The sequence below is a fragment of the Melanotaenia boesemani genome, unplaced genomic scaffold, assembly GCF_017639745.1.
Source record: "Melanotaenia boesemani isolate fMelBoe1 unplaced genomic scaffold, fMelBoe1.pri scaffold_150_ctg1, whole genome shotgun sequence".
In the NCBI taxonomy this organism is placed as follows: Eukaryota; Metazoa; Chordata; class Actinopteri; order Atheriniformes; family Melanotaeniidae; genus Melanotaenia; species Melanotaenia boesemani.
The window spans coordinates 1-65462 of record NW_024580604.1 but is presented as its reverse complement, the minus strand read 5'-3'; the positions used below and the strand labels follow the sequence as shown (position 1 = coordinate 65462).

The window sequence follows — 65462 nt, the reverse complement described above, 5'->3', positions numbered from 1 at the left end:
GGACCTGAACCCTGCACAGGGAGGTCATAGCTTCCTGAAGACAAAGACCCCCGGTCTGGGTGGCCGTTAAACAGGGCCAGGATACTACCAATTCATTGGAGTGACGACCAGAGAGGAAACACAGATCCTCAGAGTGCTGTTATTGTCACTGCTTGTCATATCTGGGATCATTTCATGACAGCTGTCAAAAGGCTGCAAGAGGGTTCGGGGAACTCTGGTGGGTCTGGGAGGCAGAGTTTATGTAGTCAGGGACTACTGGAGGGTTCGGGGAACTCTGGTGGGTCTGGGAGGCAGAGTTTAGGTAGTCAGGGACTACTGGAGGGTTCGGGGAACTCTGGTGGGTCTGGGAGGCAGAGTTTATGTAATCAGGGACTACTGGAGGGTTCGGGGAACTCTGGTGGGTCTGGGAGGCAGAGTTTATGTAGTCAGGGACTACTGGATGGTTCGGGGAACTCTGGTGGGTCTGGGAGGCAGAGTTTATGTAATCAGGGACTACTGGAGGGTTCGGGGAACTCTGGTGGGTCTGGGAGGCAGAGTTTAGGTAATCCGGGACTACTGGAGGTTTCGGGGAACTCTGGTGGGTCTGGGAGGCAGAGTTTATGTAGTCAGGGACTACTGGAGGGTTCGGGGAACTCTGGTGGGTCTGGGAGGCAGAGTTTATGTAGTCAGGGACTACTGGAGGGTTCGGGGAACTCTGGTGGGTCTGGGAGGCAGAGTTTATGTAGTCAGGGACTACTGGAGGGTTCGGGGAACTCTGGTGGGTCAGGGAGGCAGAGTTTATGTAGTCAGGGACTACTGGAGGGTTCGGGGAACTCTGGTGGGTCAGGGAGGAAGAGTTTATGTAGTCAGGGACTACTGGAGGGTTCGGGGAACTCTGGTGGGTCAGGGAGGCAGAGTTTAGGTAGTCAGGGACTACTGGAGGGTTCGGGGAACTCTGGTGGGTCAGGGAGGCAGAGTTTAGGTAGTCAGGGACTACTGGAGGGTTCGGGGAACTCTGGTGGGTCAGGGAGGCAGAGTTTAGGTAGTCAGGGACTACTGGAGGGTTCGGGGAACTCTGGTGGGTCAGGGAGGAAGAGTTTATGTAGTCAGGGACTACTGGAGGGTTCGGGGAACTCTGGTGGGTCTGAGAGGCAGAGTTTATGTAGTCAGGGACTACTGGAGGGTTCGGGGAACTCTGGTGGGTCTGAGAGGCAGAGTTTAGGTAGTCAGGGACTACTGGAGGGTTCGGGGAACTCTGGTGGGTCTGGGAGGCAGAGTTTATGTTGCAGAAGGTCTGACAATGTGACATACATTCAGAAATGGTTGAAAGAGTTGAAGTTTGATGGGAAGCTTAATGTTACCAGTTGTAAGAAACTAGTGGAGGATATAGACCAGAAATGTGGGTACAACGATTAAAGAGAAGGAAGTGGGGCCTAGAGGAGACCAGAGACTGGTTGACTGTTAAAGCTAGAGAAGAAGGTAAAAAGATAAAAGCAGAAGTTGAACAGAACCAACCACCATCTACCTCAGCCATGGCTCTGGAAGATCCAGAGGACATTAACACTGTGGGAGACGTCCTAACCTGGACCCACCTGGACAGACGGATTCAGATCTATTTACAGCAGCAGCAGCATTGAGCAGCAGGTGGAACAAATTTATATCCCAATTTGGATGATCTTCCACCCTCTCCTCTGCTTCCTCAGACATCTCACCCCCCTCCAGCACCACCACCAACACCAGACAGGTCCATGTGGGACACTGAGGCCTCCAGCCCTGAGAGGTTTGGAAGAATGATGCTGTATGCCATGCGTGTTAAACCAGATCAAGGACGGTATGGTTGGGCTGTTAAAACCCTGCACTAACGTCACACTCACAGCCAGAAACAAATGAAACAGGTGATGATTTCATGCCTTTCACAGCAGTACCAAACCCAAACCCATGCATGAACGAACGCTGACGTAATGAAGACAACTGAAGGAATTCCCGAGCCTTGGGATGATGAAGCATGTGTGAGAGATGTGACTGGTTTGCAGCTGAGTTTCAGATTGCATGGTTTGGAGGTGGAAAGAGTGCTGGGAGGTTGTTTGGGTGCACAGGTCTGTTGCTGGAGACTGGAAGGCGAATGGTGCTGATGGTAATCCTCTCTCATTTAACAATGCTGATTTAATTCAGGGAAGAGATGCTCTGTATGAAAGGATGAGATCCAGATAGAAACAAGCAGACTGGACTAACATTAACGGATGTACTCAGAAAGAAAGCAGTTTGATACAAACAATGGACTGACCAGACCAAACCCACCAAACCCAAGATCATCTTATGATCGGCAGGTAAAGAATGCTTTCATAACAGCTGCACTGAGCCCAGCTCAGACCTACATTACAAAGTGTTTGGTAACACCGTTCAGAAGACTTTCTGAAGCCAAGAAAAAGAACAAAGGAAAGAGAGCAGACACTTATTTTTAAGGATATAAAGGTTCTCTGCTCCGCCCTGCAATCACTGGCACATGAACCACACCTTGGGGTTGCAATGTGGGGGTGGGGAAGTCCTACTCCACCACAGGCCTGCAAAAGGTCATCTTTCAACCAGCTGTTTGAGAACCACTCTCAGTAACTGATACAGTAACTGGAGCGACTGGAAATCATCCATTTATAACGACACCAAATGTCCAATAAGCCTTTTTGACAGAGACTTGATGTGCGCTTTTCAGATGGGCGTAGTCCCCGACAGCAGCGTCTATTCACCAACATAACTCACAGAGTTATGGTTGGCTTTTGATAAAGTTTTCAGGTAATGTCAGAAAAGGAACAAAGGAACAAGTCTGGATCACCACCTGGATTTTTTATAGGATTCTTTATTACGTTGAGTTTGGGATAATTTTGCTATTAGAGCTTCTAATTAAAAAAATAATACATGATAATTAACAAATAAATATAATGGCTTGGCGGAGGTCTGGGTTGTGAGTGCTTCTAGTTCCAGAGGAGAGGGTGGAAGAGCTTTAAACAGATGACTGGAGGATTAGCTCTGGTCATCTCAGAACACACTCTCATTACCACTAAATTACTGGTTTGAATACGGGAGGTTAGAGCCACTTACAAGCCTTCAACTCAAACGTCTTATCATCCTAGGAATCAACAAACCCCTGAAATATGGGGGAGGTTGCATATCAGTAGATTTAACACGGGATCCCGTTCACTGACAGTGATGTTTGCATGAACACCCGTTTGCATAAGAAAAACTGCTCTCTAACTAGCATTTCAGATGTGCTGTAAAAACATGTCTCCTTTCTAATGGCTATGATAGCTGTAGACCAGGGGTGTCTGTAGACCTGCAGGATACGGCACTCGAGGACCAGAGTTTGACACCCCTGTTGTAGACCATTCACAGCTTTCGTCCCTGATCACGTGACCTGCATGTTGGCAAAGTTTGTGCGTGGCAAAAAGATAAACAACGAAGATAAAGATAAATGTAAACCAGGCGTACTGCTACAACTAGCTTTTCACATCCAAAGAAAAGTGATGCTGTCTTTGGAAGTTCCAATCGACATGATGAGAAACAGGATTCTTTTTGTTTCTGGATAAGAGTCCAGTGGGAAACTGGTGTGAATGCTGAGCATTAATACTATTATAGTACTTTTCTTTATGTTATTTATTCACCTGCTTTATTGTAACTGTAAATAAATTTGCCTTTTAGATCCAGTTATGGACAGGTTTACTCTGTGGGCTCATACACGTGGTATAAACTTTTTAAATCAGGTTTCTAAAGTGAACAGAAATCTGTCTGACTTAACATCTGGACTAACAGCCACCCATCTACCAGTTAACCCTGACACTACACTGGATGAGTGTGTTAGGAGAGGAAGATGTGGTGGTCAACCAGCTGGATGCAGCTGGAACTGGTCTTGGCTCAGATTAGGTCACAGCGTACCCATCAGGTAAACCTTCGCTCTGCACTGACCCCCAACGAAGATCTGTGTGTGGTTTGTTGTTATTAAAGGGGACATTCTTTAGGAATATGGGTTGCTGCAATTCAACCAGTTAAGTTGCAGATCAGTGTCTGTTTGGTGTTTCATGTTTCTGCTCCATGTGCCCCTCTTTAACTTTTTAACCCGTCCCTCCGGAGCTCTCTGCACGGCCCTGGGCTTGGCATATTTTAGTTTCGGCTTGTAGGCTGGAATGAGGGGAACCAGCGTTGCAGTTGGCTGACTACAAATACAAGACTCTGCTATTTGTACTTTTCTTCTTCCAAGCTTGCCCCGAAGCTGAATTACTTTGTTAAGAAAGTATAAAAAGAAAACCTTGTACAGCTCCTGGAGGCCCCTTTGTGTGTGAAATGATTTAGAGAGGGAGTTTATACTTGACACCATCTTCACAAAGACAGTCTGAATCCTGGCAACCTCTGCAGGAAGAAGAAAGACACAAACCCAAAATCTGACTCAAACTTTTCAATGAATGAACTATTTCTTGTCGACTGTTCTCTGTCTGAGAATTTAAAAATAATGTGAACGATTAGAGAATATTTCTATCTTCACTAGGGATGTATATCGTTGTGATTTTATCGATACTGATACCGATACTCCTTATTGATACCGATTTTTATTAATACTCTTATCGATACAATGTAATTTAGAGTAAATAACAATAAGATGTTAAAGGATTATTATTTTTTTTATTTCCACAAGGAGGATTAGAACAAACAACAGAAGCTATTCTTACTGTTAAACGGTTCTCAGAACAGAAGATCACAGAAGAAACATACACAAACATGACGGTGCAGTAAAGGCTCTTCTCTTGTAGTATTTGTTACTAACAGTTTTTGTTAAGGAAAAGCAGCATGTTTACTTTCTCAGGCTTTCTCAGAGACCTCTCTGGACAGAGTGTGTCTCCTGTGGTCGAGAACACTCGTTCAGATGGCGTAGAAGAGGCCTGGAAGCACAGGTAGATGGATGACAGCTGTGAGAATAAAGGGAGTCTTACTACACCACCATTGGACAGGGTCTTGTTCAGTGGGGATAGGGGGAAGTCCTCTGTAAACTGCAAGTTCTTTTTCAGTCTTTCTTGAAGAGTTGGTGCACTTTGCTGCTGAATGAGTTGTTTTTGCATCTTCCTCTATGAAGAGTTCTCCCAGTGCAGATGCTGGTTTTGAATGCTGAAATATAAAATGACATATTTTTTTAAGTTAAGTTCATTGCTTTTTGTAGCAACACAGCATAGGATCACACAAACATGTCAAACTTCCATCCTCTTTCTCTTCGTCAGCATCCCCTTCATTTCCTTCAGCTTCATTCATCGGCACCTCCTCATCCTCTGACAGCTGAGAGAGGGAGATTAGATTGTCTTAATAAAAGTCATGTACTTTTTCGTGCATATATTCACAAAGTTAAATTGTGATGACTTTTAACTTCTGTCACTGCTCCATCAGCTGGTCAAAGACTTCTTCTTTGTTGATTTTCTCCTAGGGTCCATGGTGGTGGCCTCTTCCAAGAACTGTCATGTTTGCTGCTCTGCTGCTCTGCTGCAATCAAGCTCATCTGCTCCACCTGCTCCACCTGCCCTGATTGCCCATTCTCCACACCTGCTCCCCACCCTACTTAAACACACTCCAGTCCCTGCGTCCCTGCCAGATGGTCATCTAACCTTGTCTTCTTGTTCTTGAGCTTCTTTGTATTTGCAGACCTCCCCTTTTTTGACCCGGTCACGTCCCTGGATTTTCCTCCTGCCCTGCCCATGTCGGATTGTTCTCCCTGCTGGTTGCCTGCCTGGATATTCACCCCTGCTTGGAATGACCACGGAGTTTTTGCCTGCCCCCTTTGATAAGTAGCCTGATATAATATACCTTTTTGTGTATGACCATTGCCTGCCCTCTTGACCATGTTTTTGGATATTGGATTCATGCAGTAACGCCTGGAGTTCTTTCAGAATATGATGACACACAGTCAGCCCAGATCCTCCTGCCATATTCCATCAGACAGCTCCAGTTTCTCTCTATGACTCCTCCTGCTTTAATAAACCATACTCTGTTCAAACCTTAAGATCTGTGTGAGGCTGAATTTCTGGGTCTTCAGGAGAAACCATTACAAGAACAGCATCAGGTCATCCTATTCACAAATAAAACAAACAATAGTTTCACATAGTTCTCACAGTTTGTCCTTGCAAAAGTAAAAAATAATAGAGAAACAAAATGCTGTTGCAAAGAAGTGCAATGCAAAGTATGTACATTTTGTATACGAGAACTGGAAGTCTATGGGGGTATTTGTCTATCTTTAATCAAGAGCTCAATTGTTTGCATTGAGAGCAAGATTTCTGGTTTTCACACTCAAATATCATCCTGCTCGCTCTCACACTCAAAGTCCCTCTTGCTTTCAAATATATTCTTCCTTTCAAAACTCTGCTCTCAGACTTGGTCTCTTTCCCTCACACTCAGACACTTTCTCTGCACTCAAAACTTCTGCTCTTGGATATTTTTTCCTCTCTCTTGGGTTGCAGAAAGAGCTGTCTGTCAAACCTCCTCCAGCCAATAGAAAACGAGCTAATTCGAGCAAATCGTCCTCACCTTCTTCAGGGTGTGCTTGTTTTACTTGACACAGTGACTCCACACTCTTAGTCCACCTAACCAGTCTGAAGAATGGGGTTACGTCTGCTTATAATATAATAAATATAATATAATATAATTAATATAATAAATATAATAAATATAATATAATATAATTAATATGATTTAATATATAATATAATATAATAAATATAATATATAATATAATATAATATAATATAATTAATATAATAAATATAATATAATAAATTATAATATAATAAATATAATATAATAAATATAAAATAATATAATATAATAAAAATATAATATAATAAAAATATAATATATTTAATATAATATAATAAATATAATATAATATAATATAATTAATATGATTTAATATATAATATAATAAATATAATATATAATATAAAATAATATAATTAATATGATTTAATATATAATATAATATAATAAATATAAAATAATATAATATAATATAATTAATATAATAAATATAATATAATATAATTAATATGATTTAATATATAATATAATATAATAAATATAATATATAATATAATATAATTAATATAATAAATATAATATAATAAATTATAATATAATAAATATAATATAATTAATATAATAAATATAATATAATATAATATAATTAATATAATAAATATAATATAATAAATATAAAATAATATAATATAATATAATATAATTAATATGATTTAATATATAATATTATATAATAAATATAAAATAATATAATATAATAAAAATATAATATAAATATAATATAATATATTTATAATATAATATAATAAATATAATATTATTAATATAATAAATAATATATAATATAATATAATTAATATAATAAATATAATATAATTAATATAATAAATATAATATAATATAATATAATTAATATAATAAATATAATATAATTAATGTAATATAATAAATATAATATAATATAATATAATTAATATGATTTAATATATAATATTATATAATAAATATAAAATAATATAATATAATAAAAATATAATTTAAATATAATATAATATATTTATAATATAATATAATAAATATAATATAATATAATTAATATAATAAATATAATATAATATAATATAATATAATAAATATAATATAATTAATATAATTAATATAATATAATAAATATAATATAATATAATATAATATAATTAATATGATTTAATATATAATATAATAAATATAAAATAATATAATAAAAATATAATATAATAAATATAATATAATATATTTATAATATAATATAATAAATATAATATAATATAATATAATAAATATAATATAATATAATATAATATAATAAAAATATAATATAATATAATAAATATAATATATTTATAACATAATATAATAAATATAATATAAAATAATATAATATAATAAAAATATAATATAATATATTTAATATAATATAATAAATATAATATAATATAATTAATATGATTTAATATATAATATAATAAATATAATATATAATATAAAATAATATAATTAATATGATTTAATATATAATATAATATAATAAATATAAAATAATATAATATAATATAATATAATTAATATAATAAATATAATATAATATAATTAATATGATTTAATATATAATATAATATAATAAATATAATATATAATATAATATAATTAATATAATAAATATAATATAATAAATTATAATATAATAAATATAATATAATTAATATAATAAATATAATATAATATAATATAATTAATATAATAAATATAATATAATAAATATAATATAATATAATATAATATAATTAATATGATTTAATATATAATATTATATAATAAATATAAAATAATATAATATAATAAAAATATAATATAAATATAATATAATATATTTATAATATAATATAATAAATATAATATTATTAATATAATAAATAAAATATAATATAATATAATTAATATAATAAATATAATATAATTAATATAATAAATATAATATAATATAATATAATTAATATAATATAATAAATATAATATAATATAATATAATTAATATGATTTAATATATAATATTATATAATAAATATAAAATAATATAATATAATAAAAATATAATATAAATATAATATAATATATTTATAATATAATATAATAAATATAATATAATATAATATAATTAATATAATAAATATAATATAATATAATATAATATAATAAATATAATATAATTAATATAATATAATAAATATAATATAATATAATATAATATAATATAATATAATTAATATGATTTAATATATAATATAATAAATATAAAATAATATAATAAAAATATAATATAATAAATATAATATAATATATTTATAATATAATATAATAAATATAATATAATATAATATAATATAATAAAAATATAATATAATATAATAAATATAATATATTTATAATATAATATAATAAATATAATATAATATAATATAATAAAAATTTAATATAATATAATATAATATTTTTATAATATAATATAATAAATATAATATAATATAATATAATATAATATAATATAATAAAAATATAATATAATATAATAAATATAATATAATATAATATAATATAATAAATGTGGCGTTCCACAAACTGGGTACAGACCAAAAATGGCATTTCTATGATGGCCTACAAGAATGCCAGCACCCCGGGAGTGGAGACACAATTACTGAGAAAAATATCCTCAAAAAGTTGCGTCCAACGTCCCATGTTGGGCACATAGTTATGGTCAGGGTAAGCATCAACACTTAATCTCCGGTCTAAAATTCTGAAATTTAGGTTGTTGCAGATGGAGAATATATCAGCAAGTGTGTTTGCATAATAATAATATCAATATTCTCATATATTGCTCTATACAAATAATTTTACTGATGTTTTGTTGTAGGACAAGGCAGCAGAGGCTGCTGCTGAACGTTCAGAAAAAAATGAAGCGCTTGTCAAGTTCATGGTGGAACAAAAGGGTGCAGAAGATACACTGCAGGTACACCTTTTTCTTTTTGTTCATCACATAACGTTTAATCATTATGTGATCACTATGACCACGCCACCTCCAGCAAGCAAACAGTACGGTTAAGTTTGAGTACATTTATTTTTCAGGCAGTCGTGTCTGGTGAGAAGCAGCAACTTTGAATTTACACAGAAGTGGGTTCCAGTATTGTTTGATGACCAACAGCTGGACAGGATAGTTAAGTACCTGACAGGCTTCCTTCATAACTGTGAAAAAATCTCAGATGAAGTCTCCACCATGCTGTCCTATGACAAGATTAAATACATCCTTGTTGTGATGTTGCCAGAGGTTAGTCAATAGGTGTCTTTTTAAATGTAGAGGTATGAGCATAATAACACTGACAATAATATGGATGCAGAATCGGGATATGATACCTGTAACAAAGGTGACAGTAAAGGCCTTGGAAGAAATAAGGAACATGACAACAAAAGACGCAGTGGCAGAGGTTGATCATGGACCACTGGATGACAGGTTAGTGAAACATTTAAATGTCCTTTAAAAAATAGCCCAAAATCTCTGTGAAAAAATATGATTTCTTTTTCTAGTGAAAAGGAGGCCATGGAGATGGAAATAAGGAATCACATGGAGAGGCGTGGGCTTGTGTAAAAGCAATCCAATAAAGGTTTCTTAAATCAGATTCACCTGTGTTTTTCAGATTCAGTAGACTCTGTAGAATAATCTAGGACAGGTTTGACCTGAATCAGTGTGACAATATAACATCTGGACCAGGTCTTATGGGGAAAAACGGCAGAAAAATGAGTGAAATCTTCCTTTATTGCATTTTCCCAAATCAGAGAAAGGTTTCACAAATTAGAAACTATGTTTTTCAGATTCAGTAGGCTCTGTAGAATAATCTAGGACAGGTTTGACCTGACTCAGTGTAATATTATAACATCTGGACCAGGTCTTATGGGGAAAAACGGCAGAAAAATGAGTGAAATCTTCCTTTATTGCATTTTCCCAAATCAGAGAAAGGTTTCACAAATTAGAAACTATGTTTTTCAGATTCAGTAGGCTCTGTAGAATAATCTAGGACAGGTTTGACCTGACTCAGTGTAATATTATAACATCTGGACCAGCTATTATGGGGAAAAACGGCAGAAAAATGAGTGAAATCTTCCTTTATTGCATTTTCCCAAATCAGAGAAAGGTTTCACAAATTAGAAACTATGTTTTTCAGATTCTGTAGGCTCTGTAGAATAATGTAAGACAGGTTTGGCCTGACTCAGTGTAATATTATAACATTTGGACCAGGTATTATGGGTAAAAACAGCAAAAAAATGATTGAAATCTGCCTTTATTGCATTTTCACAAATCAGAAAAAGGTTTCACAAATTAGAAACTATGTTTTTCAGATTCAGTAGACTCTGTAGAATAATGTAAGACAGGTTTGACCTGACTCAGTGTAATATTATAACATCTGGACCAGCTATTATGGGTAAAAACGGCAAAAAAAATGAGTGAAATCTGCCTTTATTGCATTTTCACAAATCAGAGAAAGTTTTCACAAATCACAAACTATGTTTTTCAGATTCAGTAGACCCTGTAGAATAATGTAAGACAGGTTTGACCTGACTCAGTGTAATATTATAACATCTGGACCAGCTATTATGGGTAAAAACGGCAAAAAAAATGAGTGAAATCTGCCTTTATTGCATTTTCACAAATCAGAGAAAGTTTTCACAAATCAGAAACTATGTTTTTCAGATTCAGTAGGCTCTGTAGAATAATCTAGGACAGGTTTGACCTGACTCAGTGTAATATTATAACATCTGGACCAGCTATTATGGGTAAAAACGGCAAAAAAAATGAGTGAAATCTGCCTTTATTGCATTTTCACAAATCAGAGAAAGTTTTCACAAATCAGAAACTATGTTTTTCAGATTCAGTAGGCTCTGTAGAATAATATAGGACAGGTTTGACGGCATTGAGTATCAATAAAACGGAGGGTTAACAGAGAAATACAGTCACTCGCGTTCTGACTTAAGGGTCCCTTAAAATTTCCCTTAACTAGCGAATCGGAAGCTGCGAATCGGAGGCTAAGTTCAGCCTCGTGGTGGCGGGGCAGCTGCAGCCTAACCCAGCATTTAGCAGGTGAGAGCAGCAGGTACAGCTGGATGGGTCACTGGTTCAGCCACCATGTGGAATTGTTTTGGCTTTCGTTTTGGTAGAATCTTTTTTCTTTTTCTCTCTTTTACAGTGGCTTGAGAAAGTACTGACACTCCTTGAGCGTTTCCACATTTTGTCAAGTTATGACCACAAACATAAATATATTTTATTGTCATTTTATGTGAAAGACCAACACAAAGTGGCACAATTATGAAGTGCAAAGAATATTACACACAATTATACCTTGTTTTTTAATAAATAAAAAAAGTGAGAAGTGTGGTGTTCCAGTAAAATTCCAGTAAAATATATTTATGTTTGTGGTCGTAAACGTGACTTTTAAAAGCCACTGTGGTTTATCTGCTTTATTTTCTATTTATCTATTTCTATTATCATTACCAAGTTTTCTCTTTCTAGAAGTGGTTCTGTTTTTAAAAACCCGTATAAAAGTTCACGTCACCCTCTGGCTTATAAAGTGGATTTTTCATCACACAGATAAAAGTGATTTAATTTTATTCTGAGGTGTTCATCAGAATTATTAATGCACAGAATCCGCTTGTACGACGTGAACATGCTGTTATCGTTTTGTCTCTTGTAAATAAAGTTATACCAAAAGACAAGAATAAGGAAGGAAACTTCTTTAATTTGCTTTCTTTCCCTCCGGTTGTGTGAAGCTGCTTCTGAAGGTAAGAGCAGCAGTTTTCTAAATGAATGAAGAAAATCCCACAGAAATGTTCCTGTTTGTGGATTCCCAGACTTCTTCTTCACCGCCTGATTCAGGCAGGAAAATCTCTTTCAGTCATCAGAGCTTTAGGCTGCAGTAAAAACGACTTTTCTTCCAGTTCCAGCTGTAAACCACTTCCCTAAAGTTAGAAACATATTCACAGATTCGGCTTTTCCGGATTAATAACTCATCAACGGAACATTGCTTCTACAAAACCGACACAACACCACAATCCCAGCTACACAGACTGCGAGCTACAATCGTATTTTCATCAAAAGGAGCTGAGAGACTTGCATTAGACTCTATGTGGAACCTGCCAGTGTCAGACTGGGCAGGGACCGTCTGCAAATTCTAACACCGAAAAATGGGAAAATATGTAATAACTACAATATGACACGTTGTAGTGCCACCAAACTCACAGTACTAATAAACCATCTCTTATAGATCATACTACAGCTCTTACTTTGGTAAAATACGCTTACATGTATTTTTAGGATTTTTTTCATCATTTAAATAAGTAATAAATATTCAATAACTACAAGACCTGTTGTAGTGCCACATATCATTTTAATCATACTACAGCTCTTACTTTGGTATAATATAAACGGAAATTCCTGATAATTATATATTTTATATTGATTCCATACTTCTATACACCTTATTTTTTTTGCATCCTGACGATCCTTGTGGCCTTGTTGTAGGGGGGCTTTATACCCCTGATAGGGTCACTCATGGTAAACAGGTGTGTAAGGGAGGGACCAGACGTGGGCATGCTCATTGCCCCCCCGAGGGACCTCATCTCTCAGCTGGCCTGGAAACACCTCGGGATCCCCCCGGATGAGCTGGTGAATGTGGGAAGTCTGGTTTTTCCTGCTAAGACGGCTGCCACCACGACCAAGATAATGGATGGCTGGACGGATGGATAGATGGATGGATGAATGGATGGATGGATGGATAGATGGATGGATGAATGGATGGATGGATGGATGGATGGATGGATGGATGGATGGATGGATGGATGGATGGACGGATGGACGGATGAACAGATGGATGGACGGATGGATGGATGGATGGATGGATGGATGGATGGATTGATTCTATATTGATCTTCATATCGAAAATTACAATCTTACAGGCGAATACAGTCAATCCCAAAATTATTCATATCTCTGGCAAATTAAAGTTAAAGTTACTTTTATTCAACCAGCAGCGTTTTTCTTGATTGGAAATGACACAGGCGTCTCCCAGAAGATTATAAGATGACGTACGAGAGGCATCATCGTGGAAAAAATATATTTCTTAGCTTTTATTTACATTTGAACAAAAAGTGTCCTGTCCAAAATCATTCATACCCTTTGCCATGCAGTCTTTAGGAAAATCCAAAGTTCTAGACCTTTCCAAACAGTCCAAATAGTTTAGCTGTTTTAAAGCGTCCTAATTACCGTGATTCGTTTGGAACAGCTGCTTTAATTAACAGGTGAAAAACAGCAGCTCCCTGCAGCTGGTTTGTGGACAGTCATGGCGAAGACAGGAGCTCGCTGAGGACCTGGCTGTGCATTGTGGCTGCTCACAAGTCAGGAAAGGGCTATAAGGCCTTCCTAAATGTTTTCACCTTCCAGTGGCTACACTGCAAAGTATTATTAAAAAATAAAAGACATTTCACACTGTGGGAAATCTCAGAGGATGTGGTCGGAAGCCAAAAGTGACACCTGTGCTGGCCAGGAGGTGAAAAAGAGTCCAAGGGTCACCGCCAAGGCTATCCTGGTGAATCTGGGCTCTGCTGGTGGCAACGTCTCAAGGCAGACAGTCCAACAGACACTGCTGGAATCCATGGATGCAGACCTAGGAGAACGCCACTTCTCCAGATAAGGAACACAAAAGCCCGCTTGGCCTTTGCAGATTCTTATCTGAAACAGAAGACTTCTGGTCTTCTGTTTTATGGTCAGATGAAACAGAAATGGAATTGTTCGGCCACAGTGACGTGTCCTTCATTTGGCATAAAAAAGCAGAAGCCTTAAACCCTAAGAACCCCGTCCCCACTGTCAAACATGGGGGTGGGAACCTGAAGCTTTGGGGGTGTTTTTCAGCCAATGGACCAGGGAACCTCATCGCAGTAAACGGCACCATGAAAACAAGCAACAGATTCTCAACAACAGCATCAGGCAGTCTGCAGAGAAACTTGGCCTTTTGTACCAGTGGACATTTCGGCATGACAACAACCCAAAACACAGCGAAAGTGGTGAAGAACTGGTTAGAGGACTAGAACATTAACAGCTGGCAGTGGACCAGCCAGAGTCCTGACTTGAATCTGAGTGAGAATCTGTGGAGGGAGCTAAAGATCAGGATGATGAGGAGACCCTCCAACCTGAAAGAATTCAAGCTCATCGCTAATATGAATGAGCAAAAATACCAGAGGAGACATGCGGAAAGCTGGTCATCAATTAAAAGAAGCGTTTCATTGCTGTAATAGCCAAAAACAGCTTTTCTGTTGATTACTGAGAAAGGTATGAATAATTTTGGGCTTGGCTGTTTATTCCTGTAATATTGTAACATGATGTGATCAATACAGAGTCAACATAGAATATAATATAATTAGGAATGGAAAAAGCCGAATCTGTGAATATGTTTCTAACTTTAGGGAAGTGGTTCACAGCTGGAACTGGAAGAAAAGTCGTTTTTACTGCAGCTAAAACTCTGATGACTGAAAGAGATTTTCCTGCCTGAATCAGGCGGTGAAGAGGAGCCACAGGGAGTAAATACCAAACAAACAACCTCTTAAATGAACTTTTATATGTTAATAGTGTAAAAAACTCCTAAGTGCAGAATGTTTTAGGTCATTCCAGAGACGTTTTAAAGCACAAAGTCAGGCGAGATCATCCTACAGAATTTACTTCAGCTGGATTCACATCAGAATTTGTTAAATTATAATATGTGTTCATTTTATAATTTTACCAACTGTAGAAACAGTTATTGGTCCTTACCTGGACAAAGCTGAGTGGGTTGAAGATGATATCCTTCCCCAAGTGGAGGAGTTGAAGTATCTTGAGGGACGGATGGAGGGGATCGGCTCAGGCATTAACTGTGAGCTGTAGTGAAAAGAAGGAGACTAGAAATTAGTTTCCTTTGCAGGTTTCTGGACTCTTCCTTAGAGACAGCTTAGAATCTGCAGCGCTGTAGAAACGGCTGCTCCGTCAGTCTGCCTGTTCTTGTCTTGGATGGGTTGTACTGAAAACATGAATTTCCCTGCAAGGGATTAATAAAGTATTTCTGATTCTGATTCTGATTCTGATCTACTTCCAGCGTCTTATATTCGTGCTTCATTTAAAGGTGCTTTTATTCTGTAGATTTCCTTTTTTATTTTCTTATTATTTTCCAGATTTTTGCAGCTCTTCTCTCCTTCCGTTGTGTTGTCTCAGTTGTAGGAAATGAGCTGCAGTTTTTAGCTGTTATTTCTCTCTTTTAGACACAAATGGAGATATTTACTAATGTCATGCATGTCAGATGCACCCTGTCTCAGAACATGCCAGTTTACGTAGTCCTGAGCAGACGGTGAAAACCTGTCCTGCCTCCATCACAGGTGGGGCTGTGAGGGAAGGAAGCAGCTCACCTGTGCGTCAGTCTGTGGACTAGAGAGTCTTCTTTTTTAACTCGGAACAAACTGTAAATCTGAACTTTTCCGTCTGTTTCTGCTCTGGAATGTTTGGGGAACATATTTAATTTAGATTTAAGCTCCATCAGTCTCTAGTCCATCTAGAGATGGGTCAGATCCCAGCTGGGATTCATAAAATAAAAATGATTTCTATTATGAATTTGATGCAGACGTTTAAGCTTCATTTTACCAGCACAGATGCTAGAAAGGAGGGTCGAGTTGATGTTCAGATGAATGTGTGTTTCCTCCCCAGATGGTAGGAAGTGTGTGTGAGCTGGTGTAACTTCAGCATCATGGATCAGTGTGAGGACAGAGAGGAGGGAGTCCGTCCCACTAAAACCAGTCTGTGTGAGGAACACAAGAACCAGAGCAAAGCTCAGAGGTGAGATCATCTCTACCTGTCCATGACTCTTCTCCACGTCAGAGCTCAGCACTCACATCACAAAACATCTGGATTTACAGGAACCAACCTGCACTTGGACCTGGACCTGGACCTGGACCTGGACTTGGACCTGGACCTGGACCTGGACCTGGACGTGAACCTGAACCCAGCTGTTTGTCCATGAAGAGCGATAACTCAAAGGCCTTGAGATCACTTTTAAAGAAGACAGATCTGCTGTAAAGAGGTGAGCTGTTGTCATGCTGCTGTAAATGTTAGTAGAGCTCATATAAAAAAACATTTAGCACATGTCCAAAGACAGTGTCCATCAGGTCCTCACCTGGGCCTCGTTTCTAAAGCTGGCGTAGGAACAAAAACCAGGATACTCCAAATATAGTCAACTTTAAGGATTCATGAAAACCAAACTTAATAGAAAAATGTTCCTCCACAGCAACTCAGACCAGGCGTTCGCACAAAGTCTAGACAAACGAGAAACGGCGACACCAACGGTCCAGAATAAAACCAGGAAATGATGTGAAATGTGAGACATTTCTACACAATCCACTATCACCTTCCACACCACGTGTTAGATATTAAAGCTGTTTGCAGACATGAATAAAGACACATTCCATATTAATCCTCCTAACAGCCACGCTCGGGAAAACCAGGATTTCAGGAAGAAGGGAGATGATGTTAATAAGAAGCTCAAACAGGCGTCCACCTGACCTTTTATGGCCACCATGTGGGCGGGGCAAGGCGTCCCTCACCTGCGTCCGCTTCAGAGTTGATTCTGGTTTATGAACAGAAACAGGTGGAGGACGTGTGTGTGGACGCTTTGATAAATCTGGAAGTAGAAGTGCAGCATTTGCTTTTTTAGACGCCGCCTGTAGTTTACTTTTCTACGTACAGTTTGATAAATGAGGCCTCAGGTCTTGTAGTTCAGTGTAAAAGATGAAACTCTCAGACAGATAACATGCCGCACCACACTGTGACGTTTTAACCGAACAAAAGCTTAAAGTCCGAGTCAGTGTGTGAAACAAACTCCTTACTGCTTCCTCAGGGATTGAAAGGGTCAGAACAAAGCAGGTGCTGCTGATACTCTTATTCCCTGATCGTCACCAGTGTAAGTTCCTCATGTGTGTTATCAGAGGGATCAGGAGGAAATGCATCAGCAAGGTCTCAGACAAGCACCGGCTGCTGCCCCTCAGTCTGGGAAAGGTTAGCAGGACATAGACTGAGAGACTGTTGAAGGTCAGGCCAAGGTCAGACCACGCAGCGCTCACAGGAAGTACGAGAAACCCAGGAGCTACATGTCAGACCCGCTAGGCCTCAGACACGGGCTATGCACTGTAAAATCTACCGAGTTAGCTTTACTTAAAAATATATACAAACTCCTTAAAAAATGTTTCTGTTGAGTGATTAAGTATAATTAACTAAAACGGTTTTAGTTTTAAAAACCGAAAGTCATCAATTTGATTTTGCTGTAAGTTCACGAATTTACATAAAACATGTTTCATAAATGTCATAAATAAGAGGAGATGCTTCAACACATGATGATTTCATCTCCGTCCCACTTAAAACAACCGAAGGACTGAACATGGTTCTGGCTTTGCAGCAGGACTTGGTGCTGACCGGTTTCAGACCTCTTTGTGCAGCAGCTGGTCGGATAACTGCAGACCAGGACATGTTTTCCTGTCTGTTTAACTGAGAACGGGTTTCCTCACGCCAGGAGCTTTGGAGCTAGAGACCATCGAGGGTGACAGAGGAAGACGTTTCCTTCTTTTTACTTTTTATTGTTCATAAATACTGCAAAACCAGAAGATAAAAGAAAACTAAACTAGAGACAGGTTGAGATATTTTACTTGGATGACTGGACATGGCAGTTTATTTTAGACATTTGAGACCAATAAAAACCTTTTTGTGTTATTTGAATTATTGATCAGCCTGATAAATGAAGTAAAAAGAAAGAAGTATAAAAAGAAATAAGTATTGTTTAATTTCAGCCATTACTAATCTGCCAAAGTGTCTCTAATGTGTTGTTAATAGAAGTGAACTGCATTGTGGGAAATCCTGCTCCCCGTCGTCACCATTCCTCATGTACTCATCTTAATTACACTGATTCAACTTGAGTAGGTTAAGTTTTTTAACATTTTGTTCAAATAACTTTATTATAATATTATTATTAACAACTGGATTAAAGTGACGTTATCACCACCAGATATGTTCTATGTTCTGTTTTACACTGAGGTATTATTGTTGATCAGGGGGCACTGTGGGCAGACGGGGGGTAACATGTTTATTTCCTACAGTACTGTAAATTATAACCCACCTAAATTCCTAAAATGTACTCCTAGTGGTGCTGAAGGCAGCTGACTGGACCGTTAGTCAGTTAAAGGTGTGAAGACAAAAATCCACAATTACAAGTTCGTTAACATTTTTCTGTGAACAGACGTTTACTAAATCACTTATATCTTTTTTTTTTCTACACATGCACAAACTTGAATTTTTAAGACCGATTTCTTTTGAAAGCTGGATTTACAACTAATAACTGAAATGATTTGTGAACATTTACAGTCAGAAAGTCTTTATGACTGAAAAGACCTGATTCTCCCTGATTCCTCCACAGAGTGGACCAGCAGAACTCGGAGCTTCCCAGTGGTCAGTCTGCCCAGCAGCATCAAACACAGCTGGACTCCATATTTATGGTCTGTACATGTACAACAACTATTTTCCATCTCTTCTGTCCACATCATCTCCATGCTGACCTTTGTAGACCAGTGGATGGTCAGTGTGTCCAACATGGATTTGATGTTTGACTCCATCTGATTGTGTCCTTCATATCGTTTCTCTTCCAGCTGCTGGAGGACAACATCATTACTTTTGTGAAGAATGAGTTGAAGAAGATCCAGAAGCTTCTGAGTCCAGTTTACCCAGAATGCTCTTTGTTGGAAGATGAGGATGAGGAGCAGCAGAGAGGCGTTAGTGAAGATGACAGTGGACTTCCTGAGGAGGATGAAGCAGGAGGAGCTGGCTGAGCGTCTGCAGAGCAGTAAGAGGATTTCTCTAAAGATTGAAGCAAAGTGGGATATTTCGTTTTTTGGCTCAGTGTTAAGAGTGACTGATAAAAACATATTAGTATATGAATATGCTAATATGTTGAAAATGAAAGAGTCATCATAAACTAATTGAGAAATGGTTTAAATTTAAAGGAAGAATAGTAGCTGAACAAACAATGAACAGAAGGGTCTCAGGGTCTGGAGAACACAATAAATAAGAGGGTAAAATAATAGTTAAAAAATATACATGAAAATAGATTAAAAAGAAACATAAGAACAACTGCTGCACATAGCAGCACAGGAGTCTGTGTGAGGTGTGTGCTTTTCACAAGCCTGACTTTCTGGCCCTGATGCTTCACAACTTTCTTCCAAGACAGTTCAAAAACAGGGTCGGAGGAATCCTTCATTATCCAAAGCCCTGCAGTGACTGATGCAGATGCATCAACCTGCAATCTCACCTGCTGCTTTGATCACCTGCTGCTTTGATCACCTGCTGCGGTGCCTTCCTGTCCTGTGCAGAGCAGCTACCAAAACACTGTGATGTGATCTCCACCTGATGTGCCTTTAAAAAATAGCAGGGGATTGGGGTGATTATTATTCCTAAGATCCACAATTAACTCCTTAGTCTTCACCACATTTCTGCTGATGTTACCTTAACACCAGCACTCCAGATACTGGCTTCCTGTCTGTACTCATCGTTGTGGAAGATTAGACCCAATAAGGCCGTATCACCGGTGTATTAGACAATATGACAGCTGTGTAAAACAGGGGGCTGAGGACACACATCTCGGGGGAGCCAGTGTTCACTGTGAGTGGTGAAGACGAGCGACTGCTGTCCTTAGAGTCTGTGTTTTGTTGGTAAGGAAGTCCAGCACCGAGTTACACAGTTCCTGCTTTTTCACCGGGTTTCCTGGAATTATCATAAACGCAGAGCTGAAATTGTGGAAGAGAAGCCCAATCTCTTCTCTAGGCACGTGAGATGTCTGATGGATGGCAATTGCTGTGTCAGACCTGCTCTGATTGTTCTGTAGGCATACTGGTCCACAGTGCTGTTAATGATGTTTATTATGTGTGCTATTGCTAGCCTCTCAAAACATTTCATGATCACAGATGTTAGGCCCACAGGGTGGTAAAGACAGTGGAGACTTTAATACTGGAATAATGGTGCACTCAAAAAAAATAAGTTGTCCAGTCTACTTAATTTAGTTATGTCAACAATTTCCACATAACTGTGTTGTGTTCAAACTAATTTAATACTATAATTACAGAGGAAAGAACTAACCTGTGTGAAACCAACAAGACTGTATTAAGTCATTTCAATATACTCTGGTCAAGTTATATTTAATTGATCAGGCTGTGTTCAGCTAACTAAACAGACATTCATTACTCTAACACAACTCACGTGTGTAATTCTAACTCAGCTGCATTTAGTAACACCAATTAAACAGCTCCTTGTAGCTCCAACTTAACTTACTTGAATGAGCAGCATTTAAATAGTTTTCATTGTATAAAGCTAGTGAATTTATGTTGGACTTATTAAACCTAGTTATGTCAACAATTTCCACACAATGCTGTTAAGTACATTTAAATCAGAACACCTTAGTTCTGTGAAAAACATTATTTATTGCCAATAGAACAATACAACCATCAGAAATAAAACACTAATGGCAATATGTTTGCGGTACAAACATGAATAATACCCCCAAATTACTCCTGCATATTAAAGAAAATATGTAGTTTTCCAATTTCTAAATAAAATTTCTAAATAAAAATGTTTCCTGCTAAAATCAGTTACAGGACTTATCTACCCTTTTCCTCTAACAATCATGGTAACACCATGAAACCTTATATACTCACTTTTCTTTTCAACATAAACCATCGTGAATGGAGTAAACAAGTTATACAACAAATATTTCAAAATACTTGCTTCTGCCCTGTCACATCAGCATGTAGGGCTTTAAAAAAACAACTCTATGCAATTATAAAATTAACTCTCAAAGGCTTAAAAAAAGAAAAAGAAACGAAATCCACCACATTCAGTGAGGAACGGGCAAATACATTATGAACCGTATGACTTGAGAAGGAACCCTTCCTTCAACACAAAACATCTCTAAAATGTCCCTTCAAACAGTTTGTTCTTTAGCACTTGGGCCTTTGTTGAGAGTTTGTTGCCATCTAGTCCCATCACAACTTTCTGCAGAACCTCAAATGTGTGCATCAGTGTTTTTGGATAGCTCAAGTCCAGTGTGTATGTGAGTCCAAACAAAATGGCGACGGCATTTGCAACATTATCAAGCTCATGGAGCACTTCCACACCTTCAACGATGATTCCCACATCCTTCATCTTTAGGCTCGGCACCCTCCTTCTTCATGGCAAAAATTCCAAGGACTGTCCGGTCCATGGAGTCCTGGTTGTCTTCAACGTCCTAAAACAAAACAATAAACCATGAGTTATAACACATCATGTTTTGAGTTTCTGGAAAGAAAGTACAATAGCATCAGATACAAAGATACTTACCAAATACCCTTTTATGAGATTTTCAGGGTCCTCATGTAGATAAACCATTAGTGCTTTGAGAACACAGGCTCTTCTCATTTCAATGGTATCATTCTACAGGGGACTAAGGGAACAACGTCAGGAGGTTTAAAGAGGTGATGTAGTCATTGGATTGGTGAAGCACTCGCCCCTAAAGATTATCAGTCTTACACCAAAGTGTGGCTACTAGCTTTTGCTATGCATTTTTAAATTTATGTACAGGCAAGTTTAGGTATTTTTGGCCTGGTGGGGTGTGCATCTGTTTGAGTTGGATGAATAAAATAAACAAATCATGTTTTTTCTGTTTTTCTTTACATGACCACAAATGTGTGTTGTGCACATTTATGGTTTGCAGTGAATGGAGCCACTTTACAATGTCTATTTTCCTATCTAACATCACACTGTGAAACATACAAACCCGTAGGTAAGCTTATAACTGTGTGAAGTAAGAATGACCAGCTATTCAGTTCAGAATCATCATCAAAAATATTTTTAAAATTGAAAAAATACCTTATCCAAGTCAGCCATGATGCTCCTTATTTTGCGTCCTGCTGCTCCTCCCTTCCTTTTGAAGATCGTCATGAGCTTTGTGGAGTGATGATCCAACTGGTGCATAAATGTCGGTCTCAGTGGGACAGTGGTGATGCGAATAAACTCAGCTTCTACCTACACACATTTAACAATAAAGTATAAGGGAGATCCCTCAGTTATAATTTTGGAGGTTAAAGAATTTAGTGTGTTACATCACACGATGCTTTTTCTGGACAATTAACATAATTTTTATGTTTGAAAAACAACATTAATATAAAAATAACTTAAGTTATGACTCACCTCATGCTCAGAGAAAAGAGCTGGCCACCTTCTTTTCAACTCGGCAATAATAGGCCTATCTTCAATCACCTCATGACGCCTGCAAGGAAATGTCTTTTCCATTTTTTCCTTAACCACCTGTTGGTTGTTACTCTTTCTCACTTCAGACAATAGTGCCAGCCTCTCTTCTTCATGGCTCTCTTGGGATTGTCCTGCTGGATAATCTGGACAATAGTTTACCTCTGCTCTCCTAGCTTTCTTCACTTGATTTGGAGACGTGCGTGGAACACCTTGTTTACGCTTGAAGGAATTCAGATTCAGCTCAGAGCATCCAATATTGCGCAGCTTCGTCCTGTAGTTCGCCATCTTATATTTTAAGCTTATTTTCCACCGATGAAAGCCTGAAACAGAACCCTGCTCCTTTAAACATGGGTGTTTCTTCACGAGGGCTTCACTCACGGCATCAAAATCAGCACTGGATGGATAAGCTTTGTATTTGATTATCTGGGATGCCAGACTTTCAAGAATGCATGATTTCATGCTTGGACTTGGACTGAGAAGGATACCATTAGTTTGAAAGTCAGTATTTGCACGCTGGAGCTGCAGCTCAACATCATGAGCAAACTCAGGTATAGGGAAGACGTCTGGCCATGGCTCAGATCTGAGGGATGACGATGATGAGCAAGATGATGAGCCAGGAGATGAAAGAATGTCAGTGTCCACAGACGAAGCAGAAGCAGTCTCATCCAGGCTAGGTTCCACTGAAGACATGCAAAGGTTACTTGAAGACAAAGTACTTGAGAGGTAAATCACTTTGAGAGTTGCTTTGTTTTCAATATCTGACATAGACTGCAGATTTAAGAACTCATCAAAGTCCTTGTCCTTGTATTGCAGTCTGAAGTCACCTGACACCTCACATTGTCCCTTTATCTCATTTTTTAGTTCCTCAATAGAATCAGGTATTCCTGAAGGCAAACTTATTTTAGAAGAGTCGTTTTCTCCAAAGATGATACGAAGAACTGCTGATCCCATGTTTCTTGACAGGTTACTCTGAAGAAAAGCAGAAAAAAATTATTAAACTATATCTAATAAAAGTCTACTGATTAACCGCATCGTTACGCACAAAATGTCTCTTTCCTTTAAAAAAAGGCCTACAGCTATAAAAACAAAATGCAGTAAGTCTTGGTTTACAAACACGACATCAGGGGTCTCCAACCTGCAACTCTGAACCTTCCACAATGCCTCTAAATACGTGGCTAAAATATTTTTTTAAATCTATCTTTCTTGTCATTAGGTTGGAAACCAGGGACTTTTTTTTTTTTCTTTTACATCATTTTACACAAATATCTACATTCCTTAGCAGAAAGTCTGTCTATCCTCTTTTTTTTATAAAGGTTTTATGTTTTTCTTTATTTTAAAACCTTAAACATTGAAATTAAAAATGTGGTTCTTCAAAAATAAATATTCTATTTTGGCTCTTCATTAAAAATATATATTAAGTTTCCTTTTTTAAAAGTCTGGTAATATTTGCGTCTCTAAAGGAGTTTTATTTAGCTGGCTGAGGGAAAAATGGCTCTTTGGATTGGAAAGGCTGCAGACCCCTGCACTAAACACAAAAACAGGTTTAGCAGCAGTTTTCAGATAAAATATTTCTTCATATAAAATCACATATTTATGAGAAAGAAGGATGAAATGTTCAGGATTTACTAACTAAAAGGTAAAAAGTCAGCAGGATGAATTTAAAGCTGTGAAGCTGCTTCCTTCTAAACACAGAAGGAACAATATGTGATGAATATCAGCATCAGGTGAACAGACAGAAAGCAGGATGAGAATCTCACAGCTTCTAGATGGTGAGGAGAGAGAAATATTCACAATATGCACAATAACTTCCATCCATGCACCTTCACTGCTTCATTATCCACATTTCTGGATATAAATTCTCTAAACTTTCATTCTTAGTTTGACTGTTTAGCTTCACCTCTGCACCTGCAGCCTCCGCTACCGGGAGTTAAGGCATCTTGTTTCCGGGTTTAGCGTCAGATGTGCAGCTATAAACATGTGTGGTATCCACAGAAGGCAAGGCAAGGCAGTTTATTTGTATAGCACATTTCATGTACAGGACAATTCAAAGTGCTTTACATAAAACAAAGACATTACAGATATTTAGAATAGTAAAAGGCATCAACACATAATCAACACATAATCACAATAAAATAATAAATTACATTAAAATGATTAAAAGCAAGATAAGTTAAAAAAAAGTTACCGTGCAGATTTCATGCATAGGCGCATGAGAAAAGAAAAGTTTTTAACCTGGATTTAAAAATGTCTACATTTGGGGAAAGTTTAATCTCCACTGGCAGTTTGTTCCATTTGTTTGCAGCATAACAGCTAAATGCTGCTTCTCCATGTTTAGTCTGGACTCTGGTCTGGACTAGTTGACCAGAGTCTTTGGATCTAAGAGCTCTGCTAGGTTTATATTCTCTGAACATATCACAGATGTATTCTGGGCCTAAACCATTCTGGGATTTGTAAACAATCAGAAGGTTTTAAAATCTATTCTGTGACTGACTGGAAACCAGTGTAAAGATTTCAAAACTGGTGTGATGTGTTCAGATCTCTTAGTCCTGGTTAAAACTCTAGCAGCAGCGTTCTGGATGAGCTGCAGATGTTTAATGCTCTTTTTAGGAAGTCCTGTTAAAAGACCATTACAGTAATCCAGTCTACTGGAGATGAATGCATGGATGAGTTTCTCTTGGTCTTTCTGGTCCAGAAGGTCCAGAATCTCAGCTAACGGCTCAGCGAAACCATTTCTATCACCAACAAACACAGTTAAGAGAACAAACAATTAAAAGAACTGGTACACAAAGTCCTAAAAACATGTAAACACAGATGATGTTTCCCCATGAACATGAACAAACGGCTCCTCTACTGAAAGCTCACATCTCACAGATTCCACAGCTGGAAGTTTCATCTCGCTACGACCAAGATTCACCGAACCAGAGACAGAAGAAGACCCGATTTATGCTTTATCTTTGTAAAAGTCAGAAAACATGTCTTACATTTGCTGTCTTGCATAAATTAAAACTGCATTTATTAAAAAATGTAAATAATAATAAACAGTTTCTCATCCAGAAATCACGATGTTCTGTCCATCTGTATGAGTTTTGACAGACAAAGAGAAACGTCGGTTCTTCTTCTTTCCTAAGTTCCAGAAAGAAAATGTCTCTTCATTTTAATAAACCTGCTCTCTCCTGATTACATCATCACCGCTGCAGCAGGGAAGAGAGACATGGACGCCATGTTTCTGTCATCAAAGCCAGCGGCCAGAAAAAAAAATAACGCAATTAACGCGTTAACGTGCCCAGCACTAATTTTATTACAAAATGTACCTCATGATATATACTTACAAAGCCTTACTAATTTTAAAATGCTGAGCCATTTCTTAATGAGTAATCGGCGCTGTCTGTTCTGACAGAGACAACGCTCCCTCACTCTTGATCACCCACTCACTCAAAAGTCGGTGGCTTACCGTTAGCAGTTGCCCTCGTGGCTTGGAGTTAAATTACAAGCAAATAACACTGCTTTTCGACCCAGGTGTTTTAAAAAATTTTTATCCTCAACTTGAAAACCATGAACACCACTATTCTAAAGCCCACCTCACCGTTCAACAGACGTCTAATGCCCAAACAATGACCTGTAACCAATAAAATACCATTAAACTAAACCAATTTAATGTTGCACACGGAGAAGGAGATTACTAAACTACAATTACAGAGTCGAATCGATTATTTAACGTATGTCTATCATCTGGCAGTTTTGTTAATTGGCTAACTAGCTAATTAACATTAGTTAACATGGGATGTATGATATATTTTCAGACAAACAGAGATGGACCGGCAATATTAATCGCTCGCCATGCAATAATCTTTGAACATCACAGAGCGCATTAATAAATATACTTACTCAGAGATGGATGCAAATCCATGCAGTTCCCACAGTCGCCCGCCAAAATGCATACCGCATTGCTTCCAAAGTTCAGCTCAGGCAGCTTCTGAGCATGCGCAATGTCAGGCCTCCGGAAACCCTTCTAGGACATTCTTAGTGCGTACAGAGTTGATTGTGCGATTTACTCAACAGTGTTATGTTGGATTCACGTAGCTTGTTTCTTTTGCTTTAACAAGTATAAATTTTAAGGTATACTTACTAGAGTGGGCTATGTTTTAAAGCCAAACACAGCAATGTTTATTAAATTGCACACAAGTAAAGTTATTTTACTCAACAACACACTGAGTTCACTTTTTTGAGTGTGGCTGGCTTGAACCATGATGGCACTACAGCCTGTGACAACCCATCAGCTCATGTACTTCATCTTTCAGAACCTGCTGTTTTTCATGGATTAATCATGAACAGGGATTTCTTTACTTCCTCAGGAACCACCCTGAGCCCAGGGAGGCAACTCTAGCTGCTGTACTGTCCTCCATGTGATCTTCCTCACTTTTCTTGCTGTATGTCAAACATATTTACTCAGTTTGTTTTTTTCTATTTAAGCTAATTTCCTGCTTTGTTGCTTTTTGCCTTGTACTTTCAGCCATTGGTGCCTCACAACACTAAAAGTTGCCTGCTTTTCATGCTACTATTGCTGGTGCTGAAACACTGTGCTGCCTGCTTTTGCCTCCCTCTTGTTTCACAGTTCTCATTCATGTGCTTGTTGCCTTGCGATCCCAATGTGTCTCTGGCTGTCTCTGACTCAGGGAATGGATCTGTTCCTCGGGGAAGGAGCTGACGCATCTGTTGAGGTCTGGGTGCAGTTTTCTGATGTGTGCCCTGATGTGTTAAAGACTCTTAATGACCATGATGTCACGGTTCTTAAAACCTTGTTTGATCCTCTAATGAAGGGGGAGAAAATTAAAGAGAGCTTCTGGGATGGGTTACCTATGAATATGTCCATTTTAGATGCAGATATTTAAATTAATTAAATCCAATAACTTTATCCATCCATCCATCCATTTTCTGCCACTTATCCGGAGTCGGGTCGCGGGGGCAACTGCCTAAGCAGGGAAACCCAGACTTCCCTCTCTCTGGCCACATTCACCAGCTCATCCGGAGGGATCCCGAGGCGTTCCCAGGCCAGCCGAGATATGTAGTCCGTCCAGATTGTCCTGGGTCTTCCCCGGGGCCTCTTTCCGGTGGGACGTGCTCGGAAACCCTCACCAGGGAGGCGTCCAGGAGGCATCCAGACCAGATGCCCGAGCCACCTCATCTGGCTCCTCTCGATGTGGAGGAGCAGCGACTCTACTCTGAGCCCCTCCCGGATCACCGAGCTTCTCACCCTATCTCTAAGGGAGAGCCCGGCCACCCTGCGGAGAAAACTCATTTCGGCCACTTGTATTCGCAATCTTGTTCTTTCGGTCACTACCCACAGCTTGTGGCCATAGGTGAGGGTAGGAACGTGGATCGACCGGTAAATCGAGAGCGTCGCCTTTTGGCTCAGCTCCTTCTTCACCACGACAGACCGATGCAGAGTCCGCATCACTGCGGACACCGCACCGATCCGCCTGTCAATCTCCCCCTCCATCCTTCCCTCACTCGTGAACAAGACCCCGAGATACGTGAACTCCTCCACTTGGGGCAGGACCTCATTGCCGACCCAGAGAAGGCACTCCACCCTTTTCCAGCTGAGGACCATGGTCTCGGACTTGGAGGTGCTGATTCTCATCCCAGCCGCTTCACACTCTGCTGCAAATCGCCCCAGTGAGAGCTGAAGATCATGGCCCGATGAAGCCAACAGAACCATGTCATCCGCAAAGAGCAGAGACCCAATCCTGAGGCCAACAAACCAGATCCCATCAACACCTCGGCTACGCCTAGAAATTCTGTCCATAAAAGTTAGTCCAACCTTTACCGGAAACGACTCTGATTTACGGATGGCAATGCGGACCAAGCTCTGGCACCGGTCGTACAGGGACCGGACAGCTCGTACAAGCAGGTCCGGCACTCCATACTCCCGGAGTACCCCCACAGTAGTCCCCGGGGGACACGGTCGAATGCCTTCTCCAAGTCCACAAAGCACAACGTCCCGAGTCGAGGTCAGCTGCCCCCCATCCCGACTGTACACAGTGTTGATGGAGCACTGCTTTCCCCTCCTGAGCCACCGGATGGTGGACCAGAATCTTCTCGAAGCCACCCGGAAGTCATTTTCCATGGCCTCTCCAAACTCCTCCCAAGCCCGAGTTTTTGCCTTAGCGACCTCTGAAGCTGCGCTCCACTTAGCCCCCCAATACCCATCAGCTGCCTCTGGAGTCCCACAGGCCAAAAAAGTCCAATAGGACTCCTTCCTCAGCTTGACGGCATCCCTTGATGCCGGCGTCCACCAACGAGTTCAGGGGTTACTGCCACGACAGGCACCGACAACCTTACGGTCACAGCTGCGGCTGGCCGCCTTGACAATAGAGGCACGGAACACAGCCCATTAGAACTCAATGTCCCCCGCCTCACCCGGGACATGGTTGAAGCTCTGCCGGAGATGGGAGTTGAAACTCTTTCTGACATGGGACTCTGCCAGACGTTCCCAACAGACCCTCAAAACACGTTTGGGTTTGCCAGGCCTGACCGGCATCCTCCCCCACCATCCGAGCCAGCTCACCACCAGGTGGTGATCAGACACTCTTATGTCTGAACAAGGTGTTCGTTATGGATAGTCCATGACGAGCACAGAAGTCCAACAACAAAACACCACTCGGATTTAGATCAGGGGGGCCGTTCCTCCCAATCACGCCCCTCCAGGTCTCGCTGTCATTGCCCACATAAGCATTGAAGTCCCCCAGCAGAACGAGGGAGTCCCCGGAAGGAGTGCTCTCCAACACCCCCTCCAAGGACTCCAAAAAATGTGGGTACTCTGAACTGCTTTTTGGTGCATAAGCACAAACAACAGTCAGGACCCATCCCCCCACCCAAAGGCGGAAGGAGGCTACCCTTTTGTCCACCGGGGTAAACCCCAACGTACAGGCTCCAAGTCAGGCGGAAACGAGCATGCCCACACCTGTTCGGCGCCTCTCACCGGGAGCAACTCTAGAATGGAATAGGGTCCAGCCCCTCTCAAGAACAGTGGCTCCAGAGCCCAAGCCGTGCGTTGAGGTGAGTCCAACTATATCTAGCCGGAACCACTCAACCTCGCTTACCAGCTCAGGCTGCTTCCCCGCCAGAGAGGTGACATTCCACATCCCTAGAGCTAGCTTCTGCAGCCGAGGATCAGACCGCCAGGGTCCCCGTCTCTAGCAGCCGCCCAGCTCACACTGCACCCGACTACTATGGCCCCTGCAGGTGGTGAGCCCACGGGAGCCAATAACTTTAATTACTGAGTTAACTTTTTTTGTCTTAACTTAGGGACCCATGCAGGAAATTGCCAACATAAACTGAGATCTACCTTGAAGAAGGAGTTCCAGTGTGTGTTTGAGGGGATCACTGAAGCAGGAAACCCAGCCTTTCTGAACCAGATCTACACAGAGCTCTACATCACAGAGGGAGAAACTGCAGAGGTCAATGATGAACATGAGGTCAGACAGATTGAAACAGCATCCAGGAAACCAAACAGACCAGAAACAACCATCAGACAAGAAGACATCTTTAAACTCCCACCTGGAAGAGATGAACCAATCAGAACAGTGATGACAAAGGGAGTGGCTGGCATTGGGAAAACTGTCTTAACACAGAAGTTCACTCTGGACTGGGCTGAAGACAAAGCCAACCAGGACATCCAGTTCTTGTTTCCACTGACTTTCAGAGAGCTGAATGTGCTGAAAGAGAGAAAGTTCAGTTTGATGGAACTTGTTCATCACTTCTTTACTGAAACCAAAGAAGCAGGAATCTGCAGCTTTGAAGAGTTCCAGGTTGTCTTCATCTTGGACGGTCTGGATGAGAGTCGATTTCCTCTGGACTTCCATAAAACTAAAGTTCTAACCGACCCTAAGAAGCCCACCTCAGTGGATGTGCTGCTGACTAACCTCATCAGGGGGAACCTGCTTCCCTCTGCTTGCCTCTGGATAACCACACGACCTGCAGCAGCCAATCAGATCCCTCCTGACTGTGTTGGCATGGTGACAGAGGTCAGAGGGTTCACTGACCCTCAGAAGGAGGAGTACTTCAGGAAGAGGTTCTTAGATGAGGATCCAGCCAGAAGGATCATCTCCCACATCAAGACATCACAAAGCCTCCACATCATGTGCCACATCCCAGTCTTCTGCTGGATCACTGCTACAGTTCTGGAGGATATTCTGAAAACCAGAGAGGGAGGAGAGCTGCCCAAGACCCTGACTGAGATGTACATCCACTTCCTGGTGGTCCAGACCAAAGTCAAGAAGGTCAAGTATGATGGAGGAGCTGAGACAGATCCACACTGGAGTCCAGAGAGCAGGAAGATGATTGTATCTCTGGGAAAACTGGCTTTTGATCAGCTGCAGAAAGGAAACCTGATCTTCTATGAATCAGACCTGACAGAGTGTGGCATCAATGTCACAGCAGCCTCAGTTTACTCAGGAGTGTTCACACAGATCTTTAAAGAGGAGAGAGGACTGTACCAGGAGAAGGTGTTCAGCTTCGTCCATCTGAGTGTTCAGGAGTTTCTGGCTGCTCTTCATGTCCGTCTGACCTTCATCAATACTGGAGTCAATCTGATGGAAGAACAAATAACATCCTGGTGGTCTAAAACAGATGATAAATCAACAGAGACCGACATTTACAGGAGTGCTGTGGACAAAGCATTGCAGACTCGAGATGGAAAGCTGGACTTGTTCCTCCGCTTCCTCCTGGGTCTTTCACTGCAGACAAATCAAAATCTGCTTCGAGGCCTATTAAGACAGATAGCATGTAGTTCCCAAACCAATCAGGAAACAGTCCAGTACATCAAGAAGAAAATCAGTGAGAATCATTCTGCAGAGAGAATCATCAATCTGTTCCACTGTCTGAATGAACGGAATGATGGTTCTCTAGAGGAGGAGATCCAACAGTCCCTGAGATCAGGAAGTCTCTCCACAGATAACTTGTCTCCTGCTCAGTGGTCGGCTCTGGCCTTCATCTTACTGTCATCAGAACAAGATCTGGATGTGTTTGACCTGAAGAAATACTCTGCTTCAGAGGAGGCTCTTCTGAGGCTGCTGCCAGTGGTCAAAGAATCAAAAAGAGCTCTGTAAGTGCCAAGTTGGATTTCTTCATTAATATATAACTGCACTTTTTTTTTAAACGAAAACAAAAGCAAAAAACATCTGTGTAAATCCATCAAAGCTTAGCAGTGTTTTATGTTTTTTCCAGTCTGAGTCTCTGCAACCTCTCAGAGAGAAGTTGTGAAGCTCTGTCTTCAGTTATCAGTTCCTAGTCCTCAAGTCTGAGGGAGCTGGACCTGAGTAACAACAACCTGAAGGATTCAGGAGTGAGGCTGCTGTGTGCTGGACTGGAGGGTCCTTACTGTACACTGGAAACTGTCAGGTAAGAAAAATTCACTTTTTCCAATATGATTAAGAATACCAAGGTTTTAGTTTCCCACGTCTTTTTAACTTCTTATTGTGGCCTTATTATGGCTAAAACATTGTGCATTTTTTGTATTCTCACAGCAATATTTGAGGCAGGATCTTTGAAATTAAGGGGTCATGGGGTAAAGATTTAGGAAAACACAATCTATCGATCTATCTACTCTATCCTGTGACAATGTTTATAAGCTTATCATCTTTACGAAATTTCCTAAAACAGGTAAACAGTAACTTATTGGTTGGTTCCTAATAAACTTCTTGGTTGTCTACACAGGAATATCCTAGAGTCATTTAGTCAGCAAGGCACAACCCTTGAAGTTGGAATTTAGCACATTTTTATCACAGTGACAAATGGAGGTGGCAATGCCAATGGCACATATTTTGGATAAGAAAACTGGTTCTTGTTCTAAAAGTGAGTTTAGTACAAGTTTTTTGTGTCCCTGACACAAAGAAACACACATTAAATTAGTTATAGGGAAACACAGAGAAAATGGAAACTAATAACTAAACATTGGTATCAGTCTCAAGAGAATTAAAACTATGGTTCTTTTAAACCTTTGTGTGATACAATACAAAAATATACACTACCGTTCAAAAGTTTGGGGTCACTTCCCTATTGAATCCCATGGCAAAGTGACCCCAAACCTTTGAACGGTAGTGTAAGCCAATAAACAATAATAAATAGACAAGGCAAATTACAGTCAGTGCAGTATATGGTTACAGTGGGGAAAAAAGCAGACTGAGTTAGCTTATGGTCTGGTTAAAGTTAATAAAGTGGCTGTGTGCTTGTTCCTGAGGGTGTCAACTTGAGAGTGTAAAAAGTTCAAGTGCTGACGAGGGGTGTCAGAGATCTTGCAATGCAGAGGGCTTTACAGGTGAGGCAAGAGGTGTAGATGTTTTGAAGGGAGGGGAGAGAGGCACCGATGGTCTTCTCATGGTGCCTCTGTGGTGCAGTACTGTTAAATGTGGTACTGTCTAGCATGTAAATAAAATCGGGGGGAGAGAGGTCACAAAGGGAGGGGATGGGGGAAGGGCCACCCGCAACGGGGACCCCCCTTGCCAAACCCACCTACTCCACCCACCCCACAGAGCCCTATGTGTGGTGTGTAGGATGTAGAGTGGCGGGGGAAGAGAGGGGCTCGGGGAGGGGCACAACCAGAAGAGAAATCTCTCTCCCAGGCAGCCAACACCTCAGCTGGCCGCTGTAGGTGCCCCCGCCTCCCCAATACCACCCAAGGGCAGAAGGACAAAGGCCTGGCCCGGCCCAGAGTCCAACGCATCAGCACTCCGGATGCCCATCCACCCCCAGCAGCTCACGCCACCACACCAAGGGACCAGAGAGCCCCAGGGCACACACATATCCTATCCACATATTGTGAGTTCTGGAGGAATAGTAAAACATCATCAGCATAAAGGCTTATTTTATGACTTATATTTTTGGACTGAATGCCGTTAATAGCTTGATTTTGTCTAATTGCAGCGGCTAGCGGTTCAATAAATATAGCAAAAAGTGAGGGAGATAGTGGACAACCTTGTCTGGTACCCCTTTGTAAATTAAAACTTGGAGAGGTTTGATCATTTGTTCTGACACTCACATTAGGAGAACTGTATAAGGGAGCGCTGGTGGCAGGTAAGTGACGCTAATGCTGTAGGTGACGTAGTTCCGGGGGAGACGGCAGATTCAAACTAGGCGCCCAAACATTTATACTTTCAATCGATTGTATTTTGTGCCAACTTAATCAAAATATTCTTTAAAGTAGGACTATAGTGTCTTTAAAAGGTACACTCTGGAGCACAGCGGGGAGGATTTGGCCAGCCTGACAGATTTTATAGATCGTTGTTACGACAGAATCGTCATGGGGAAACCAAACAACACCTCCACCCCCTCCACCTCATCCAAGTCCAAGAGACAGCGAAATGAGGATTCACCTGGAGCTATTTCACCACCGGGGAACGACTCAACAGATGTTCTGATCTCCATAGATAAGAAACTCAGCAGTTTTGATGCGCGTTTGAGTCTGGTAGAAATTCTCCACAAAGAGTTCCAGTCGCTACGTGAATCATTAGAATTCAGCCAGAAGCAGGTGGAAAGTCTGGCTGCAGAAAATGCCGGTCTCAGAGAGACGGTAAAATCCCTCACCGAGGGCTTGACCCGTCTCTCAGATGAAAATAAGAAGATCAAGGAAACGGTGATCGATCTGCAGGCGCGGAGCATGAGAGAGAACCTGGTATTTGCAGGGATTCCAGAGCAGACGGAGGAGGACCCCGAGACCACGGTGAAAAACTTCATCAAAACCCACCTGAAGCTCCCAGAGGAAACGGTGAAAAACATCTCCTTTCACAGAGTCCATCGGCTCGGCGGGAGGAAACCCGGGTCCAGCAGACCAAGACCCATCGTAGCGAAGTTCGTCAGCTTCAAACAGAAGGAGCAGGTGAAGAACCAGGGCCGCGAACTGAAGGGGACCAACTTCGGAGTAAACGACCAATATCCGAGAGAGATTCTGGACCGACGGAGAGTCCTGTTTCCCATCAGAAGGAAATCTATGGCTAATGGCGCTCGCGCTGTCATCGCGGTGGATAAACTGTTTATTAATGGACAACTGTACCGCGACCCGGACGTCACTCCGTGGCTCTTCTGATCCCAGGTGCTGTATGTCAATCTCTCCAAATGATCACTCTTAACTCGCCATTACAGATCACTGACAGTAGAACACACTGCTCGTCTCACCACAGCCTCTACATCTAGATCGATGTATTTTTTTTCTGTTTTGTTTTTATATTTCACACAAATACTTTTCTCACTTTTCACTATCTTTCACGCTTTCACTGTTAATTGTAATCCAGCTCGTAATATCAGCAGCGCACGCGGCCGGTCAAAAACCGTCAGGACGCACAGCCGCACCATACATGATACATATAAACACTCGCGTTTTATGTATGAGAGAACACGCATTAAGGTACATATACGGACATTTAACATACGGACAAACACGCGCAATCAGGCTGCATGCAAACACGCGCGAACACGCAAGAGGGGCGCACAAAGACACACGCGTCAGTAACACGCATGAAGCATTAAACCGTTCACAATAACCATGTTAAAAATCGTCTGTTGGAATGTACATGGAGCCGGTTCCAGGGAGAAGAGGTTGAAGATCTTTAATAAATTACAGGAGCTGCAGGCTGACATTGTCTTACTACAAGAGACTCATTTAACAAACTCAACCATAGATCTTCTTAAAACAGCTCAGTTTCCTCATGTTTACTCAGCTTGTTACAATTCTAGGCAAAGAGGAGTAGCTACTCTTATTAATAAGAGACTAAATTTTGACATAGATAGTACAGTAGTGGATCCGGAAGGCAGATTTCTGATAACTTTATTATCTATTTGTAATATCAAATTATGTATTACCAATGTATATGGCCCCAATGCAGATGATCCCTCCTTTTTCCACTCCCTGTTTGCTACACTCCAGAATTATTCAGATAACAGAATAGTGCTAGCTGGTGATTTTAATGTAGTCTTGACTGAACAAGATCGCTGCAGCACATCAGCCAGTCATCGAGTCTGGCAGTCGTCAGAAACTATCAAACAGTACATGAAGGATTTTGGTCTTTGCGATGCTTGGCGCTCTCACCATCCTAAACTAAGAGAATACACCTTCTTCTCTTCAGTTCACCACTCCTTCTCTAGAATAGATTATATATTAAATAGTAACTCACTAATGGGCGACATTTCAGAGACTCAGATACATCCAATCAGCATTAGCGATCACGCACCAGTTTCATTCAGTCTGAGAATCAAAAATAATAAACCGATTGGTAAAAGCTGGAGATTTAACACCTCTTTATTGAAAGATCCTGAGTTTATTGATTATTTTAAAAAAGAATGGTCAATTTATATAGAAAAAAATGACATGCCTGAAACTTCAGCGTGTCTCCTTTGGGAAGCAGGAAAAGCAGTAATGCGAGGGAAAATAATTTCCTTCTCCTCACATAAGAAGAAGAAGGAAACAGCAAGAGTTTTAGAATTAGAACTCAGGATTAAATCATTGGAGGAGGCTTACCGCATTTCCCCCGAAGAGCACACAATGAATAATATAAGGAAAACTAAATGGCAGCTTAAAGAAATTATAGATAAAAAAACACAGTTTTTAGTGCAAAGACTTCGCTTGGAGAACTTTGAACACAGTAACAAATCTGGAAAGTTTTTAGCAAATCAACTAAAAACAAACAAGGAGAAAACAACAATCTCCTCTGTTAAAGATCAAGACGGAAACATCAGCCATGACCCAGACAAGATAAATGACACGTTTAGAAGCTTCTATAAAACATTATATGAATCACAGATTAATCCAACAGATGAACATATTGAACAATTTTTAAACAACATTAATCTACCAAAACTAAAAAATGAAAATAAAATAAATTTAGATGCACCTATTACTGTAGATGAACTCCACGAAGCTCTCCAACATATGCCCAACAATAAAGCCCCGGGTCCAGATGGTTACTCAGCAGAATTTTACAAGGAATTCTGGACAACGCTAGCTCCTACATTTTATAATATGTTGTTAGAAATACAGGAAAAACAAAAAACACCGCAAAATATGAACTTAGCTAATATAACACTATTGCTAAAACCAGGCAAAGACCCCACACTTCCATCCAGTTACCGTCCCATATCTTTAATAAATGTAGACCTGAAAATAATTAGTAAAGCTCTTGCCAGAAGGATAGAAAAAATAACCCCTCTTATAATACATCCGGACCAGACAGGTTTTATAAAAGGTCGACATTCATCTACTAACACACGTAGACTAATTAACCTCATTGATTACTCTACTTTACATAATCTAGAATCCACAATCATTTCTCTAGATGCAGAAAAAGCCTTCGACAGGGTAAACTGGAAGTTTCTATTTGCAACACTAGACAAATTTGGGTTTGGACCTTCTTTCATAGAGTGGATTAAAATATTATATAATAACCCAAATGCATGTGTGAAAACCAACGATCAAACTTCTCCAAGCTTCCGCTTACAGAGAGGCACCAGACAGGGCTGCCCACTCTCCCCCTCACTTTTTGCCATTTTCATAGAGCCGTTAGCAGCTGCTATTAGACAAAATACAGAAATTAAAGGAATCCAGGGCAAAAATATAGAACATAAAATAAGTCTTTATGCAGATGATGTATTACTCTTCCTTCAGAACTCACAAACATCACTCTCTGAGACAATCACAGTTATTAATAAGTTCTCATCAATATCTGATTATTCTATTAACTGGTCTAAGACTACAGCCATGTCCATCAACTGTGACCTACAAAACATCCCTAATATCAAAATACAGACAGGAAACATTAGATATTTAGGTATAAATATTTCCCCCAGATTATCAGATTTAACAAAATTAAACTATGTTCAGCTACTAAAAACAATAGAAGATGATCTCTTACGGTGGAGGCGCTTACCCATCTCACTAATGGGGAGAGTTGCCACCCTTAAGATGATGATTCTACCTAAAGTTAATTATTTATTTTCAATGATACCCACTAAACCCTCCACCAGTTGGTTTAAATCTCTGGACTCTTTCATATCCAAGTTTCTTTGGAAAAACAAGCCGTCACGTATCAGTCTTAAAACCTTACAGCAGACTAAAGATAGAGGAGGACTGGACCTACCAAACTTTAATAACTACTTTATAGCTAACAGGCTGCAGTACATCTCCAAGTGGCTCAAACCCAGTTATCTGGATGAGCCGTGGCTAGATGTGGAGCAGGCTTTGTGTGAGGACTTAGTCATCTCTGACCTGCCGTTCATCAGCTCAACCATTAAACCATATAAGTGCTTTAAAAGCCTTAACATCCGTTTTTCCTTAATGGCTTGGTGGGAATTCTGTAAGATAACCAGATCTTCCCTCTTTCCATGTAGACTTACACCCATCTGGAACAACCCTGACATCCTGCAGAACAAAAAGATGATAAACTTCACTCAATGGAAGACTAAAGGAATACAACAGTTAGGACAGATAATAGAAAATGGAAACTTTGTATCTTTCAACACAATTGTCTCACAGTATGGAATCAACAGCAATAAATTCTTAGAGTACCACCAACTAAAATCAATTATATGTAAGAAGTATACCCCTGTACAGTTAGACTTGCAGCTTCCTGTCAGAATAGCAGAATTCCTGAATCATAATACTCCAAAATTATTATCAAAAATATATAGATTACTTGCAAAGCTAGAAGACAGGATATCTCTCCCAACTTCAAAATGGGAAGATGATTTATCTAATAACTTTGATCAGAAAAGATGGTCACAAATATGTTTAAACACGTTTAAAATGACTCAGAATTCAAATATACAACTAATACAATTCAAAATTCTCCATAGAACTCATTATACAGGACACAGGATGTTCAGGATGGGCCTTTCACCATCAGATATCTGCCCACACTGCTCTGAGAACACCTCTGATAGCTACATCCATGCGCTGTGGTCCTGCACACCTGTCCAAAGGTTCTGGATTAAGGTGTGTGAAGATCTCTCAAAATGGTTTAAAACTAGTTTTCCTACAAACCCCACACTTTGCCTACTGGGCGACCTGGGTGACACTAACATAGGAATACACTCCATAAACTTGGTCCTCGCAGTCTTATGCATCGCAAAGAAAACTATTCTTGTGAACTGGAAAGATAAGAATAATTTGTCTATCCAGCAGTTTAGAAATCTCCTGTTAGATCACATCAGCATTGAGACAATGTCTGTCTCCTCCAGGAACCAGTCAGATGACTTTCATTCCCTCTGGTCCCCTGTGACTGGCTACATCACTTAATGTAGGTGGAGGATTGCGGCTTCGCTGGGATGGGGGCGGATGTGGGTGGGGGGTCCCTGGTGGCTTCAGGTCTCCGGTTGTCTCCTGGGTGGGGATCTAGGCTGCTCCGCTGCTGGGTCGGCTGGGGGTTCCGGTCTGGGCGGGCGGCATTGGGTGGGCCCTGGGGTGGGGCTGCCTCGTGGCGGTGGGGGGTGGCTGCCGGGGTGCCTGGGTCGGTGTCCGTCGGCCCCTGGCCGGGTGGCCGGTCGGGCCCGGGGTGGGCCGGGTGGGGGCCCCGGGCTCTGGGGCGTCGGGTCTCCCCCCGCTCCTGGGGGTGGGGGGTCTGCCGCTGCTGGGGGGGGCTGGGCCCGTCCGGATGTGCCATGCCGGGGGTTGGTCCGTGCCCTGGTGCTTGGTCGCAGCCCCGGAACCTGGGTGGGGGTGTGGGTGTGTGTGTGTGTGTGTCTGTGGGTATGCTGGTGTGTGGGTGTATGTGTGTGTGTGAGTAGTGTGCGGGTGTGTGTGTGGAGATCTATGTGGGATGTGGGTGTGTGTGAAGGTATGTATATATGAGTGTGTGTACGTGGAGGTCGAGGTGTGTGTGGAGGAGTGAAGGAGTGGGTGGAGGCGTGAGTATGTATGGAGGTGCTTGTGTGTATATGCAGGTATGTATGTGAGTGTGTGTGTAGTGGTGTATGTGTATGGAGGGGTATGAGAGTGTGTGTGTATGTGGGCACCGGTGTGTGTGTTTATAGGTATGTGCGTGACGTGTGTGTGTGGAGGTATGTGCACGTATTGAGGTGTTGGTGTATAGAGGTGTGTGAGAGTGTGTGTGCGTTTGCAGGGGGTTAGGACGTGTCCTCTGGGGGGCGCCCTGGCTGGGTGTTGGGGGCGGGGGCCTGGGGTTCCCTTCCTTCGCCTCGCCCCCCTCCCACTCAGAAAGAGGAAAGTGGCCCCTTGGGCTGGGGGCTGGCCCCTGGGGGGGTTCGTGGCGTGCCTGGGTTGGGGTGCCTGCTCTGGGCCTGTGGCGCCCTTCGGGGCCGGCGGGGGACGGGGGCGCCCTAAGCCACTGGCGGGTCGTCTTCCAGGGGGGAGACTTACCCCCCTCTGGACCTACATCTCCTGACCCCTCCCCTCCCCACTCTTCACTACATACACAGGTAGGGCCGTGGGGGGTGTGCTTGTTGCGCTGGGCGGGGCAGGGGGGTCATCATAGTGGCCCCGTTGCTTCGCCGAGCGGCAGCATGCCTCCCAGCTTTTAATTCCACTTAGTCACTGAGCACAAATAACATTTGCAACATACAAACACGTTTTGGGGGGTGGAACATGCAAGGTCAGGTGGGTGGGACTGCTCAGGTGGCCCCACCCCCTCCTCAATGCAGTTACTGCCCCCCAATTTTAACCCTCTTTTGTTAATTGCAAACAGCACATAATATATTCCCTCACTAGTGGGGGAGGGAGGGGGGATGGGGTCTTCAAGCGCCCCTGTCTCCATGGATGGCCCGGGGGCGGGGCGGGCCGGGTGGCCTGTCGCGTTGGCCCGGGGCGTGGGCGGGCTGCCCCGGGGGGTTTGGCTGCTGGCCCTGGGGGGAAGGTGCTGTTTTGGGGGTGGGGAGTGGGGGACTGGGGCGGGGTGGGGGGGGTGGGGGCCTGGTTCGTGTCTCCTCGCCTCCTGGCTGGGGCTGTCCCCCCGCGGCGTGGGGTGGCGGGAGGATGGTGGTGGGGGGATGGTGTTTGTGTGTGTGTGTGTGTGTGGGGGGGAGAGTGGTGTGTGTGTGGGGGGATGGGTGGTGGAGGGATGGTGTGTGTGTGTGGGAGGGTGGGGTGTGTGGAGGTGGATGTGTGGTGTGTGGGAGGGGGGGTGGTGTGGGTGTGGGAGGATGAATGGTGGAGGGATGATGTATGTGGGGGAGGATGGGGTATGTGTGGGAGAATGTATGGTGCAGGGATGGGGAGTGTGTGGGAGGATGGATGGTGGAAGAATGGTGTGTGTGCAGGAGGATGGATGGTGTATGGGAGGGAGGATGGTGTGTGTTTGGGGGAGTGGTGTATGTTTGGGAGAGTGGGTGATGGAGGGGTGGTGTGTGTGTGTGTGGGAGGATGGGGTACGTGAAGGTGGATGTTTGGTGTAGGAGAGGGAGGACGGTGTATGTGTAGGAGAATGATGTATGTGTGGGAGGATGGGTAGTGGAAGGATGGTGTGTGTGTGTGTGTGTGGGAGGTGTGAAGGTGGAGGATGGTGTATGTGTGGGAGGATGAGTGGTGGAGGGATGATGTGTGTGTGGGAGGATGGGGTAGGTGTGGGAGAGTGTATGGTGGAAGGATGGTGAGTGTGTGGGAGGATGGATGGTGGAAGGATGGTGTGTGTGTGGAAGGATGGATGGTGGAAGGATGGTGTGTGTGTGTGGGAGGACAGAGTATGTGAGGGTTGGATGGTGTATGTGTGGGAGGATGAATGGAGGAGTGGAAGGAGAGTGTGTGTGTTTGTGTGTGTTGGTCTGGGGGGGGGGGCAGGACTGGTTCTCGGGGTGTGCGGCTGGGCGCTGGGGTGTGGGGCTGGCCTCTGGCGGTGGCCGTCTGGGCGGGCCGGGTCCCCCCGGGTGGCGTGCTGGCCCTTGGCCTGTGGGGGTGGGGGGTGTCCCTGCGCTCCTGGGCCCGGGCCCTCTGCCCCGTCTGTCCCGGGCGGCCGGTGCCCGGGGGGGTCGGGGACTGCTGGCCTCGGCCTGCCGGGGCCGGTGCCCTGGGTCCGCGGGGCGGCTCCTGCTGGGGTCTCCTGCTGCTGCCTTCCTGGGCGGGCGAGTGGTCGTCTCTGTGGACCGGTCGGGATCTGTAGCCTACGGGGGGGCTGGTGGCCTGGGTCTCGGGACCGCTGGCCTGACTCTGGCCTCTGTTCAAGTGAGGTGGCATCTGCATGATCACTCTGCATGGTCACTCCTTCCTGAACGTCTCCACACAGTCTTTGCGTCGCCGTGTGGCCGAGTTCTCCAGCATATCCACACAGGTTTCTCTGCGCGTGTTCTTGAATACAGCAGTTTCACTTATATCTATTATCATATTTTTTTTCTTTTTTTTTATTATTTCTGTTCTTATTATTATTATTATTACTCCTACTCTTATTATTATTACTACTACTATTATTATTATTACTATTATTGTGATTATTAGGCCCGAGCACCGAAGGCGGTGCGAAGGCCTATTGTAATGCAAGCGTTTATTATTATTATTATTAGGCCCGAGCACCGAAGGCGGTGCGAAGGCCTATTGTAATGCAAGCGTTTATTATTAGGCCCTAGCACCGAAGGCGGTGCGAAGGCCTATTGTAATGCAAGCGTTTATTATTATTAGGCCCGAGCACCGAAGGCGGTGCGAAGGCCTATTGTAATGCAAGCGTTTATTAGGCCCGAGCACCGAAGGCGGTGCGAAGGCCTATTGTAATGCAAGCGTTTTTTCTTTTTCTTATTCTTATTTTTCTTCCGCCGAATGGATTGCATTTTTGGGGGCCTGAACATGCTCCAAAACTCAGCAAATTTTGCCTACCCCCCTATTGGAATGTGAAAATTTACATATGGGAGGGTGCTCGGGACTGTTCGGGGAAAATTGCACGAGAGCGCCACCTATTTATGGTGCCCCGCCACTGCATGTCGTCAATCTTCATGAAATTTGCTACAATTGTTCGAAATGCTCGGGCGAACAAAAAATTCTCTTGGAGAACTGCTCTAAAAAAAACAGGAAGTCGGCCATTTTGGGTCAAAGTCGCCATTTTGGCGTTTTACTGACCTCGCATTTGAACGAACTCCTCCTAGAGATATTATCGTATTGACACCAAAATGGCTCAGGATGTTCAGAAGGCATGTGTGATCAAAAGTTATGCAAAACTTTCTCAAAGGAGTAACGGCGTACAGGGGGCGTGGCCTCAAAGTTTGATGTCTCGCCATGAAAGACGAAATTGATATAACTTCCACATAAAACAACATTTCTGAACCAAAATGGTCACGTCTGATACTAGTCCGATCCTCAAAACATCTACGTGCTCATTATTGGATTATGAATAGGCCACGCCCCCTGGCGACAGGATGTCATGTTTTTTACTCGAAGACCCACTGCTCTGGCCTTTTGGACACAACCGGGGTCAAACTGGGTCAGACACCTGAAAACAAGTTGGGGATGATATCCGGTGAAGACTGTTGCTCTACCCTGCAAGGCGAGACCGTGGCGCCATGGCGAACTACGATTAGACGCCATGACATCATAACTCACTATAACTCCCTCAATTTTCACCCAATCACCTTCAAACTCACAGGGAATACTCATGGTCCGGTCCCGAGCAGACCCATATCACCACTTCCGGTCTAGCCCTAAGCCCCGCCCACTTTCAACAGGAAGTGCTTTTTTTTCAGTTGCCGGCGTCCTTCTCCTCAGGCATGAACCCCAGACACTTGAAAGTGCTTCACAACAGGTCAAACCCTTTCATGATCCCACAATAAAAATCTCAAGTCCCTTCGCCAAATGTAACCATGTCGAATACTGATCCGACGCCACCAAACAGGAAGTACTTGTAACTCACCCGTTGTACCATCGATCTCCACCAAACTCAGCAGGAAGGATCGTAGACAGATGAGGAACTGAGCCAAATTAACATATGCTGGAAAAGTGACATAGTGGCTCTATAGCGCCCCCTAAAATATTTCTATCAACCAGCCCCGCCGACTACATGGACCGACATGCATGAAATTAACAACATTGATTTACCATGCCAGGATGTACAAAACTGTCCATTAGACCTATAGGCTAATTTCAACAGGAAGTCGGCCATTTTGAAAAAAGTCTCATTTTTAGGGTCATGTTTGCCTGTTTCTTGCCATTGCATTTGAACGAACTCCTCCTACAGACTTTATCGTATTTACCTCAAAATCACTGTAAAGCTGCCAGAGGCATGTGTGATCAAAAGTTATGCAAAACTTTCTCAAAGGAGAAGGGGCATAGCAGGGGCGTGGCCTCAAACTTTGATATCTCGCCATGAACGACAAAACTGATATAACTTACATATAAAACAACCTATCTTCACCAAAATGGCCATGTATGATGTCATTTCCATGCTGACCACACCTACATGTCCTGATGTTGTCAACGCCATAGCCCCGCCCCCTGGAAACAGGAAGTACCACATTTTTTCCCACTGAAAACCTTACACACCTACTCAAACTCATCAATATCATCCTTGATGAACACATGACTCACAATATTACAAACTGCTTACACCATCATGATTAAAATGGCTGCCTGTGAGGTTTCTGTCCCTCGCCATCAAACAGGAAGTGGCTATAACTCTGGACTCGGTTGACCCAAAGACGTGATACTTGGCAGTTGTCATTTAAGTCCTAACCTCAACATGTTAGTACATGATCAAACACTATAGCGCCACCTACTGGCCATGTTGATATCTGCAGATGTTAAAACCATGCTTTTCTTTGGATTTACTTCACACTATTGGTCAGAACTTGGTCATGAACACTTCTGATGCCATTCTTGGGCCCACTGATGTACCAGCTGATCCTCAGAGGGAGACGATCACAATCCAAGGCAGAAAACCTGGGGACGACTGAGCGTATGGCTGCAAGCGCGAGAAAGCGTGCTGGGGGAGGGAGGTTGCCGGCTGATGGGGCGGTGTAATAGGCCGGAGCGGCGCCAGAGGTGCGAGGGCCTTCATCGCTGCTTGCAGCTTTAATTAGGCCCGAGCACCGAAGGCGGTGCGAAGGCCTATTGTAATGCAAGCGTTTTTTCTTTTTCTTATTCTTATTTTTCTTCCGCCGAATGGATTGCATTTTTGGGGGCCTGAACATGCTCCAAAACTCAGCAAATTTTGCCTACCCCCCCATTGGAATGTGAAAATTTACATATGGGAGGGTGCTCGGGACTGTTCGGGGAAAATTGCACGAGAGCGCCACCTATTTATGGTGCCCCGCCACTGCATGTCGTCAATCTTCATGAAATTTGCTACAATTGTTCGAAATGCTCGGGCGAACAAAAAATTCTCTTGGAGAACTGCTCTAAAAAAAACAGGAAGTCGGCCATTTTGGGTCAAAGTCGCGATTTTGGCGTTTTACTGACCTCGCATTTGAACGAACTCCTCCTAGAGATATTATCGTATTGACACCAAAATGGCTCAGGATGTTCAGAAGGCATGTGTGATCAAAAGTTATGCAAAACTTTCTCAAAGGAGTAAGGGCGTACAGGGGGCGTGGCCTCAAAGTTTGATGTCTCGCCATGAAAGACGAAATTGATATAACTCCCACATAAAACAACATTTCTGAACCAAAATGGTCACGTCTGATACTAGTCCGATCCTCAAGACATCTACGTGCTCATTATTGGATTATGAATAGGCCACGCCCCCTGGCGACAGGAAGTCATGTTTTTTACTCGAAGACCCACTGCTCTGGCCTTTTGGACACAACCGGGGTCAAACTGGGTCAGACACCTGAAAACAAGTTGGGGATGATATCCGGTGAAGACTGTTGCTCTACCCTGCAAGGCGAGACCGTGGCGCCATGGCGAACTTCCATAAGACGCCATGACATCATAACTCACTATAACTCCCTCAATTTTCACCCAATCACCATTCAAACTCACAGGGAATTACTCATGGTCCGGTCCCGAAGCAGACCCATATGACCACTTCCGGTCTAGCCCTAAGCCCCGCCCACTTTCAACAGGAAGTGCTTTTTTTCAGTTGCCGGCGTCCTTCTCCTCAGGCATGAACCCCAGACACTTGAAAGTGCTTCACAACAGGTCAAACCCTTTCATGATACCACAATAAAAATCTCAAGTTCCCTTCGCCAAACTGTAACCATGGCGAATACTTGATCCGACGCCACCAAACAGGAAGTACTTGTAACTCACCCGGTGTACCATCGATCTCCACCAAACTCAGCAGGAAGGATCGTAGTACAGATGAGGAACTGAGCCAAATTAACATATGCTGGAATAGTGACATAGTGGCTCTATAGCGCCCCCTACAATATTTTGATCAACCAGCCCCGCCCACTACATGGACCGACATGCATGAAATTAACAACATTGATTTACCATGCCAGGATGTACAAAACTGTCCATTAGACCTCTAGGCTAATTTCAACAGGAAGTCGGCCATTTTGAAAAAAGTCTCATTTTAGGGTCATGTTTGCCTGTTTCTTGCCATTGCATTTGAACGAACTCCTCCTACAGACTTTATCGTATTTACCTCAAAATCACTCTGGAAGCTTCCAGAGGCATGTGTGATCAAAAGTTATGCAAAACTTTCTCAAAGGAGAAAGGGCATGGCGGGGGCGTGGCCTCAAACTTTGATATCTCGCCATGACAGACGAAACTGATATAACTTACATATAAAACAACCTATCTTGACCAAAATGGCCACGTATGATGTCATTTCCATGCTGACCACATCTACATGTCCAGATGTTGTCAACGCCATAGCCCCGCCCCCTGGAAACAGGAAGTACCACATTTTTTCCCATTGAAAACCTTAAAAACCTACTCAAACTCATCAATATCATCCTTGATGAACACATGACTCACAATATAACAAACTGCTTACACCATCATGATTAAAATGGCTGCCTGTGAGGTTTCTGTCCCTCGCCATCAAACAGGAAGTGGCTATAACTCTGGACTCGGTTGACCCAAGGACGTGATACTTGGCAGTTGTCATTAAAGTCCGAACCTCAACATGTTAGTACATGATCAAACACTATAGCGCCACCTACTGGCCATGTTGATATCTGCAGATCTTAAAACCATGCTTTTGTTTGGATTTATTTCACACTATTGGTCAGAACAAGGTCATGAACACTTCTGATGTCATTATTAGGCCCATTGATGTATGAGATGATGGTCAGAGAGAGACAATGACCACACGAGGCAGAAACATGGGGACGACTGAGCGTACGGCTGCCAGCCAGAGCGAGCTTGCTTGGGGAGGGAGGTTGCAGGCCGAGGGGGCGGTGCAATAGGCCGGAGCGGCGCCAGAGGTGCGAGGGCCTTCATCGCTGCTTGCAGCTTTAATTAGGCCCGAGCACCGAAGGCGGTGCGAAGGCCTATTGTAATGCAAGCGTTTTTTCTTTTTCTTATTCTTATTTTTCTTCCGCCGAATGGATTGCATTTTTGGGGGCCTGAACATGCTCCAAAACTCAGCAAATTTTGCCTACCCCCCCTATTGGAATGTGAAAATTTACATATGGGAGGGTGCTCGGGACTGTTCGGGGAAAATTGCACGAGAGCGCCACCTATTTATGGTGCCCCGCCACTGCATGTCGTCAATCTTCATGAAATTTGCTACAATTGTTCGAAATGCTCGGGCGAACAAAAAATTCTCTTGGAGAACTGCTCTAAAAAAAACAGGAAGTCGGCCATTTTGGGTCAAAGTCGCCATTTTGGCGTTTTACTGACCTCGCATTTGAACGAACTCCTCCTAGAGATATTATCGTATTGACACCAAAATGGCTCAGGATGTTCAGAAGGCATGTGTGATCAAAAGTTATGCAAAACTTTCTCAAAGGAGTAACGGCGTACAGGGGGCGTGGCCTCAAAGTTTGATGTCTCGCCATGAAAGACGAAATTGATATAACTCCCACATAAAACAACATTTCTGAACCAAAATGGTCACGTCTGATACTAGTCCGATCCTCAAGACATCTACGTGCTCATTATTGGATTATGAATAGGCCACGCCCCCTGGCGACAGGAAGTCATGTTTTTTACTCGAAGACCCACTGCTCTGGCCTTTTGGACACAACCGGGGTCAAACTGGGTCAGACACCTGAAAACAAGTTGGGGATGATATCCGGTGAAGACTGTTGCTCTACCCTGCAAGGCGAGACCGTGGCGCCATGGCGAACTACGATTAGACGCCATGACATCATAACTCACTATAACTCCCTCAATTTTCACCCAATCACCTTCAAACTCACAGGGAATACTCATGGTCCGGTCCCGAGCAGACCCATATGACCACTTCCGGTCTAGCCCTAAGCCCCGCCCACTTTCAACAGGAAGTGCTTTTTTTCAGTTGCCGGCGTCCTTCTCCTCAGGCATGAACCCCAGACACTTGAAAGTGCTTCACAACAGGTCAAACCCTTTCATGATCCCACAATAAAAATCTCAAGTCCCTTCGCCAAATGTAACCATGTCGAATACTGATCCGACGCCACCAAACAGGAAGTACTTGTAACTCACCCGTTGTACCATCGATCTCCACCAAACTCAGCAGGAAGGATCGTAGACAGATGAGGAACTGAGCCAAATTAACATATGCTGGAAAAGTGACATAGTGGCTCTATAGCGCCCCCTAAAATATTTCTATCAACCAGCCCCGCCCACTACATGGACCGACATGCATGAAATTAACAACATTGATTTACCATGCCAGGATGTACAAAACTGTCCATTAGACCTCTAGGCTAATTTCAACAGGAAGTCGGCCATTTTGAAAAAAGTCTCATTTTTAGGGTCATGTTTGCCTGTTTCTTGCCATTGCATTTGAACGAACTCCTCCTACAGACTTTATCGTATTTACCTCAAAATCACTGTAAAGCTTCCAGAGGCATGTGTGATCAAAAGTTATGCAAAACTTTCTCAAAGGAGAAGGGGCATAGCAGGGGCGTGGCCTCAAACTTTGATATCTCGCCATGAACGACAAAACTGATATAACTGACATATAAAACAACCTATCTTCACCAAAATGGCCATGTATGATGTCATTTCCATGCTGACCACACCTACATGTCCTGATGTTGTCAACGCCATAGCCCCGCCCCCTGGAAACAGGAAGTACCACATTTTTTCCCACTGAAAACCTTACACACCTACTCAAACTCATCAATATCATCCTTGATGAACACATGACTCACAATATTACAAACTGCTTACACCATCATGATTAAAATGGCTGCCTGTGAGGTTTCTGTCCCTCGCCATCAAACAGGAAGTGGCTATAACTCTGGACTCGGTTGACCCAAAGACGTGATACTTGGCAGTTGTCATTTAAGTCCTAACCTCAACATGTTAGTACATGATCAAACACTATAGCGCCACCTACTGGCCATGTTGATATCTGCAGATGTTAAAACCATGCTTTTCTTTGGATTTACTTCACACTATTGGTCAGAACTTGGTCATGAACACTTCTGATGCCATTCTTGGGCCCACTGATGTACCAGCTGATCCTCAGAGGGAGACGATCACAATCCAAGGCAGAAAACCTGGGGACGACTGAGCGTATGGCTGCAAGCGCGAGAAAGCGTGCTGGGGGAGGGAGGTTGCCGGCTGATGGGGCGGTGTAATAGGCCGGAGCGGCGCCAGAGGTGCGAGGGCCTTCATCGCTGCTTGCAGCTTTAATTAGGCCCGAGCACCGAAGGCGGTGCGAAGGCCTATTGTAATGCAAGCGTTTATTCTTATTATTATTATTTTTATTTCGCACATTGAATTGCATTTTTGGGGGCCTGAACATGCTCCAAAACTCACCAAATTTTGCCTACCCCCCCATTGGAATGCGAAAAATTTAATAATTTGGGGTGCTCGGGACTGTTCAGGCAAAATTGAACGAGAGCGCCACCTATTTGTGATGCCCCTCCATTGCAAGTTAGCAATCTTCATGAAACTTTGTACACATGTTCCACATGGTGGGGGGAACAAAAAAAGAAATTATAGTATAGGTCTAAATAAAACAGGAAGTCGGCCATTTTGGGTCAAAGTCGCCATTTTGGCGTTTTACTGACCTCGCATTTGAACGAACTCCTCCTAGAGATATTATCGTATTGACACCAAAATGGCTGAGGATGTTCAGAAGGCATGTGTGATCAAAAGTTATGCAAAACTCTCTCAAAGGAGTAAGGGCGTACAGGGGGCGTGGCCTCAAAGTTTGATGTCTCGCCATGAAAGACGAAATTGATATAACTCCCACATAAAACAACATTTCTGAACCAAAATGGCCACGTATGATACTAGTCCCATCCTCAAGACATCTACGTGGTCATTATTGGATTATGAATAGGCCACGCCCCCTGGCGACAGGAAGTCATGTTTTTTACTCGAAGACCCACTGCTCTGGCCTTTTGGACACAACCGGGGTCAAACTGGGTCAGACACCTGAAAACAAGTTGGGGATGATATCCGGTGAAGACTGTTGCTCTACGCTGCAAGGCGAGACCGTGGCGCCATGGCGAACTTCGATAAGACGCCATGACATCATCAATCACTATAACTCCCTCATTTTTCACCCAATCACCATCAAACTCACAGGGCTTAGTCATGGTCCGGTCCCGAACACACCCATATGACCACTTCCGGTCTAGCCCTAAGCCCCGCCCACTTTCAACAGGAAGTGCTTTTTTGCAGTTGTCGTGGTCCTTCTCCTCAGGCATGAACCCCAGACACTTGAAAGTGCTTCACAACAGGTCAAACCCTTTCATGATACTACAATAAAAATCTCAAGTTCCTTCGCCAAACGTAACCATGGCGAATCTTGGTCCGACGCCATCAAACAGGAAGTACTTGTAACTCACCCGGTGTATCATCGATCTCCACCAAACTCGGCAGGAAGGATCGTATTCAGACGTGGAACTGAGCCAAATTGACATATGCTGGAATAGTGACATAGTGGCTCTATAGCGCCCCCTACAATATTTTGATCAACCAGCCTCGCCCCCTACGTGGACCGACATGCATGAAATTCACCACATTGATTTACTATGCCAGGATGCACAAAACTGTCCATTACACAACTAGGCTAATTTCAACAGGAAGTCGGCCATTTTGTAAAACGTGTCATTTTCAGGGTCATTTTGGCCTGTTTCTTGCCATTGCATTTGAACGAACTCCTCCTACAGACTTATATCGTATTTACCTCAAAATCACTCTGAAGCTTCCAGAGGCATGTGTGATCAAAAGTTATGCAAAACTTTCTCAAAGGAGAAAGGGCATGGCGGGGGCGTGGCCTCAAACTTTGATATCTCGCCATGAGAGACGAAACTGACATAACTTACATATAAAACAACCTATCTTGACCAAAATGGCCCCGTTTGATGTCATTTCCATGCTGACCACATCTACATGTCCAGATGTTGTCACCTGGACATTGCTCAACGCTGCATGGCCAGACGGTGGCGTCATGACAAACTTGGATAAAACGCCATGACATCATTAATCAGTATAAATCCCTCAATTTTCATCCAATCACCATCACACTCACAGTAATTACTCAGGGTCTGTTCCTGAACAGATACATTGAACTACTTCTGGTCTTGGTCTAAGCCCCGCCCACTTTCAACAGGAAGTGTCTTTTTCAGACACTGGGGTCCCTCTCCTCAGGAATGAACTCCACACACTCAAAAGTGCTTCAGATCAGGTCAAACTCTTTCGTGATACTACCGAAAACAATCCTCAAGTTCCTTCCTCAAGCAAAACCATGGCGAATGGCGTTCATCGCCATGAAACAGGAAGTATTTGCAACTGACCCATAGTACTCCCGATCTCCACCAAACTCGGCAGGAAGGACAGTGGTCAGGCCTGGAACTGATTTAAATAGACATATGCTGGTTATGTGGCTCTATAGCGCCCCCTATAATTATTTATTCTATCAGCTCCAACCACTGCTTTGACTGACATTCATGAAATGTGGCATATTTATATAACATGCCAGTACAAACCAAAAAGCCTCTTCATGTCCTGATGTTTTCAACGCCATAGCCCCGCCCCCTGGAAACAGGAAGTACCCCTTTTATCCCATTGAAAACCCTACACACCTACTCAAACTCATCAATATTATCCTTGATGAACACATGACTCACAATATAACAAACTGCTTACACCATCATGAATAAAATGGCTGCCTGTGAGGTTTCTGTCCCTCGCCATCAAACAGGAAGTGGCTATAACTCTGGACTCGGTTGACCCAATGACGTGATACTTGGCAGTTGTCATTAAAGTCCGAACCTCAACATGTTAGTACAAGATCAAACACTATAGCTCCACCTACTGGCCATGTTGATATCTGCAGATCTTAAAAGCATGATTTTGTTTGGATTTGTTTCACACTATTGGTCAGAACAAGGTCATGACCACTTCTGATGTCATTATTAGGCCCATTGATGTATGAGATGATGGTCAGAGAGAGACAATGACCACACGAGGCAGAAACATGGGGACGACTGAGCGTACGGCTGCCAGCCAGAGCGAGCTTGCTTGGGGAGGGAGGTTGCAGGCCGAGGGGGCGGTGCAATAGGCCAGAGCGGCGCCAGAGGTGCGAGGGCCTTCATCGCTGCTTGCAGCTTTAATTAGGCCCGAGCACCGAAGGCGGTGCGAAGGCCTATTGTAATGCAAGCGTTTTTTCTTCTTATTCTTCTTCTTATTCTTCTCCGAACTCAAACGCATTTTGGGGGTACTGCCCATGCTCCAAAACTCACCAAATTTTGCCTACCCCCCCAAAGGAATGTGTAAATTTACATATGGTGGGGTGCTCGGGACTGTTCGGGGCAAAATTGAACAAGAGCGCCACCTATTTATGGTGCCCCGCCACTGCATGTCGTCAATCTTCATGAAATTCGCAACACATGTTTGAAATGCTCGGGCGAACAAAAAATCCTCTTGGAGAACTGCTCTAAAAAAACAGGAAGTCGGCCATTTTGGGTCAAAGTCGCCATTTTGGCGTTTTACTGACCTCGCATTTGAACGAACTCCTCCTAGAGATATTATCGTATTGACACCAAAATGGCTCAGGATGTTCAGAAGGCATGTGTGATCAAAAGTTATGCAAAACTTTCTCAAAGGAGTAAGGGCGTACAGGGGGCGTGGCCTCAAAGTTTGATGTCTCGCCATGAAAGACGAAATTGATATAACTCCCACATAAAACAACATTTCTGAACCAAAATGGCCACGTATGATACTAGTCCCATCCTCAAGACATCTACGTGGTCATTATTGGATTATGAATAGGCCACGCCCCCTGGCGACAGGAAGTCATGTTTTTTACTCGAAGACCCACTTCTCTGACGTTTTGAACACAACCGGGGTCAAACTGCATCAGACACCTGAAAACAAGTTGGGGATGATATCCGGTGAAGACTGTTGCTCTACGCTGCAAGGCGAGACCGTGGCGCCATGGCGAACTTCGATAAGACGCCATGACATCAAAAACAAGTATAACTCCCTCATTTTTCACCCAATCACCATCAAACTCACAGGGCTTAGTCATGGTCCGGTCCCGAACAGACCCATATGACCACTTCCGGTCTAGCCCTAAGCCCCGCCCACTTTCAACAGGAAGTGCTTTTTTTCAGTTGCCGGGGTCCTGCTCCTCAGGCATGAACCCCAGACACTTGAAAGTGCTTCACAACAGGTCAAACCCTTTCATGATACCACAATAAAAATCTCAAGTTCCTTCGCCAAACGTAACCATGGCGAATATTGGTCCGACGCCACCAAACAGGAAGTACTTGTAACTCACCCGGTGTACCATCGATCTCCACCAAACTCGGCAGGAAGGATCGTATTCAGATGTGGAACTGAGCCAAATTGACATATGCTGGAATAGTGACATAGTGGCTCTATAGCGCCCCCTACAATATTTCTATCAACCAGCCCCGCCCCCTACGTGGACCGACATGCATGAAATTCACCACATTGATTTACTATGCCAGGATGTACAAAATTGTCCATTACACCTCTAGGCTAATTTCAACAGGAAGTCGGCCATTTTGTAAAAAGTGTCATTTTCAGGGTCATTTTTGCCTGTTTCTTGCCATTGCATTTGAACGAACTCCTCCTACAGACTTTATCGTATTTACCTCAAAATCACTCTGAAGCTTCCAGAGGCATGTGTGATCAAAAGTTATGCAAAACTTTCTCAAAGGAGAAAGGGCATGGCGGGGGCGTGGCCTCAAACTTTGATATCTCGCCATGAGAGACGAAACTGATATAACTTACATATAAAACAACCTATCTTAACCAAAATGGCCACGTATGATGTCATTTCCATGCTGACCACATCTACATGTCCAGATGTTGTCAACGCCATTGCCCCGCCCCCTGGAAACAGGAAGTACCACATTTTTTACCTTTGAAAACCTTAAAAACGTACTCAAACCCATCAATATCATCCTTGAGGAACTCGTGATTCACAATATAACAAACTACTTACACCTTCATGACTAAAGTGGCTGCCTGTGAGGTTTCAGTCCCTCGCCATCAAACAGGAAGTGGCTCTAACTCTGCACTTGCTTGACCTAATGACGTCACACTTGGCAGTTGTCATTAAAGTCCCAACCTCAACATGTTAGTACATGATCAAACACTATAGCGCCACCTACTGGCCATGTTGATATCTGCAGATCTTAAAACCATGCTTATGTTTGTATTTATTTCACACAATTGGTCAGAACATGGTCATGAACACTTCTGATGTCATTATTGGTCCCATTGATGTATGAGATGATGGTCAGAGAGAGACAATGACCACCTCGAGGCAGAAAACATGGGGACGACTGAGCGTACGGCTGCCAGCCAGAGCGAGCTTGCTTGGGGAGGGAGGTTGCCGGCCGAGGGGGCGGTGCAATAGGCCGGAGCGGCGCCAGAGGTGCGAGGGCCTTCATCGCTGCTTGCAGCTTTAATTCTTATTCTTATTCTTTTTCTTCCGTCAAATGAATTGCATTTTTGGGGGTCTCAACATACCCCAAAACTCACCAAATTTTGCGTACCCCCCCAAAGGAATGTGAAAAATTTCATATTTTGGGGTGCTCGGGACTGTTCGGGCAAAATTGAACAAGAGCGCCACCTATTTATAGTGCCCCGCCACTGCACGTCATCAATCTTTATGAAACTCACTACACGTGTTCTAAATGGTGGGGCGAACAAAAAATCCTCTTGGAGAACTGCTCTAAAAGAAACAGGAAGGCGGCCATTTTGGGTCAAAGTCGCCATTTTGGCGTTTTACTGACCTCGCATTTGAACGAACTCCTCCTAGAGATATTATCGTATTGACACCAAAATGGCTGAGGATGTTCAGAAGGCATGTGTGATCAAAAGTTATGCAAAACTCTCTCAAAGGAGTAACGGCGTACAGGGGGCGTGGCCTCAAAGTTTGATGTCTCGCCATGAAAGACGAAATTGATATAACTCCCACATAAAACAACATTTCTGACCCAAAATGGCCTCGTATGATACTAGTCCCATCCTCAACACATCTATGTGGTCATTATTGGATTATGAATAGGCCACGCCCCCTGGCGACAGGAAGTCATGTTTTTTACTCGAAGACCCACTTCTCTGACGTTTTGAACACAACCGGGGTCAAACTGCATCAGACACCTGAAAACAAGTTGGGGATGATATCCGGTGAAGACTGTTGCTCTACGCTGCAAAGCAAGACCGTGGCGCCATGGCGAACTTCGATAAGACGCCATGACATCATAAATCAGTATAACTCCCTCATTTTTCACCCAATCACCATGAAACTCACAGGGCTTAGTCATGGTCCGGTCCCGAACAGACCCATATGACCACTTCCGGTCTAGCCCTAAGCCCCGCCCACTTTCAACAGGAAGTGCTTTTTTGCAGTTGTCGTGGTCCTTCTCCTCAGGCATGAACTCCAGACACTTGAAAGTGCTTCACAACAGGTCAAACCCTTTCATGATCCCACAATAAAAATCTCAAGTTCCTTCGCCAAACGTAACCATGGCGAATATTGGTCCGACGCCACCAAACAGGAAGTACTTGTAACTCACCCGGTGTACCCTCGATCTCCAGCAAACTTGGTAGGAAGGATCGTAGTCAGATGTGGAACTGAGCCAAAATGACATATGCTGGAATAGTTTCAATATGGCTCTATAGCGCCCCCTACAATATTTTAATCAACCAGCACACCCACTATGCTGACCAACAAGCAACCTATCTACACCAAAATGGCCACATATGATGTCATTTCTATGCTGACCACATCTACATGTCCTGATGTTGTCAACTCCGTAGCCCCACCCCCTGGAAACAGGAAGTACCCCATTTTTTTCCATTGAAAACCTTAAAAACCTACTCAACTCATCAATATCATCCTTGATGAACTCATGACTCACAATATAACAAACTCTTTTCACCATCATGATTAAAATGGCTGCCTGTGAGGTTTCTGTCCCTCGCCATCAAACAGGAAGTGGCTATAACTCTGGACTCGGTTGACCCAATGACGTGATACTTGGCAGTTGTCATTAAAGTCCGAACCTCAACATGTTAGTACAATGATCAAACACTATAGCTCCACCTACTGGCCATGTTGATATCTGCAGATCTTAAAAGCATGATTTTGTTTGGATTTGTTTCACACTATTGGTCAGAACAAGGTCATGACCACTTCTGATGTCATTATTAGGCCCATTGATGTATGAGATGATGGTCAGAGAGAGACAATGACCACACGAGGCAGAAACATGGGGATGACTGAGCGTACGGCTGCCAGCCAGAGCGAGCTTGCTTGGGGAGGGAGGTTGCAGGCCGAGGGGGCGGTGCAATAGGCCGGAGCGGCGCCAGAGGTGCGAGGGCCTTCATCGCTGCTTGCAGCTTTAATTATTATTGTTACTATTATCAACTAGTTGTGTAATGACCTACTGGCTAGGATGATCTTAGCTATATATGTTGTAAGTAGTATGGATTACATGGTTTTCTGTATAATGTTTTAAGTCCCCACCCGCACTCCCCACACCCTTTCTGTCCCTCTCTCTCCCCTCCCTCTTCTCTCTACTTTCTTTTCTATCTCTCTCTCTCTCTGTCCCCTCCGGTCGAGTCCAGCATTAAGAGTCTGATTTAATAAAGTTTTTCATGTCATCAAGAGGGACTTTATACATGTAGTATAAATCCCTGCTTGATAGAGTAAAATTGCCCAGCACCAGACAGCAGCCAGACAATCATTCTGTTTGCAACGATGCTGGACAAGACAGGTTAAAAAAAAAAAAAAAAAAAAAAAAAAGGAGAACTGTATAAGATTTTAATCCAGTTAATGAAAGATGGTCCAAAGCTGAATCTGTTTAAAGTAGCTAGTAAAAATTTCCAGTTAACACGATCAAAAGCTTTCTCTGCATCCTAAGAAACTGATATTGTTTCCAGGTTATTGATGGTAGAATAATCTATTATATTAATTAGTCTCCGCATGTTAACAGTGGAATATCTGAGCTTTATAAAGCCTGTTTGATCAGGGTGTATAATGAGAGGAGTTACTTTCTCTAACCTTCCAGCTAATGCTTTGCAAATTATTTTAAGGTCCGCATTTATCAGTGATATGGGTCTGTAGCTAGATGGTATTGTGGGGTCTTTACCTGGTTTTAATAGTACAGTAATGGTGGCAGTTTGGGGGTAATTGAAAAATTACCCCCAAACTGAAAAATGTGGGGGCCAGTGTTGACCATAATTCTTTATAGAACTCTGCTGGGAAGCCATCTGGGGGCTTTTTTACAGGGCATATGTTCAAGGGCTTCATGTAGCTCCTCCACTGTGAGGGGGGATCTAAGGCCGTGACTTGTTCCTGCTGTAAACCTGGAAGATCTATATTGTTAAGAAAATGATGGATATCGTTGATGTATACAGAATTTTATAGAAATCTCTAAAGATGTTGTTAATTGCATCTGGGTCATGCATAATATTACCTACTGAATCTTTAACAGCTGATATGGTAGATTTTTCTTTATTTAATTTTTACTGATTAGTTAAAAATCTTCCAGATTTATTACTATGTTCAAATGTCTCCAAGCGTAATCTTTGCACCAGAAATTCTGTTCTCTTGTTAATTATTTAATTTAATTCAAGTCTAGCCTTCCTTATTTGGCTCATCGTTGGTTCATCTGGTGAAGCACTGTAGGTGTCCTCTAATGATTTAATTCTTATTTCTAATTCTAATATTTTTGAGTTTTCTTTTTTTTTTTTATGTGATGTAAAAGAGATAATTTTGCCTCGCATTACCGCCTTCTCTGCTTCCCACAGAACACATGCTGAGACTCCTGGTTTGTCATTCTAGCTCATTCTTTTGTGAAGTAGCTGATAAAGTCGGGATCTTTGAGCAACGACGTCGTGGATGATGTGGTCAAGGACAGGCTTTATGGCTGATAGTGTCATATTGTGTCACATAGTCATATTTACATATCAATATCTGATAGCTATTTTCACTATTACTTCATCTTGCCACTGCACTTTATCTGCCAATTCACTCTTGTATTCGTATTTTTTTCTCTAATTTATTCCACTTTGGATTTTTTATGTTATTACTGGACTACTGTAACAACGCAATTTCCCTTCGGGGATAAATAAAGTTGTCTGTCTGTCTGTCTGTCTGTCTGTCACTCGTGTTTCTGAGGCAAGTGCATCTATGAACTTGCTCAGAGGTTCAAGCAGCTGGCACAGCTGAGAAATCTGGTAATAACACCAAAGTGTTGTTTTATTTTAAAAGAAGTAACTTTTTTTAAGTATTTTTATATATATTTTTAATATTGTAAAATAATACTATAGACTTTTTCCATTTAAAATATATTTATTTGAAATATATTTAAATATTTCATATTCAGCATTTTAATAATAGCAACGATAGATTAGTATGAATTTTGAGACTGATTTTCAGATATCATGGCAACCTAAACTCGTAGTGTAAATATTAACACTTTGGAGAGATTTGGATATTCGGTGGTTTGGACAGCTTGTATGTAGAATCAGAAAAAGCTTTATTGGCAGGTAGCTTGAAGAACACTTTACAGCGTGAGGAAATTGTCATGGTGCAACACGCAAGATTATTATAAGTCAAATAATTAAACATGGAAATATTTTGATCTTATCACCTTTTCAGACTGAGTACCTGCAGCCTGTCACTGAGAAGCTGTGAAGCTCTGTCCTCTGTTCTGAGCTCCAAGTTCTCCAGTCTGACCAGGTTGGACCTCACTAACAACGACCTGCAGGATTTAGGAGCCAAGCTTCTGTCTACAGGACTACAGGATCCTCAGTGTAAACTAGACATGCTCAGGTCAGCACTGATCCCACAGTTTGGACCATAAACTCATTTAGAAGTCACTGAGAATATATGCACAATACATACAATGTATGTGTTCGTATCAGCATATTACAGATTATATTGAGAAATTAATACCACCAAAATCACAATATTTCCTTTTGTGTTCATTTTCCAGTCTGTCAGGATGTCTGATCACAGAGGAAGGCTGTGCTTCCTGCAGCCTTAACGGCCAACCCCTCCCGTCTCAGAGAGCTGGACCTGAGCTACAACCATCCAGGACTCTCGGGAGTGAAGATGTTAACTGCTCAGCTTGAGGATCCAGGCTGCAGACTGGAAGCGCTCAGGTAAGTAAAGTAAATACAGAGTCTGATAGAGGAGACGCTGTAATCACTCTGCCTTTGCTCAGTTTTGGATGTTTTAAATGAAAACCTTTTCCTTTTGCTGTAAAACAAACACTCAGCAAGTCCTTACGTGTTTAGTTGATCTTGTGTGGAACAAACGTTGTCATATTCAGAAGTATTTTTTATGGGCTGACTAATGTGTAAAAAAGGGTATTGTTGATGTCTGACTATGTAAAAAATAAAAATAAAATAAACATCTAATTGCAGAACAACTGACCTGGAATCATATTAAGGTTTTACTGTATTAACATGGAACAATTTCAGTTTCCAAAGTAACAAAAATACAGTCATTGTTGGTATTAACTCTGTTTTTAACCTGAACTAAACATAAACCCTTTTGGAACCAGAGGTCTGTGTTTAATTGTAGTTTTTCAGCATCGGTTGTTTTTTCTAGGGGTGGGACTTGGTAAAAAAAATTTATGCAATTAATTAATCTCAATTAATCACATTTCAAACTATTTTTGCACCAAAAAGCAACAATTTTTAATTTAAAAAATATTTTAGTGGAAGACTTAACTAAATAATAGACACTAATGTTTTAAACTCTAGTAACGTCTGGAAAATGCATTTAATTGCATTTCAATTCAAAACAGTAGAAAAAGGAATAGAAGTAGAAAAGTACTTTAACTAGCAGCTCCAGTTGTTCTCTGTCTACAACATGTTACAGAACTTTCTTTTTTTAATGTTTTCCTCCAGTCTCTTCATTAATGGCATTAACATGTCACGGCTCACTGAGGAGTAAACCTGCTTTCACGTCAGTCTGCAGAAGATAAAACCAGCAGAAAAAGCCGTTAATTTGTCGCTACCTGTTTCTTTGAGATAAAGTTGCTTGTGGTGTCTGGAAACTCGCTCAGTTCTTAGCAGAGCTCTGAAATGTACACCGGCGTATTTTTTGTACCAGGAACTCGTGCGTTCAGAATTCAAATTATGTTAAAAATTTAACACGTAAATTTTTTGTAATTATTTAAATCGGAGTCCCATCCTGAGTTTTCCCATAATGACCTTTATACTCTTCACCTCTTAATAATGTCTCTGGCATCAAATAATGCTCCGCTTTTGTGTGACGCTGTAGAGACCCTGAAGAGTCTGGACCGCTGTGGTCCTGGTTCTGTTATCTCTCTGAGTTTTCTTTGAGTTTTGACTTGTTTAAGACACTGGGCAAATGATTCGGTTCAAATTGTGCTGGAACATTAAAACCACAACAGCCACATTTCAGGCAGATGCACCAGGTGTCCAGCTGTTATTTGCTGAGTAGAACAAAGTGTGTGTGGTAGACATGTTGATGTTTGCATGCTGAAGGACACACTGCTGCTCTGACCCTCCTCCATCTTTCAGGGTGGAACCTGCTGGAGAACGATGGCTGAGACCAGGTCTGCGGAAGTGTGTGTGTTTTTTTATTAGCCTACTCATTCCCAGCCAGACTCGACGTGTCCATAGATGAATAACTGCAGCTGGGTTGTGTTTTTTCTCTCCGTCAGATTCCTGCGAACACACCATCAACACAAACACGGTGAACAGAAAGCTCAAACTGTCTGACAACAACAGGACGGTGACACATGTGGAGGAGCTCCAGTCGTATCCGGATCATCCGGACAGGTTCGACTGGTGTCGCCAGCTGCTGTGTGGAAATGTTCTGACTGGTCGCTGCTACTGGGAGGTGGAGCGCTCAGGAAGGGTTCATATATCAGTGAGTTACAGAGGAATCAGTCGGAGAGGCGACAGCGATGCCTGCGAGTTTGGATACAATCAGATGTCCTGGAGTTTGTTCTGCTCCGATGGCATTTACTCTGTCTATCACAATAATATAGGAACATCTGTTCGTCTTCAGTCCTCCTCCTCTTCCTCCTCCGTCTCTAACAGAGTAGCAGTGTATGTGGACTGTCCTGCAGGATCTCTGTCCTTCCACAGAGTCTCCTCCGGCTCGCTGATCCACATCTACACCTTCAACACCACCTTCACTGAGCCCCTCTACGCTGGGTTTGGAGTTGGGTTCAGACCTGGTTCTTCGGTGTTTCTCTGTTCAGTTTAGAGACGAAGTGATTTAGCGTTTTTGCTTTGACCGAGAATGTGTGTGAACATCATCCAGAATGACATGTGACAGACCGTCGTTGTCCACCACCAGCCACGCCATCCTGGCAGCGATGCATGGTGGTGGCGGCATCATGACATGGTAACATGATTCGTCATCAGGCTGCAGGAAGTAGGCTGGAAATCATTAATGTTGAAGGGTGTTATCTATCTAAACTATCTAAGGTGAACAGGCTAAACTAACCATGAAACTTTTTGGTTTATTCTTCACATCAAAACTTTAACTTTTGTATCGTCCCTTCTCTGAAATGTCATGTTTAAATATGTAAATTAGATATTATATAGAAAAAAATAAAAACACTATTTTTCATATATTTCTAGGAAAGAAAAAAAATAAATGGCCTTTTTAAAATGAAAAGTTTTGTTCTAAAACATGAATATTGTGAATATGAACGTGTGAATATTCCGTCATGTATGACATGGTTTACTTGTGTCCATTTGCTTTTATGAAGCTTCTGTTTTGTGTTAAGAATGTTTCTGTTTCTGGATTTTTAGCCAATGATTTAGAATTCGCTGTTGAATTTTCTCCTTTGTTCTTGTTCTCTTTTGCTGTGTAACACAACTCTTTTAGCATTTTTAATAAAAATTGTCAGTCATTTTTAATAACTGGTCATTCATTAGCACTTAATATTCCTCATGCTAGGCATAATTTCTTTAATCTAGCTGACGTGTTATTATTACTCTTCTACATTTATTGGTAGCAGCCGACATGTTTTGGGTTACGTGCACTGAATTCAGATACGTGATCTGACCCAAACAGTCTGGTTTTTACATGTTAACATAATGAACATCACACTGAAAAACATCACTTATGGATTATCTTAACAAATAAAAAAGAAAAGAAAAGAACAAAACTAAATTAAAGCTGCAAGCAGCGATGAAGGCCCTCGCACCTCTGGCGCCGCTCCGGCCTATTGCACCGCCCCAGCAGCTGGCAACCTCCCTCCCCAAGCAAGCTCGCTCTGGCTGGCAGCCGTACACTCACTCGTCCCCATGCTTTCTGCCTTGGGTGGTCATTGTATCCCTCTGAGGATTACCTGGTACTTCAATCGTCCCAGTAATGATATCAGAAGTGTTCATGAGCATGTTCTCACCAATTGTGTGAAACAAATACAAAAAAAGCATGGTTTTAAGATCTGCAGATATCAACATGGCCAGTAGGTGGCGCTATAGTGTTTGATCATGTATTAACATGTTGAGGTTGGGACTTTAATGACAACTGCCAAATATCACGTCCTTTGGTCAACCGAGTCCAGAGTTATAACCACTTCCTGCCACTTCCTGAGGGGGCGTGCCCTCAATTTGGCTCAGTTCCACGTCTGACTACGATCCTTTCTACGGAGTTTGGTGGAGATCGATGGTACACCGGGTGAGTTACAAGTACTTCCTGTTTGGTGGCGTCGGACCAATATTCGCCATGGTTACGTTTGGCGAAGGAACTTGAGAGTTTTATTGCGGTATCATGAAAGGGTTTGACCTGTTGTGAAGCACTTTCAAGTGTCTGGAATTCATGCCTGAGGAGAAGGACCCCGGCATGTGAAAAAAAGCACTTCCTGTCGAAAGTGGGCGGGGCTTAGGGCTAGACCGGAAGTGGTCATATGGGTCTGTTCGGGATCGGACCATGATTAAACCATATGAGTTTGATGGTGATTGGGTGAAAAATGAGGGAGTTATACTGATTTATGATGTCATGGCGTCTTATCGAAGTTCGCCATGGCGCAACGGTCTTGCTTTGCAGCTTAGAGCAACAGTCTTCACCGGATATCATCCCCAACTTGTTTTCAGGTGTCTGATGCAGTTTGACCCCGGTTGTGTTCAAAACGTCAGAGAAGTGGGTCTTCGAGTAAAAAACATGACTTCCTGTCGCCAGGGGGCGTGGCCTATTCATAATACAATAATGACCACGTAGATGTGTTGAGGATGGGACTAGTATCATACGAGGCCATTTTGGGTCAGAAAAGTTGTTTTATGTGGGAGTTATATCAATTTCGTCTTTCATGGCGAGACATCAAACTTTGAGGCCACGCCCCCTGTACGCCCTTACTCCTTTGAGAAAGTTTTGCATAACTTTTGATCACACATGCCTTCTGAACATCCTGAGCCATTTTGGTGTCAATCCCATAATATCTCTAGGAGGAGTTTGTTCAAATGCGAGGTCAGTAAAACGCTAAAATGGCGACTTTGACCCAAAATGGCCGACTTCCTGTTTTATTTAGACCTATACTATAATTTCTTTTTTTGTTCCCCCCACCATGTGGAACATGTGTACAAAGTTTTATGAAGATTGCTAACTTGCAATGGAGGGGCATCACAAATAGGTGGCGCTCTGGTTCAGTTTTGCCTGAACAGTCCCGAGCACCCCAAATTATTAAATTTTTCGCATTCCAATGGGGGGGTAGGCAAAATTTGGTGAGTTTTTGAGCATGTTCAGGCCCCCAAAAATGCAATTCATTCGGCGGGAGAATAATAAGAATAATTAAAGCTGCAAGCAGCGATGAAGGCCCTCGCACCTCTGGCGCCGCTCCGGCCTATTGCACCGCCGCATGCGTCGTAATGTCCCTGCCCCAACATGCCTGCTCTCGCTTGCAGCCGTATGCTCACTCGTCCCCAGGTTTTCTGCCTTGAGTGGACATTGTCACCCACTAAGGATCAACTGATACATCTCTGGGCCCAAAAATGCGTCAGAAGTGTTCTTGACCATGTTCTGACCAATTATGTGAAATAAATACAAACAACAGCATCGTTTTAATATCTGCAGATATCAACATGGCCAGTAGGTGGCGCTATAGTGTTTGATCATGTACTAACATGTTGAGGTTGGGACTTTAATGACAACTGCCAAATATCACAACCTTTGGTCAACCGAGTCCAGAGTTATAAGCACTTCCTGTTTGATGGCGAGGGACAGAATCCTCCCTGGCAGCCATTTTAATCATGATGGTGGAAGTAGATTGTGATATTTTTAATGATGAGGTCTCCAAGAATGATATTGATGAGTTTGATGATTTTTGTTAGGTTTTCAATGGTAAAACATGGGGTACTTCCTGTTTCCAGGGGGCGGGGCTATGGCGTTGACAACATCTGGACATGTAGATGTGGTCAGCATGGAAATGACATCGTACGTGGCCATTTTCGTTAAGATAGGTTGTTTTATATGTAAGTTATATCAGTTTCGTGTCTCATGGCGAGATATCAAGGTTTGAGGCCACGCCCCCGCCATGCCCTTTCTCCTTTGAGAAAGTTTTGCATAACTTTTGATCACACATGCCTCTGGAAGCTTCAGAGTGATTTTGAGGTAAATACGATAAAATCTGTAGGAGGAGTTCGTTCAAATGCAATGGCAAGAAACAGGCCAAAATGACCCTGAAAATGACACGTTTTACAAAATGGCCGACTTCCTGTTGAAATTAGCAAATAGGTCTAATGGACAGTTTTGTGCATCCTGGCATAGTAAATCAATGTGGTGAATTTCATGCATGTCGGTCCACGTAGGGGGCGGGGCTAGTTCATCAAAATATTTTAGGGGGCGCTATAGAGCCACTATGTCACTATTCCAGCATATATCAATTTGGCTCAGTTCCACGTCTGAATACGATCCTTCCTGCCGAGTTTGGTGGAGATCGATGGTACACCGGGTGAGTTACAAGTACTTCCTGTTTGATGGCGTCGGACCAATATTCGCCATGGTTACGTTTGGCGAAGGAACTTGAGATTTTTGTTGTAGTATCATGAAAGGGTTTG

At 42.3% G+C, this 65462-nt stretch overlaps 1 pseudogene; it reads left to right on the top strand.

Moving 5' to 3' along the window:
- The first annotated feature begins 16283 nt into the window (after positions 1-16283).
- LOC121636149 lies at positions 16284-61832 on the top strand (annotated as a pseudogene).
- Positions 61833-65462: the final 3630 nt, after the last annotated feature.